General features: G+C 45.6%; 2 protein-coding genes across 2 annotated transcripts; both read left to right on the top strand.

Moving 5' to 3' along the window:
- The first annotated feature begins 12,857 nt into the window (after positions 1-12,857).
- Positions 12,858-26,231, top strand: LOC136636241 (pantetheinase-like). Its single transcript, XM_066611205.1, has 7 exons — positions 12,858-13,067; positions 13,151-13,281; positions 16,561-16,753; positions 21,011-21,305; positions 23,073-23,446; positions 24,633-24,803; positions 26,112-26,231. The coding sequence occupies exons 1-7, from the start codon at positions 12,858-12,860 to the stop codon at positions 26,229-26,231; spliced, it is 1,494 nt and encodes a 497-aa protein (XP_066467302.1).
- A 9,183-nt stretch (positions 26,232-35,414) lies between these two features.
- LOC136636240 (pantetheinase-like) lies at positions 35,415-51,151 on the top strand. Its single transcript, XM_066611204.1, has 7 exons — positions 35,415-35,569; positions 36,118-36,248; positions 44,247-44,439; positions 45,300-45,591; positions 48,199-48,569; positions 48,982-49,152; positions 50,298-51,151. The coding sequence occupies exons 1-7, from the start codon at positions 35,516-35,518 to the stop codon at positions 50,481-50,483; spliced, it is 1,398 nt and encodes a 465-aa protein (XP_066467301.1). The 5' UTR covers positions 35,415-35,515; the 3' UTR covers positions 50,484-51,151.
- Positions 51,152-51,484: the final 333 nt, after the last annotated feature.

The raw sequence follows: 51,484 nt of genomic DNA, 5'->3' as shown, positions 1-51,484 counted from the left end.
GTGAGAGTGTAAAGAGCATCTCCCTATCCACTCTGTCCATCCCCTGCATAATTTTGTATGTCTCAATCATGTCCCCCTTCAGGCGTCTCTTTTCTAGGCTGAAGAGGCCCAAACGCCGTAGCCTTTCCTCATTAGGAAGGTGCCCCAGCCCCATAATCATCTTAGTCGCTCTCTTTTGCACCTTTTCCATTTCCACTATGTCTTTTTTGAGATGCGGCAACCAGAACTGGACACAATACTCCAGGTGTGCCTTACCATCGATTTGTACAACGGCATTATAATACTAACCGTTTTGTTCTCAATACCCTTCCTAATGATCCCAAGCATAGAATTGGCCTTCTTCACTGCCGCCGCACATTGGGTCGACACTTTCATCGACCTGTCCACCACCACCCCCAGATCTCTCTCCTGATCTGTTACAGACAGCTCAGAACCCATCAGCCTATATCTAAAGTTTTGATTTTTTGCCCCAATGTGCATGACTTTACACTTACTGACATTGAAGCGCATCTGCCATTTTGCTGCCCATTCTGCCAGTCTGGAGAGATCCTTCTGGAGCTCCTCACAATCACTTCTGGTCTTCACCACTCGGAAAAGTTTGGTGTCGTCTGCAAACTTTGCAACCTCACTGCTCACCCGTCTCCAGGTCATTTATGAAGAGGTTGAAAAGCACCGGTCCCAGGACAGATCCTTGGGGCACACCGCTTTTCACCTCTCTCCATTGTGAAAATTGCCCATTGACACCCACTCTCTGCTTCCTGGCCTCCAACCAGTTCTCAATCCATGAGAGGACCTGAGCCGCAAGCCGCATCCCCGCCGCGGACACACCCGCTGCGCCACCGCCCCCCGAAGCCGGGCCCCCTTAGCTCAGCTGTGGCGTCATGGGGTTCTCCCGGTGGAGGCAACCCCCGCACAGCCCGTGACATCACTGTTGCAGTGCTCCACCTCCGCCAGGTGAGCTACGTGCGCTGCACCTGTCCAGGCTCTTCGCAGCGCCCCCTGCAGGTGGGCTGCGCTTGTGGGGGCAGAGAGGTCAGTAGGGGCGGAGAGGTGCCCCACCTAGCTTTGGTCCAGCCCCTCATCGCATGCAGACAGGAGGAGGAGAGGCTCCTGTGCCTACAACACCTCTAGGGTGCTGCTGCTGCTGCGTCCCCACCTAGACCCCTTTCCCCTTCCTGTCCCTCTCCAGCCAACTCTTCTCCTGGGAGAGGAACCGCCTGGAGAGAGGAAGCGAAGAGGGAGCTCCACCCCCAAGCAATACTGCTCTGACCTGTGCCTGCTGGGGCAAGTGGACAGCAGCCCCCAGGGAGGCACCCCTGCCTGCAACGGTCCAGCAGGGCACGCAGGCTCTGCACTCTTCTCCCCTTCACAGCTTGTTGGGCGCTTCCAGTCCCGAAATGATGGCACCTGGGCCACACCTCTAAGCACCTCTAAGCACACAGGGAGACCCAGGCGGGGTGCTTCACCGCTGCAGAGAGCTGGCCTCAAGAAGTGCTCTGAAAAGTGGTTCTTGCACAGCGTCTAGTGTGGCTGAATAGGCCAGTTCGGGAGTGACAATCCCTTCCACACTGGGAGCAAGTGCAGTCTGTCCCTGGTCTGTCTCCCTGGCTGTGGGCCCTCCTTCTTTGCCTCTTTACCTCAGTCTGTTGGGCAAGTGTCTCTTTAAACTGGGAGAGGCCATGCTGCACAGTCTGCCTCCAAGCAGGACGCTCAGAGGCCAAGGTTTCCCATCTGTTGAGGTCCATTCCTAAGGCCTTCAGCTCCCTCTTGCAATTACATGATGGCATTATTCCTAATAGTGATTTTAGTAATTTTGGTCACTAGTGGTGTCACGTCTTACTAACACTTTATTGGTTCCATGCTGTGTCATAATAACATCTCATTGGCTCTTAGAACAATCAGTCCCATTGGTCTGTTTTGAATTAAGGAAATGTACTTTTTTGTTACATAAGACACTTGCATTTTTGTTTTCTGGTTTTTTGACCATAACTTTTGATAGAATTGAGATATTTCACTCCAGCATTTTTCATTGCATTCAGCTGTAAATTACACATTGAATGGCATTATTCTTAATAACCGTGATTTTAGCAATTTTGGTCACTGGTGCTTGTCACACACACCCCGTGCACATCACCCGGTGCAGCTCGCAGCCCCCAGTGACACCACTGGATTGAACCAAGGAGTTTCTGCATTCAGAACAATGCTCCACCCCTCCAAGTTAAGGTGCATAAGTAGGCTGAATCCATAGATAGGAATGTCATCAGGTCTTACTAGACCCAGGGAGTGCCCAGTGGGCACAGGACAGGGTCCTGGAAAGGCATGGTGGGACAGGGCACAAGCTATCAGCCCATTGAGCAGACTGCACCTGCATATGTTGGAGCAGCAGAGGAGCAGCAAGGCATGACAAATGCCTGCAGGAGCCTTTCCGTCTTCCAGAAGGGGGGCTTAGGATTCAGAAGGGAACCAGGCTGGGTGGGTAGAACCAGGAAAGAGGAGGGACCAACCAAGGCCAGGGGATTATAAAGAGAGGGTCAGGACTAAGAAAGGGTTGGAGACCAACTAGATAGGAAATGCCAGAGCCCTGTAAGGCTGGAGAAGGAATTTTACCAGGGGGCATGAAGTTTCTTTTGGGCCCATTTGCAAATGGAGAGGGGTGAAAAGGGCAGGCGAGGGTGGTGATGGGCGAGCAAAATAGCGGCAGGGAGGGGCAAAACAGGGTGGGGGAGGGTGGAGACAGCTGGAAAAGTCTTTGGAGCCCAGGTGTACCCACCCATCTGGCATCACATTCCTAAGCTATGCACTCCTAAGTCTCACCAAACATGGTGAGGAGAGGGATGGAGGGGTGACCGAGTCATGCCAGTGGCTGAAGCGCCTCGCAGCCCAAGCCGGAGCTGCGCGTGGTGCCTGCTTTGCTGGGAGACGCGAGGGGGAACTTCTCCTGCGGGGAGGGGGGGCTGAGCTGCCGGGGACCAGGTGCTGCCGGGGACCTGCAGGGGCTGCCCCTTCTCCCTCTGCGGGCCGCCAGCGCCAGCCCCGGGACTGGGGGACACAGGGGAGCAAAAGGGGCAGCGCGGGCGCCTCGGGGCCCCGGAGCTCGGCGGCCCTTGCCCGGGAGACCGCTGGGCGTGCCCGCAGCCTCCCCGGGCGGCGCCGGCCGCAAGCCGCGCTCGCCCCGCGCTCTTGCCTGGCCTGCGCCCGGGAGCGCCCGCGCGCTCCGTCTGGGCGCCCACCAGGCGGCACCGGCTCCCCTGCAGAGCCACGGTCCGCATCCCTGCCGCGGACACACCTGCTGCGCCAACGCGCCGCCCCCGAAGACGGGCTGCTCCGGCCGCCTCTTCACTCTGTGGCCGCGTCACCGGGTTCTGTGCTCCAGCCCCGCCCTCCGCCAGGTGCGCCACCTGCCCGGGCTCTTCAGGTGGGCTGCGCCGGTGACGCCAGCGGGGGGTGCCTCGCCTCCCCCCTCATCGCAGGCAGGAGGGGAGGGGGAGGCGCTCCTTTGCCCCCCACCTCCAGGGTGCTGCTGCTGCGTCCCCACCTAGACCCATTTTCCCTTTCTGACCCCACCTCTGGCTGGCTGGCTGGCTGACTCTTCTTCTCCTAGGAGCCTCCTGGAGAGAGGGAGCCAAGAGGTCCCCCCAAGCAGGACTGGTCTGACCTGTGCCTGCTGGTGGAAGTGAACAGCAGTTCCCAAGGAGGTGTCCCTGCCTGCAGCAGTCCAGCAGGGCACGTGGGGCTCTGCACTCTTCACCCCTTTGCAGCCTGTCCGGTGCCTCCAGTTCCCAAAATGGTGGCACCTGGGCTGGGCTCCAGGGAGTCTCTTGTTAAAGACGCCTTTAAAAGGGGGTTGGACGAGTTTCTTGAGGAAAAATCCATTATAGGGTACAAGCCATGATGTGTATGCGCAACCTCCTGATTTTAGAAATGGGTTAAGTCAGAATGCCAGATGTAGGAGAGGGCACCAGGGGAGGGCACTTGTTATCTGGTGTACTCCCTGGGGCATTTGGTGGGCCGCTGTGAGATACAGGAAGCTGGACTAGATGGGCCTATGGCCTGATCCAGTGGGGCTGTTCTTATGTTCTTATGAGACCCAGATGGGGTGCTTCACAGCTCCAGGGAGCTGGCCACAAGAAGGCCCACTTGCCCACAGGGAGAGAGTCTGCCAGTCAGCTAGCCAGCCCCTGTGTCCAGCACCTCTGTCTTTGAAAGACATCTGGGCCATCAGGTGCCATCCCCACCACCTCCTGTAGCAAGGAGTTCTACAGACCAATCAGAGGCAGGCAACCACTGTCCAGACTCCCCTTTCTGTCCAACCCACTTTGAAAGGCATGGAGTCTGCTGGATTAAACCCAGGAGCTTTTGCATTCAGAACAGATGAACTACACTAAGTCTCCCCACCCCTCCAAGTTAAGGTGCATAAGTAGGGTGAATCCATAGACAGGAATGTCATCAGGTCTTACTAGACCCAGGGAGTGGCCTGCCCAGTGGACACAGGACTGGGTCCTGAAAAAGTATTGGTGGGACAGGGCGCAAGCTGTCAGCCTGTGCAGCAGTGGGTGCATGCATATCTGTTGGAGCAGTAAAGGAGCAGCAAGGCAAAGGCAATTGTTTGCAGGAGCCTTCTGATCTCCCAGAAGTGGGGCTTAGGACTCAGAAGGTGGCATAGGGCAGGGCCTCTGAGAGAAATTTGACCAGGGGGTATGAAGTTTCTTTTGGGCCCCTTTGCAAAAGGGGAGGGGTGAAACAGGGGGAAGGTGGTGATGGGTGCGCAAAATGGGGGCAGGGAGGGGCAAAACAGGGTGGGGGGGGTGGAGACAGCTGGAAAAGTCTTTGGAGCCCAGGTCTACCCACCCATGTGGCTTCAGCCGCTAGATACAGTAATATGGAAAACGAAACACACTCCTAAGTGTCCCTAAAAATCTTTCAAATATAGAAAATCATGCAGAAAATTAGCATCATTATATTTATGCTTACACTAGAATGGAAAGTGTGTATCAAAACTTGCTTCTGCAGCAGCTGTAGTCTTGCAGCTGTGTCCCTGAGCTCCCATACATTCCTTCATGGTAAGCAGATCCACAAGCAAAGAGCTACTGAAGCAGTCCAGTTTCCTCCCAGCTTTGACAATCTGGAGTGTCATGTGTCTTCAGCCCAGCATATATGACTTTCCAGTAGCTCCAGCTACACACTCATGATGGTATCCTCAACATCGTATGCAGGCAACAAGTCTGAGTAAATAGGAAAATGTCAGATCTCAGGAAATTTCTGGGCCCTCTCCTTTGGCTCCTGGGCCCCCTTTTTGACCCTGGGCCCGGGTACAAATTACCTCCTTTACCCCCCTCTTCTAGGCAAGGTTTATTCCAGAAGGTTTATTCTGGAAGCTTATTGCTATACCCAAATTTATACTGCTCTGTCTCACAGTGTTTCCATTAAATGTGCTTAGGCTTTCTATATCCACTTCCAGGCCCAGTCTGAAAAGGTGGTGACTTGGGTTCAGGGTACCTTCTGGGCTTCCTTCTACCTCCCTGTTTGAGGATCATCTTTGGGGCTCTGCTCTGTATTTTCCTGCTAGTGGAGAGGAGAGGGGGTGATGCATGACAGTTCATCCTCCACAAGGTCTGCTTGGCCCCCATGTTACAATGTGTTTAGCAGGTAAAGACCTTGCTGTTTCACTAAGCATTTTGGCCTGATGGTGATCTTATTCCTGTTTGCTATAGGTTGGTTTTGTGGGTGTTTTTTTAAAAAAATGCCATTGCTGTTTTGTTGCTATGCATCTTTGTTGAGGTTTTATGTTTCATTGTTTTTAGTGTATGACTCCTCTTTTTTGTAAGCTGATTGAATGGCCCATTGTGAGTAGAAAAGTGGCACAGAAATGTCAATAATAAATGAACATCTTGCACTGAATGGCTACAATTCTGTACAGAAGTAGGCCATTTAAATGTGGCTGAAGGTGGTTGGATTTCAGCAGCTTGTGTGCAAGATTGCAACCGATGGTTTTGTAGCAGATAATTAAGACATAGAGGGGCCTGCTTTTTTTCCATTTTTTCCAAATTCTGCTTTATTCAATTGTAGTGCAACTTCTAAGTTTTATAGTTAAAATGTTGGCATGAAGGAGAGAGATTATGAATAACCACAGGACTGTCAAGGTGCAGAAAAGATGGTATTTGTAGACTTTGATGTCAGCTGATTCTTCAGAGACTGCAAGGCAGGGTAAAAATCTTCAGAATAAAGAGACCAGGGGTCATCTAGACTGATGCTCTAGGCTTGGAACAGGATGTTCTATACCACAAACATTCCTTTGTGACTTGAACAGGACCAGTTGAGAATAGAAATATTTTGTGTAATCAACTAAAACCCTAAGGAGAGGGTGGAAAAACCTAAATATGAAAATTGTTTAAATGCTGATGGTGGTGTTAAAGAGTATTTAGTTCTTATTTAGCTGCATTAAATATTTATAACTTAGAATTGACTATGCAAATAACTAATAACCTATTTAAATGAAATATAAATATAAATTTATATTTATATAAATATATAGCATTTTAAGCAAGCTTTCTTGATGCAGAAGTAGTGCATATGTTTGAGTACACTAAAGCTACTTGGAGTCGTTTATCAGCTATTCCAAAGCTTGCAAAATAGAATTTCATAGCAGTCATCATATGAGTACAGATAATGATCTTGTTTGTCTAACTGTGTTTCATGTGTAGGCAGCTGATGAATGTTCCAGGCAGTCTGGACTTCCTTACAAATGAGAGGAAATGGAAGTACCAGATAATAGTCTGTGACAGATGACAGTTGCATCCAAAATGATTTGGATCAACCCCAGTGCAAGCATAGTGTACAGTGTGTAACACTGAAGTGGTGCTTCAGACAGTTCGCAGGAAAGTGTGCCTCCTATAGTTCAGTCCAGGTTTGGGCCTGTGGGAATGCCTCAGGCCCCAAGCCACATGCAGTGAGTGCAGAGTCTCCCAATAGTTCCAGGGATGCGGTCTCAGTTCCTGAGGCCTTGCCCCTGGGTCTCCCCTGTGGATTATAGTGGACACAGAGCCCAATCCTATCCAATTTTCCAGTGCTGCTGCAGCCATGCCAATGGGGCGTGTTCTACATCTTGTGGTGGGGCAGCAGTCACAGAGGCTCCTTAAGATATGGGAACATTTGTTCCCTTATCTTGAGGCTGCATTGCGGCTGCACCAGTGTTTGAAAATTGGATATGATTGGGCCCTTAATGAGAAGCTCTCTGTCTCCCCAAGTGGCTCCATCTCTGCCTTTCTCTGACAAGATGATTAGGTTTGGCAACTCTTTCTTTCCTTCCTTCCCTGGTTACCTGCCCAGCTCTTTCCTCTGATTTTTCTTCCTTTTCTGCTCGCTGCCCCTCCCCTCCAAGGGCAGTGATATGAGGTGGGGTCTCATGCTGTGCCATGGAGCTTGGTGACTTGGAAGATGATGTCACCACCAAACTTCCAGGTCACAAATGTCTGCATTTGTTTAACTGTTAACAAGCAGGCATGAAGAGGAAGGCTCTTGGCACCTGCTTGTTAGTGTGCTGTTGAGACATGCCATGAGTAGAATGAGATGACAGAAGACTTGTAATGCTGGTTGATGACTGACATGTGATTCACGGGTCACTGCTGATCAAAGATTTTATCTCTGCACGTGTGTGGGGGATAAATGCAGGCAGAGGTGGGTCTATATGAAGGCCTAAACAATTGTTGAGGAAGTCTGGTGCTCCAAACAGCATCAACTGTTACTGGATCAGCACACCAGGATACCACTTAGTTCTTCTACAAGACTACATGGCTGCTTGCAGTTCTATCCCACTGCAGCCTTGGAGAGCAGAAACAAACTCAAAGTTGTCTCAAGTTCCCCTAAGGCTGTTGACTTCTCAGCCCTAGAAGCACAGCATGGAAGAGTGAAAAGTTTATGAACTCATAAATGGCACTTGTGGTGTTGTAAAAATGCAGGTCATTATTTTTTTTAAGCATTCATCACTAGATCTGTCCTTCCATTTTAAATTTAAAAGGAAATAGAATTGTACATGCTTATTCTTCTTTAGATAAACGTGGGGAGTATTAAGTTGTAGGTCTTCAAAGTATAATATCACAGGTAGTTCTTAAAAGCCTGATATTCCTTTTTTTGCCCTGTTTTGAGTTCTCATGGACAAACTTGGTGGCATTGGGAAGCTTTTTTTCAACTGCTTGCTCTTCACCCCTGCTTGTTGGCGCTTTGCTTCAAACTTTGGCGGGAACACCAGGGGGGAGCTCTTCAGATAGGTTTGGGGAGCTAACAGTCACAAACTTAAATCTGGTGTCTGTCTTCTCCTGTTGTTTTTAGGTCTGTTGTGGGTGGATTCCTAAATGGCAAGCTTGGTTTTGAACAAGGTGAAGGGGTATCAGGAAGTACATATAAACCAATATTTATAGGCCCAATCCTACTTAGCGCGCGCTGACTCACTGCTGGCGCGCACTGTCACAAACATGCTGTAAGGCACGTTTGCAGGCCCTAGCGCCGGTGCTAGCCCAGTGCTGGGCTAGCACTGGTGGAGCACTGGAGCTCTGCTGCTTGGTGGTTGCACGGGCCACCAAGCAGTGGAGAAGTAGGTGGGGGTGTGGGGACAGGTGGGGAGGAGGCCTTCCAGGGTGGAGGGAGTCAGGGAAGGCGTGGGGAGGAGGCGTGCTGGGGGACAGGGAGCGGGGCAGGAGTGAGGTGGGACTGGTGGAGCTTTGCTCCACTGGATCCAGAGCCTTTGTGTTGGGCCGGCCACCTGACACAGAGGCTCTTCATTCTACGCTGACATTCAGGTCATTGTAGAATCAAGTAGCCCCATTGCAGGGCTACTCGGTTCACCTGGGGGAAGGAAACAAAAGTCCCCTTCTCTCAAGGAGGAGGCGGCAGCTGCTTGGAGCACACTGGATGCAGCAGTAGCCATTTTTGGCACCGCTGCAGCTCCACGTGTCAGGCAGCTCAGGACTGGACTGTAAGTGTCTATATAGAAGAAAAACGTTGCACCATGAAATATATTCTGAAAACTTCTAGTTCTGTGGTTTTATTTTCTTGCATTTGTATCCTGTCCTTCCTACAATGAGCTTGCCTGCTGGTCCAGTTTCATTAGAAGAACTTTTATTGTTAATACATTTAAAAGGATACTATGCTGAACTGATGCCCTAAATGTATGTTTGCCTGCCAATGTGAAGAATAAAACTGTATACTGAAAGCACTTTTTTTCCTCTGCTCCTTCTCTGAATTCTTACTGAGATAGCATTGATTTTTTAATAGTGATACTTGTACTGTACGTAATGTACCAGCTGTGTGTTGCACACATGTGTTGAGTAAGTTCCAGTGCAGAGATGCAGAGATGCAGTGATTTCCAGGTCAGGGGAGCCAACACACACTCACCCCTTAAGCTCAGTCTCAGAAACACACTCTCTCTTCCCCAGTATACACTCTCCTTCATGCCCCCACACCAATAATTTTTTTAAAACACCTCTCCTTCCCCCCACTCGGAGCTGGAGATAGCTCAACACAGGGCTTCTGAAACAACTTGAAAATGTTCCTGGTGCTTTTAGACTAGAGTTGGACCATTGTGCAGGCTCCTTACTTTTCATCATGATTTTGTTTTGTTTTTTTAACAGAAGAGGAGCAACTGTTCCTGCTGCCTTCCCAGAGCTTAATGATGCAGGCATCCTGCTGTTTTTTGATTGGCTAGCCAGCCACCCTTTTTTTCCTCTTGAAGGTAGCTATGAATATAGCTTATCCTGCTAGAGGCAAATTTTCCTAATGCTTCCCCAGAGACTGAGGACACAAGCACTGTCTTTTTTATTATTTGGCAAATGAAAGCAGCTCTTCTTGGTACCCTTCCTCTCCAGTTTTTGTGCATAGGAGTTCTACCTATTTTGTCCCTTGCAAGCCATCATAGCAACTGCAAGGACTAGCAGCTCTCCTTATTCCCTCTGTGTCTGTGGGCGCAATCCTAACCCCCTATGTCAGTGCTTTCCAGCACTGACATAAGGGCAATGCAGCTCCGAGATAAGGGAACAAACATTCCCTTACTTTGAGGAGGCCTCTGTGAGTGACACCCAACTGCAGGATGAAGCACATGCCCCACTGGCACCACTATGCCAGTGCTGGAAAGCACTGACATTAGGGATTAGGATTGCGCCCTGTGTGTGTGTGTATGTTGGTTTAAATGAACTGAGCTGAGCAGAGAGGAGCAGCTTCAGAAAGGGAAAATGTATGTTTTTTAAATTTGTTGAGATCCTTTATTTTTCTGGCTGGGTTAGGCGAGGCTCTGTCTCCCTGGCTTACCTGACTGCATGTCACTGTTCCAGTGTGCACATATAGTTCCTGTGTATGTGGGTTCTTTACCTTCCTTTCTTTAGAAGGGACTTTTGAAAATGTAGAGCAGCTCCCTTCACTGAAGAGCATGGCCTTCTTGTGAACTGGTTCCTTCATTAAAATGAATGGGGTAAACACTCAAGGGTAGTAGAGCTTCAAGATATGGCTAAATCAAGACAATGGGTTTGTTTTTTTAAAATCTATCCCCTATCCTTCTTGCAAGATTCAGGGAGGATTATAATGATAAAAACTAAAAAAACCCCAACCAACTAGAAACAGAAGCAAGGGAGAAATTAAATCCCAGTATGATGAGCTTTGTTACAGTTCAGCACAAATAGACAGGGCTCAATCGGTACTAGAATACCAGCACAGAAGTTGCCCACTGCATCTCACAGGGCAGGAAATGGGGGCTACAACGGAGACCACCCACTAAGCAGTCACTGCCAACCAAATGCCAGAAGACAGCAGAAGCCAGAAAAGGGGTTTCCCTGAAGGATCTGGCAGGATGGGCAAACTCGCCAGGGGTGGGAAGTCCTTGAGATACTTACTCCGTCTAGTAAACTATTGGAAGAAAAGGCTTTTCTAAAGCTGTGCAAAACAATTTTTAGCAGTTGCCATGATCCATCATTGAAGAGAACTGCTGGTTTGAAAGATGTGTGGTCCCGTCCGTCCCCCCCAGTGAGCAGGACTCAAATTCTGGAACCATGTAAGTAATAAGGATAGGGAAAGTACTTAGCTACATCATGGTTTTGTTTTATTTTTCAACTTGTCTCTTTTAGGGCGCAATCCTAACCAATATTCTAGCACTGACCTAGCCACAATTCAGGCCCAAGATAAGGTAACAAACAAGCCCTTACTTTGAGGAGTGCCCCCTTGACTGCCTCTCACTGCAGGATGCAGCGCATGCCACATTGGCACAGCTATGTCAGTGCTGGAAAGTTGGTTAGGATTGAGACCTTAATCTCCTTGCCAACACCCCCTCTTTGTTCCTCCTTTTGGCAAAAGATCTGTGCTTTGTTTTCATCCCCTTGCCTACCTGTCCATTGTTTTGATTTCTCCACCTTTGAATAAACTTCTTGTTTTACCTTCTTGGTATAAGTTCCCTCAGGAAGGATTGGGTTTGCCATGTCTCTGACTGCAGCATTTCTCTGCTGTTTGTTTCCTAGACTGGGGAGCCCCTTCTGGATTTGGAGCCTCTTAACTTGTGAGGAGGGCTTCTTCAGAGCAAGCTCTTTCTGTGTGAGCTTCTTAGACTTGGGTGGTGGCAGCAAAACCTACTGAAAACCTACTAAAATCAGTAAGAAGAAAGAAACAGAGAGCATGACAGAAGGGTACTGTTGATAACTACTAGCTGCTGTGCCCATTTTGTCCTCTGTCACTTTTCCTCCACATCTGAAAAGCGAATTGTGGCTATGCTGATTAGTGTTTTGAGGGACAGTGATAATATAATCAATGATCTTGCATTGTAGTTGCATTGAAGAGGCCAGGTCAGGTCACCCACTGCTGGGAAAAAGTGAGTAGATTTTGCCTTTACTGAACTATTATGGCAACTATTCACTCATATATTGGCAACCTTCAGTCTCGAAAGACTATGGTATCGCGCTCTGAAAGGTGGTTCTGGCACAGCGTCTAGTGTGGCTGAAAAGGCCAATCCGGGAGTGACAATCCCTTCCACACCGGGAGCAAGTGCAGTCTGTCCCTGGTCTGTCTCCCTGGCTATGGGCCTTCCTTCTTTGCCTCTTAGCCTCAGACTGTTGGCAAAGTGTCTCTTCAAACTGGGAAAGGCCATGCTGCACAGCCTGCCTCCAAGCAGGCCGCTCAGAGGCCAGGGTTTCCCACTTGTTGAGGTCCACTCCTAAGGCCTTCAGATCCCTCTTGCAGATGTCCTTGTATCGCATATTCACTCATATGAGACAAAGAAAGGGTATCAATGGGGGTTCATTTGTAAGGTGGGCTAAACTTTCCATGTGCTCCTGATGTGCTCCATGTGCCCATCCATCTGGATGAGAAGGCAGGCTTTGCCCTTCACTTTGAAGCCATTTGCTTAGTTTCATCTTTTTTCTAGTAAAAATCTGCAATTCTGCAGATGAAAAAAGTGATTTCTGAAGTATTCTTTATTTTTCCAGAATGACTTTCCAAACCATGAATTTATTTCAACGTATAAGGAATCCTTGTGTATACCTGGTCAAACAGCCTCTTGGTTTTAACACCAGGGTCTGAACTATATCAGCTCCTTGAAATGCACCGTCTTGTGGTCTTCCAAAGAACTCTCTCTGTTTTTACCTTGGCAGAAAATGCTGAGTGTACATTAGCATGCTTGCTGTGGCACAGGTTATCTGTGCTCTTGTAGAACATGCATTTTGACTGTTATGCAAACTTTTATTTACATAGCTTGCCAAGATTGCAGCAACAGTTCACATTTCACAATACTGACCTCTGATGGAAAGCAGGACTTTCCGTCAGTTACTTCTACTCACCTTAATATCACAGGCAAGTACCTGCTCTCCAAGCAACAACCAGAGTCGGCAGGCATGGTTGACTTCCAGCTTCCCACTTTTGCTGTATTTCTGATTGTGGCTGTCAAGGCCTCTGCCTTGGAAAAGTACACTGCTGCAGTCTATGAGCATTCGGTTATACTGACGGGAGACACTCCAAAAAATGTCACACCAGAAGATGCCTTGAAACTGATGAACAAAAATCTGGATATTTTAGAAGGAGCCATCAAAGAAGCTGCTGAGCAGGTACAGAACTGTTGATTTAAGTAAGTTTTAAACAATAGTGTGCTGTCCTCAGCCTAATGTGTTTGAATGGATGTCCTTTTTAGGGAGCCCGCATAATAGTGACCCCAGAGTTTGGCATTTTTGGCTGGGTCTTCACAAGGCAAACTCTTTATCCTTATCTTGAGGATATACCAGATCCTCAAGTAAACTGGATCCCCTGCATGGAGCCTGAAAGGTATTTTGTTGCTTCTTTGATATTTAGTGTGAGAAAATGTGATATTCCTTGTGGTGTTTATTTAAAAGCCTGTAACCTTGCATTCTTTAATTTTTTATTGGAAAGTAATTGGATAGTTAAATGAGAAGGGCAGCATAGAGATGCCTTAAATCAGATTGTGAACTCGCTAATTATAGGGTACTCTTAATGTTGAAGTGGGAGGATAAAAAAGGTGTCTGTATTCAAATTTTACTTGTAAGCAACACTAAACTTGTTTGTCTCAATTTATTCCAATAGGAGGCAGTATAAAGGGAACATAAAGCACTTTCCACACATTGTGTGATGATATGCCTGGTTTATTGTACTTTGTGCTTCCTGGAGTTCTATACAAGTTGTGCTCAGCTGTTGCATAGTCCAGTGAAATTAAACACCTTATAAAAGCTGTCAAATGGCAAGCATTGAGTCAGTATAGTATAGCATAAAGGGTCTGATGTTGACCAATTCAAATTTGCCAGAAGCATTTTTACAAGTTAACTTGGATGAAGTTAATTGGTTGGTTGAAACAGGCTTCATTTTAAACCACTGAAGTAATCTTTGAATACAAATGCAGGTCAACAAAACCATTTGTAAAAATGTTACCAAAATTTGCAGATAAGGGCTGCAGTTTTGCATCGTTAGGCCACTAAATGCAGATGAAGTCAGCTGAATTTCAGTAGCTTGTTGGCAGACATTGCAGTCAGTATTTTGGTAACTGATATGAATTAAGATATGGAGGTGCCTGTCAATTCAGCAAGTTCTGCTTTTCCCACTGCAGTGCAACTTCTCTAGTTAGAATAATGGCTTGAAGGAGATAATTTGTGAATACCATAATTGTAAGGCTGTCAAGGAGAGATGGAGAAAACCACCGTGGATAATCTGAATTTGCCTCCCTGGGTTTGGAAGAGTATATTCTCCACTGAAAACAAATCCTTTGTGACTTGAGAAACCAGTCCTAGAATATTCATGTAACCTGACCAAATCATAAAGATACAGCAGAAAATTAAAAATGATTTCTAAAAATCAAATGCAAATGATATATATATATAGGAGTATAGTATTTATTTCTCACTTAGCTGCTTTGGATGCAAATGCCTTAGGGCCCAATCCTATCCAACTTTCCAGCTCCAGTGTAGCCACAATGCAGCCCTATGATAAGGGAACACATGTTCCCATTCCTTGAGGGGGCCCCAGTGACTGCCTCTCTACCACAGGATGCAGCACACACCCCACTGGCACAATTGCACCAGCACTGGAAAATTGGATAGGATTGGGCCCTCAGTTGCCTGACTTGGCAGCATAATACAGTATATGAGACAGATATTGGAGTTACAGTGGATCACCAGACAAACATGAATCAGCAGTGTGATGCAGCTGCAAAGAAGGCTAACACAATTTTAGCCTGGGTTAGTAGAACCAGAGCCTCCAAGGCAGGAGAAGTAGTGATTCCACTTTGCTTCGCATTGATCAAACCTCCCCTGGAGTACTGTGTCCAATTCTGGGCACCACACTTGAGGAAAGATGCAGCCAAACTGGAGTGGGTTCAGAGAAGAATGATGAGGATGATCAGAGACCTGGAGAACAAGTCCTAGCAAGAAAGGTTGAGGGAACTTAGTATGTATAGCCTGGAGTGATATGATGGCACTCTTCAAATACCTGAGTGGCTGTCATATAGAAGAAGGAACAAATTTGTTCTCAGCTGCTTCAGAGAGTAGAATGAGATCCAATGGGTACGAACTGCGAAGGAGGAGATTCCAGTTGGACATCAGGAAGAAATTCTTGATGGTATGGATGGTTCGTCAGTGGAACAGATTGCCAAGGGAGGTAGCGGATTCTCCCTCACTGGAAATTTTCAAGTAGAGACTTGAGAGGTATCTGCAGAAGATGCTCTAGGTTTAGGAGGACTTCCTGCTACAACCAGGGGGTTCAACTGGATGACCTTGTGGGTGCCTTCCACCTCTATGATTCTATGACAGCATTTCTCAACCAATGGTAAGGGTACTACCAGTAGTACCTGAAGTGGTTTCTGGTGGTACTTGTGGGATCCCCAGATATCTGCAACTCGGCAGTGAGATCAGAGATGTGACATGGCAAACATCGGTAGAAGGCTTGGCTCAGTGGGCAGAACTCCAAAGCATGCTTTTCTGTGCTCTAAAAAACCTTCCTATTCACCCTGAGCCTCTTACTGGTGCTTGTCACATTGCAGCTGGCCTCTCAACCCAGAAGTAACTGGCGATGATGTCATCACCAGTTACTTCTGGAGATACTTCCTATAGGTGGACTGTGCTAAGTGGTACAGCGGAGAACAAACGTAGAGAAACACTGTTCTATGAAATAGATCGGCTTAATTGATTCAGCAGTGGTGCAATTATTCAAAGTACGCAAATAACCCCTGCTAATTGGGTAATAACCCCTGCTAATTGGGTAAGAGGCACTTTTTCAAGCGGGTGCTCCTTTTTTTAGCAGGGGGAGAGTAATTGGCCCACCTCACCCCAGCACTGTCTGTTCTAGTGGCTGTCTGCTGGTATTCATTTGCATCTTTTTAGATTGTGAGCCCTTTTGGGACAGGGAGCCATTTAGTTATTTGATTTTTCTCTGTAAACCGCTTTGTGAACTTATAGTTGAAAAGCGGTATATAAATACTGTTAATAATACGCAGACATCTTCATCAGAATAAAGGCTGTCAAAATGTAGTGGGTGCTGGCAGATCATAATTGCTGTGAATGTCTGCTCGTGTGCATCAATTCACACAAAGCATGTAAGTGTAATGGAAGGGGGGGATGCATGAACCTGCACAATGTCAACTAACCTAGAGATCATTATGACTATTAGCATTTGTATAGTGTTTTTGAGCATGCAAAGTGATTCACACGTGTTTTTGAAACTATGTGGTGGTACCTTTTTGATCTTGCTGCCTAGACTGAACTGCAATCTGGCGCCACTTTGTTTGCGCTAGTAGAGTGTCCTTGACATTCTTTTTGGAACTCTTGTGGAATCTTTTTTCATTCACAGATCTTCACCTCTAGAAAAAAAAACCTCTCTAAGTCCATGAATGCTTCTGTATCAACCCATGTTCTCCAACTTATCTGTATTATATTTCTTCTCTTTTATGGCCAGCCAGGCAAAAATGAGACATGTAATGGTGTATTTGCCTTTAGTCCATGGCATGCTCAGTTCAACTTCAAGAAAAATTACAGTTCCATTCTTTTCTCCCCTTTTGATGGAAATGTGTGTTGGTTATTAAATTCTTCCTCTCGACATTAGGTTTGGATCAACCTCAGTGCAGGTGAGGCTCAGCTGCATGGCGAAGAAGTACTCCATCTATGTGGTGGCCAACATGGGGGATAAGAAACCCTGCAACTCCAGTGATCCAAAGTGCCCCAGTGACGGTCACTATCAGTACAATACAGATGTTGTCTATGATGTGGAAGGAAAATTTGTGGCCCGTTACCACAAGGTAAAGATTAATCTCTGTATGTTGTAGTAATTAATTCCTTTATACAGGTATGAAAAGTTTTGTAAATTCATGCAACTCTGTTTAGACTAAAACAAAAATGTTTTTTCTCTTCTTCCTTCCCCCATTGAATTTAAGAGCCAAGTGTCCAGTGGGCACAGAGAAGGACTTGGATTCAGGGCTGGCCTGCTTGTGAGGCTGGTGAAGCTATTGTCCCGGCAGTGATGGGGGGGGGCTGTTCCCCTCTTGCCTGACCACAGATTCTCCTAGCACTTCTCCAAATCCCATCAGCTGAAAGAAACTGAGAGAACATGTAGCAGATGCCTTCTGGTTTGGGCTTTTGTGCTCTCTGTTTTGCATGGGCTTGGCTCAGTGAGGCAGAGAAGGGCAATCTAGTGGTAGTCACCACTTCTGCCTCCTCCAGGCTGTGCTGGTAGCAGGCAAGCAGAGGACAAACAAGCAGGCCTGCCCAGCAGCTGTCTCTGTTGCAACCTCTGAACAGCTAAAGTGCATGAAGCAAAGTCCATAGACTCCCTCCCCCCTTGCTTGCTTCCACAAATTGGGAAGTGAGCTCTAGTGATCCATGGGACAGCTTGCAGTCCTCCAAGTGATGTTGCAGGGAAGAAGCAACGTGTACTGCCCATGAACCTGATTATCCCAAGCACCTTTGGATACCTTTTAAAAACACAAAACATGGCAGGATGTCTGGTCTAGAGAGTAGAGCTGCCGTTATGCCCAAAGATATAATCTGAAGGTCTGAATGTTGCCTGTTCAAGACCACTGGAAGCCCCAGGAATGGCAAGACAAGCTGAGCAGAGCTCTTTTGGGTGAGAGCCAAAAGAAGCCAGCTCTGAAGCTCTCTGTGGGAGGAGATAGCAGCCAGAATATGACCAGATTGTGAGAAGATCCACCTGGAATGTAGTCAGTTCTTAAAAGATATAGCTTCATTGTAAAAACTCCTTCAGGGGTTTAGAGAAAGCCTACCCATGTAAACAGCCTTGAATAAGGCCAAAGGAGCAATCCAATGGCCAGAAAGTGGTATATAAATACTTGTTTATTGTTGTTGTTATTAAATTAAAATATAATAATATAATAACAATATAATAATAATAGTAATTGCTGCAAGCAGAAAGAATATATATATATATATATATATATATATATATATATATATATATATATATATATATATATATATATATATATATATATATTGGGCAGGAGGTCTGGTCTAGAGGGTAGAGCCTCCATTTGCCTGAAGATAACATCTACAGGTCGCCTGTTCGAGGCAACCGGCACCGTGCGACCTTGAAGCAGCTGACAAGCTGAGCCGAGTTATTCCATCTGCTCTGAGCGTGGGAGGATGGAGGCCAGAATGTGAAACCAAATCAGAAAGAAACATCTGGAATGTTGTGGTTCTTGAAAGATAGAACCTTCTTTCAATTGCAAAAATCCCTACCTATGTAAACCGCCTTGAATAAAGTCTGAGGAGAAATCTGACGACCAAGAAAGGCAGTATATAAATACCTGTATTATTATTATTATTATTATTATTATTATTATATAAGAACATAAGAACAGCTCCACTGGATCAGGCCATAGGCCCATCTAGTCCAGCTTCCTGTATCTCACAGCGGCCCACCAAATGCCCCAGGGAGCACACCAGATAAGAAGAGACCTCATTCTGGTGCCCTCCCTTGTGTCTGGCATTCTGACATAGCCCATTTCTAAAATCAGGAGGTTGCACATACACATCATGGCTTGTAACCCGTAATGGATTTTTCCTCCAGAAATTTGTCCAATCCCCTTTTAAAGGCATCCAGGCCAGATGCCATCACCATATCCTGTGGCAAGGAGTTCCACAGACCAACCATATGCTGAGTAAAGAAATATTTTCTTTTGTCTGTCCTAACTCTCCCAACACTCAATTTTAGTGGATGTCCCCTGGTTCTGGTGTTATGTGAGAGTGTAAAGAGCATCTCTCTATCCTTCCCATGCATAATTTTGTATGTCTCAATCATGTCCCCCCTCAGGCACCTCTTTTCTAGGCTGAAGAGGCCCAAATGCCATAGCCTTTCCTCATAAGGAAGGGTCCCCAGCCCAGTAATCATCTTAGTCGCTCTCTTTTGCACCTTTTCCATTTCCACTATGTCCTTTTTAAAACCAGGGTGTCCTTTCTCAGCACACCTCTCATCTGGAAAAGCCTCAAAGACTGGAGTTTCTTTGGGAGCAGAGAAACCAGTGACTAATCTGGGAAGCCAACTTCCCAGAGCAGAAGAGTTCCAATTCCTTAACTCCCATACTTGCCCTGGGTAGCACTAGCCCTGAATGACTGCTGAGGGTGATCTTTGCCCTGACAGAAACACGCAAGTCTTTGAAAAATAAACTCTAGTTATTAAGAGGCAAAAATAAAAAGGGCAAGGGAAGAAAAGACAAATGCAAGCACATGCAATTAGATAAAACAGATCTTGGAGTTAGAGACAAACGGAAAACTGTAAGTACCTAATGCTGCTAACTATACATAGTGCTAAACAGTAGTCACTTGCATGCAATTCCTCCATTCACCGCCAGGAGCCAGTAGTGGTCAGCTTTTTACAGGTAATGTTTGTCACAGCTGCAATAGCCAACACCCACAGATTCAAACTGGTAGCCAGTTCTTTGTATGGACCTCTCCTGGCTCCAGATTATACTACTTTGAAGGCCAGTCCCTTGAAACTCCCCTTGTCTGTGTTAAGGTACAGGCTCTTGACCAACAGCCAGACAGGTACCAAACTCAGCAGGGTGCTGACTGTTTCCTGCTTTGCCTTTTGTTTTACCTGGTCAGGACCAGACTGTCTGGCATTCCTAGTACTCATCCTAGCTAAGCTGCAAACAGGTGGATTACAGGTGTCAGAACAGAGATGCTACCCCATCTCTAGGTTTGCCAGCATCATGTTATATGCAAACATGGGATTTTCTCATAAGGTGAAGGGTCCCCATTCACCACATGAGTGTGGACTGTGGTGGTGACAGGGGAAGATGAAGAAAGAAAGAGGGGTGTGTGGGTTGTTCATGTGTGTGCTTATAAAAAGGGGCGCAGCAGAGGGATCATGCTGCTTCAAGAATGGTGGGGGCTTGGACTGGGGCTGCCTTCATGAGTGGGTCTTTAGCTAAGATTTGGCACCATGGGCCCACTGCTTTGTGCATACAACTGCTTAAATAACAGCTAAAGCAGGCCTTACTGGCAGAAGTGCTCTGTGCATGTGTGTGTGTGTGAAAACGAGTCTTTCTCCTGATAAGGGCAATCACATATGTGTTACAGGCATTGTGTGGACTCTGGCATTCTACAGAATGCCTGGTCAAGTATGAAAGAAACTTATTTCATTCTGACCTTACATACAGTACTTTACCTAGCAACTGTATAGAATGCCTAGGTATTCTATAGAATATTATCCTTTTTTGATAAAGTATGAAAGAAGCTTATTTTGTTCTGACCTTGCATACTTGTATACAATGCCTACTCTTTTGGGAGGGGGGCAAAGTATGCAATAAGCATCACTTGGGTCAGCTGCAACATAACAGTCCACAGGAACTGGGCAAGGATTTAAGTGCGAGTGTCAAAGTGTCAAACTAAAAAATGTTGTGTTAAGAAATATGTTCTGTGCAATTTAAAATGTCATTTAAGTTCAGACTGCTGCAATACATAGAAGACTAAAATGATGCAATGTTCATCAGAATATTTTTATTTATTTTACCGTTAAGTTTCAGATACTAGATCAATAATACCAGTTCATTAGTAAAATTTTAGGCTTCAATTCAGTAATCAAATGTCCATCCCCTGCCCCCCCCCACCATTGTCTACTATACATTGCCAAAAAGAAAAGGGATAGGCATTCTATAGAACACGTAGGCATTCTGTACAATCCCAAGGTAAAGTATTCAGGGTCGGAATGAGATAAGCATCTATCATATTTTGCCAGGCATTCTATAGAATGCCTGAGTTTCACACAATGCCTATAACATATGCATTGGATCGCTCCCAGGAACTAATTGAACAGGTGTTTAGGAATTTGTTAATTAAAGGAGAAATCATGTTGTCTGAGATCTTTCTTTTGCTAAATTTGTAAATTATTGCCTTCACAACTTTGTAAAGTCAGGAAATAGGAAAGTTCTTTTAAAAACAAAATAGGTAATGGCATCAACATGGTTTCTCCACCCCACCCCCCATTGGCATCAAGTAATTTTCACCCAATAATGTGTGTATTGTCTTTCTATATACAGTATAATCTGTTTGCAACTGAAACCTACTATGACTACCCCAAGGAGCCAGAGTTTGTAACCTTCAACACTTCTTTTGGGACATTTGGTGTTATGACCTGCGCTGATGTACTGAATTTTCGTGAGCCTGCCATATCGCTGGTGGAAAAGTTCAAGGTGGATACTATCCTCTTCCCAACTGCGTGGACTAATACTCTGCCACTTTTGGATGCCATTCAGTTCCATTCAGCCTGGGCTATGGGAATGCGTGTCAACTTTCTTTCAGCGAATATACACAACCCCGCCATTGACATTACCGGTAATTGGCAACTTTGAATTCCTTGGCTAAGGGCAAGAGTTGAAGGGGGGGGAACAGAACGGGGGGAAGCGCTTCCATCTAACGGCAGGTGACAATGCTGAATTTGTAGTGTTGGGTATGTTCCAAGACCAGACTTGTAAAAGAAGGTCTAGTGTTTAAGTTGCAATTGTGTGCATGTCACAAAGCCCCCCACAGCAGGGCTTTCTGGTGCTGCCTACCACAGCAACTCTGGGAGAGATGAACAGGGTGACCCTGTATGTTGGATTGTGGACATGCTTGGCTGATATTGACTTGGTTGGCAAATTACACTGAGAGGTGAAGAACCCCCTTCGCTTTTGTGTGGCCTGCCGTGTCTTATTCAGTGGACTGAAGTCCAAGGAGAAGAAAGGTGGACCAATACCTGGGAGCCTGAAGAGGCTCCTGCCAAAAGATTCAACTAGGAGGAGGAGGAGATGAGTGGTGGCAAACCCCCTCCCTTCTGCATCGAAAATCTGGGGAGCATTACAGTACACCCTTAAATTCAGGCAACAGACATGAGAAAACTTTGCAAGCACAATTTTAATTGTTTGTCTTAATGAGCAGAAAGAAGTAAACTCTTCATATTGTCATCTGGGTGAAAAGACTCTGGAGGGCTTGATTTTACACATGATGATCTAAAGTAGGGATGGGCAAGTCCAGCGCGGCTTGCCTCAAGTCGAGTCATGAGTCTTCGCTCCCTGTGACTCGACTCAAAAACGAGTCCTAATGGGCAGACCTTCTGAGTCATCCAGAGCATTTTTGTGACTCAAAAAGACTTGAGTCATGAGTCGTTCCCTTTGAAAAGTCAGCCACGGGAAAAAATGGAGCTGCTGCCAGGGTGTGTGTGCATGTGTGTCAGAGTTCTCTTTAACCACTCCCCTTATGTCCCCATCCCATCTGTAAACAAGGTGGGAGGGGGTGGGACAGACTGTGAGAGAGCAGGGACAGAAGCAGCAAAAGGGAGGAGGGTCACACGCAGCAGCTACAAGGCTTACCAGGATTACCCAATCCTTGGCAGGTCGACTCAGAAGTAGTTCCGTAGCAGTTGGTCATTCAATGAGGCTTCCTCCTCCCAAATATCCTCCTTGCCAAGAAACCCTGGTTAATGTTTCAGTCTCTGTCACAGAATTCAGCATCCTTGTCAAACTGCATTTCCCCAAAATGCTTTGAAGGAAGCTGGGGTAATTAAATTGCTATAAGTTTGCATAGAAGATACATGCCAAATAAACAATAGGGGAAAGGACTGCAACAGTGACAATTGTCATTCAGGATGTTTTGTCACAGGCTTTAACTTCTATTAATCCAACTAAAGATATAGATTTTGTTCCAATTCATCTAAATGCTCAGGTTTATTTTTTTAATGAAATTTCTGACAATCTAATACTTGCTATCTATGCTACAGACAGGAAGAGCAAGTGTGAGTGAGGGTAGTTTAACCCATGGGGTAGGGGTGTGGGAAAAGTAGTAAAAAGTAGAAAAGTGGGTTTGTACCATAGATGAGAATGGATTTGAACCTTGGATTTCTCATATGTGAAACCCACATTAGCCATTGCACCACGCCATCCTCAAACAGGATTTGGGTCTTTTCAGAGTCTCTGCAAATTTTATACACTCCAACAAGTAGCATCAGATCAATGAGGAGAGATTCTGGGAAGCTTCCTTGTACAAGTGCCATGATGTGCAATATGATTTGGTAGTCAAAGAATAGTAACATAGACCTCATTCTAATCTCTTATTTGTCACTGATAGGCAGTGGTATCTTTGTACCTGATGGCCCCCCGGTGTACTATTATGATATGAAAACTGAGAATGGCAAACTTCTACTTGCGGAAATCGATGTACACCCCCATCTTTCCCCTACGTATCCTCCCCCTGTCAACTGGAGCTTATATGCGTCAAGTCTCAAGAATGTCTCACCAGAGATACAAGTGTTTACTGGGGCTGTTTACTATGATATCTTCACCTTTGCTGAACTTTCTAAACAAGCAGGAAATTATACTGTTTGCCAGAAAGATGTTTGTTGTCATTTGAGCTACAAGATGGCAGAAAAGCGACAGGATGAAGCTTATGCATTGGGTGCTTTCGACGGGCTTCATGTGATTGAAGGAGAATATTATTTGCAGGTAAGGGATCCAGTACAATATGAAGGGTGGATGGGAATAGTGCTGTGTGGAAGAACTTTGGCAAAGGTAAAGCTTTGCCTGCTATCTCTGAGATACATGCACATCATATTTTTTGAGTATTTTCATCAAAGCTTTCTAAGAACATGCAATTCCTGGGTTGTCACCCAACCATCCATTACAGGGATTGTTCCTTGAAGAGAACTATATGATATTTTAAATAGGACACCTGTCCACACTAAGTGCTTCCAACATACCACAGAACGTTTGAAAAGAACATGCAAATTTTAGAGAAGATATTTGGCTTGATCCAGAAAAGACATAGTGTTCATTCAGAAATAATCTCTATTAAGCCTGACTCCCAACCCTGAGCTCCCATGACGCGCGGCTGTGGTGGCACCGAAAACTGCTATCGCCGCACCTTGCACACCAATGGCAGCTGCAGGCAGCACCTCAGGAGAAGGGGACTTTTGTCCCCTTCTCCCGGGTAAGGGAAGTACCCCACAATGGGACTACTTGATTGAAGTAAGAGTTTTCATGTCGGGCACTGAGCCCCACACAAACACATAGGAGTCCCTCCCATCCTGCCTCCCTCCCTCCCTGCTCCCTTCCTTAGCACACCTCCCACCCAACCTCTCCCCACCTCCTGCCTCCCTGTCACGCCTCCTTCCCACCCTCCGCCCGCCTCCCCCCTCCCCGAAACGCCTCCTCCCTGCCTCCCCCCCTTCCCCGCTTTCCTCTCCACTGCTTGGCAGTCTGTGAGACCACTGAGCGGTGGAGGCCGGGCGCCTGCCCAGCACCAACCAGTGCTGGGCTAGCATGGCTGCTGGCCCAGCATTAGGCCTTACAAATGTGCCTCATGGCACATTTGGCACAGTGCATGCCGGTGGTAAGCCAGTGTGTCGAGCCCAGAATTAGGCTCTGAGGCAGCAAAGACCCCTCAAATCTTGGGAAAGAATAGTCTGCCATTTCCTTAAGCATTCCAGTTGCCTGAAGATACTGGTGTCTATTAGGTTTTAGTACAAATTATGTAGTTTTAGTGAAGAATTGTGTACTACTCCAAAATTCAGTGGTATCCCTGCATACACTACTTAAAGGAGCAAGTATTTTCCTGATACTTTGTCATGAATGCTGTTTGTTCTTAAGGGTGACTTGGTTTTCTAAAGATCCCCCCTCTCTCTTTCCATAGATATGTACGCTCCTGAAATGTAAAAGTACAGACTTGAAAACATGTGGGCAGCCAGTGGACACTGCTAAGACAAGATTTGACTCTTTTTCCCTCAGTGGCACATTTAACACCAGCTATGTGTTTCCAGAAGTCTTGCTTACTGGGACTCAGCTGGCCCCTGGAGAATTTCAGGTAAGGAAAAGTTAAAGATTCATGCAAATGTTACAAAAACAACAATGTTATCGTTGCCTTTGTTTTTACCTAAGTGTCTTGCTTCAGAGGATGGGACTGGGCATATGCCCCAATCCTATCCCCTGCAGCACTGCCATGGAGATGCACGCTGCATCCAGTGGTGGTGGTGGTGGTGGTGATCAGGGGACTTCCTTGAGGTAAGATGGTCCAGGGGTCTTTGCCACCTATAGAGCTGGAATAGGCCACCTATAGAGCTGGAATAGGAATAAGGAGGTGAGCTGCAATGAGGGGGATAGGATCTGCCATGCACGTTTGCAGCCAAGATCTACCGACTGTGGCCTGCTCCCCGCCTCCTGCTCTCCCGACCCACAGAATGCCCCATGCACCAACTTGAACGCCACAGAACGCCCCATGCACCAGTCTGGTCTGGCGATCCAATGCTACTGCTGCTTTGCAGTGGAGGCTCCGACTGGGCCAATAGCAGCATGCTCCACATGCCGTTGCTGGACCAGTGGGGTGCTGTGCCACTGTTATAAAATGTGGGATAATATTGGGCTGTTAGTTTCTATAAAACCAGAAACAATCTAATTAATTAAATAAACCCAAGTATTTGAGCCCAAATGCTTTTTTAAGAAGCCATGTTTGGTTGTGCACTAGAAAGCCAACAATGAAACTGACATGTGGAATGCCCTCCTGGAGACATTTACAACTCGGACATTCCATTTGTGAAAGGCCCATCTCAAATTGCCATCCACCATACCTTGAATGGAGGGGCCATTATCAGCAGGGCCTCTGTTGTTGAACTAACTGCCCAAGCTGGCTTGTATGTGAAGAGGTAGGACTAGGGACATACCCTGGTTCGAGACTAAGAGTCCTGAAAAGTTCAAACCAGCACCTTGAATTGGGCCCAGAAGTAAATTGGTAACCAGTGTAGTTGGTCTATTACTACATGTTTTCAGAATGCAGCAACCAGATCATCTGTTGAGAGAGGAGTTCAACTTTTGTTCATACAGCTACAGTGCTATTCCATTTACACTGATTCCCAATTTGCTTTCAGAGCCAATTCAAAAGGACTCTCTGCACAGCATGGGAGGGGCAGTTGTGTATCTCTTTTTTTCTGGGTTTGGAGAAGTGGGATGTGTGGCTAGCCTGCATATCAGATGTGTAGTCTGGCTCCATAGAAGAGAATGAGAAGAAAGTGGTGATGTACTGGGAGTGATTAATGAGCATTGTCTTTAATCTCATTCAGATGTTCCTTCATGGTGAAACATGTCTGAATAATTTTTGCCTCCCCCTTCTGTTCTGCAGGTATTGACTGATGGACGTCTAATAAGCAAGAACAGCATCTCAAAACCAGTCTTATCTGTGTCTCTTTTTGGAAGGTGGTATGGAAAGGACTCTCCACATCCACAATTTACTTCCCCTTGAGATTGTTCCTTCCTTGCACTAGATGCTCTTCATATTATCCAGAATCGTCTGTAACACTCATCCAATAATTGCTACGTCTGATGTACTGAATGCAGACTGTATACCAAAAGACTTATCAGCTATGAGCGTGATTAATGGTTTATGCCTATGTGAGTACTTCCCACATTCCTAGTTCACTGCTGTTGGACATGCAATAAAGATGGACTTTGCCTTCACCTTTGTGAATGTTTTTGTTCTTTTCTATCTACCTGACTGTAACGATTTTCAAATTTAATTTCTAGTTTATGACAGAGTGAAAAAAATCTTTATACCAATTGTCGTCAATCTGAACTATAACTTCATTAGACAACTAATTTGTCTTCCTCTCTTTATTAGGGGGAAACCAGCATTTCCTTGTTTGCTGCTACCAGAGACTTCCCCTTCCCAATATGGGGCCAATACTTGATAAAAGTTAACCGAGTTTCCTCTTGCTAAATAGGCACTCTAAAAATGCCTATTGTCGTTGGGGTGGAGATGGGATGGGATTGTGGCCAGGCCAGACATGCCTCATGACATGACACCAAGGTCCTTTTATTTCTTTACCCAAATGAGTAAATTGGTAGTTCTACCCCAGCCATGTAATTAATTCTACCAGCTAAAAATTGGAACCTAGTTTTGTTCGTGATAACATGCATAAGAGCAGTTATTTACATGGCTCTGTTCCAGTTTCTAGATTCTTGTTTTTTGCTGCCCTTTGCAGTATTTTGGAGCCATGTTTGGTTTCCAACTCTGCTGCTCAGAGATTTGATGTATAAACATGGTTTCTTGAACCCTGGAAACGGATACAGTATTTGCACACTGTTCTTCAGGAATGAGTTGATGGCATAGTTATGCAATTTACTTGTGCATGTCCTGAATACTAAATAGGTATGTTTAAAGAGACTCTCAAATACTTAAGATATTGTATTTGTCCAGAGATGTGTTATGAATTTTTCCTGCAAAATAAATATAACACTTAGGGTGCAATCCTGCCCTTCACTTAGGCCTGCACAAGTCTCTTGTGCTGGACCAGGAGGGTTGCAAACGTGCCATAAGGTTATCTCTATTCTATCAAAAGTAGATAGGCTTATCTCTATTCAATCAAAAGTTATAGCCAAATAACTAGAAAATCACAACTGCATTATGTAACAAAAACTGGATTTTCGTAACTCTTCCGGTTTTGCAGAAGGGCAGCATGATCGCTCCACTTTCACTTTTGCAGCTTCGGGGAGCCCTGTGGACAGCCACCCAGGGCTCCCCGCACCCCCAGGAGGCTGCAGGAGGCTCCGGTAAGTGCACCCAAGCCTCTGCAGCCCCTCTGAGCAGCGCGATACTGGAGATCGTGCTGCTGCCTCCTCCCTGCCTCCTGGCTGCCCCCAACCCTTATGGGGAAACAGGCCAGGGCCCACAGGCTGGGGCGTCATGACACCCCAGTCTGAAAAGCCCTGGACTAAGGCACGTTTGCCTACTCGCGAGTAAACGCGCTATATGGCTCAGTTTCACTTTCCATAGGGCTCCATGCATTTTTGTTTTTGTTTTTTGGCCATAACTTTTGAAAGAAAGGAGATATTTCACTCTGGGTTTTTTCCCCACTGCATCCTGCTGTAAATTCCACATCAAATTGTATATGACCTGATGGTATTATTCCTAAATACTGTGATTTTAGCAATTTTGGTCACTTGTGAAGTAACTCCTCCAAGGCTGGTACCTAGGGTGGCCCACACCACCCGTGCCTCGCTAGCTACACCGCTGCATTAGTTGTCTGTGGCAAGTCCACAAGCAGGAGAGAAAGATATACCTCTCTCCTGCAACTGGTATCCAGAAGCATGGCTTTCCAAGATAGTTCAGAAACATCAACAGGTAGAAAATATTCCTACAGAAGTTCTGACTGATGCTCGGTTTTGTCCCTGTTCACCCCAGTGTTGCCTTGTGTTTTAGTGGCTGTTTGATAGTATTGTCTTGTATGTTTGGAATGTCAGCCTCTTTTGCTGTCCTTTTTATTGCTGTGAAAACTTATGCTTTGATTTTTTTTGTTGAGAAGTGATACTGTACATAAATATTCTTTATGATATTATTGCTTTGAAAGCATATTACTCCCTTACTTTATCAGCTCCACTGGCTATCTATTCTATTTTTAGGTGCTATTCAAGGTGCAGGACTTCTTTTTGTTGTTTACAGATGTGGTTGTATCTTAAAGTCTTCTTCCATGAGTAGAAGAAGCCCTGTTGCTGCAAGGGTGGGAGGGAATTGGTCACTCTCACCAATCTCCCTCTCTTTCTGCAGCTTCTTTGTGCCTCCCCCCTGATATCTGCTTCTGAGGGTCCTGGAACCCTCAAGAACAAACCTTCAGGACCTCTGGGGGAAGGACTCCCTGCCACCCACCCACCCGGGTTTTGCCTAGGGCAGAGGTTCTCAAACTGGTGGGTCGCGACCCACCAGTTCGTGTAACGCTTCCCCCACCCCTTTAAGGGTTGGGGGAAGGGGAGGGAGGCAGGGATACAATCCCCAGCATTGCGTCACTAAGGGGGGCGAGGGGTGTGTGCTTTGCACTCACGTTATGTAGGCAAGGCTGCAGGAGGTGCAGGGAGCCCTGCGCATCTCTGCACACACTTGCCGAAGCTTGGAACATTTGCTAACAGTGGGTGCAAAGCACCTCCTGCAAAACAGAAGTGCTTTGCGCCTGCTTTTAGCGAACGTTCCAAGCCTTGGGAAGTGTTGTGCAGGGCTCCCCGCACCTCCTGCAGCCTGCTGCAGCCTTGCCTTCTTGAAGTAAGTGTAAAGCACCCCCCTTCGCCCCCCTTAGTGATGCGATCCTGGGGATCATGTCGCTGCCCTACCCCCTCCCCTGCAAGAACTTACTGAAGGAATAATGTCTCTCAAAGTCTGAGAAATGCTGGCCTAGGGTGTTCAGGAACAAGCATCAATGCCCAATGGACTCCTGGAGATTTTAACAGGTCTGCCCTGGTTTAATGACATCGAGGGTTATCACATCATGCCAGAAAGTCAAGAACTTCTGTTAGAACTGACAACCATACTTGTGCAAATGGGGCTTTATACCCATCAGTGGCATCACTAGGATTCATGCCATGTAGTGGGTGGGGCAATGCCCCAGGTGGGCGTGGTGATGTACCATTGCCCTGCCCCCACTGTTTTTTTGGCTGTACCTTTTGTTAGAACACAGATATTTCAATGTGGTTTGTTTCATTGCATTCTGCATGAAAGTATGCATTGATTGATATATAACATGATGGTCTTATTCCTCCAAATTCTGATTTTAGTGATTTTGAAAACTTGTAGAGTCACTCACACACACTGTTAACTTACTAACACCTTATTGCAGCAGTTCTCAAACTTTTAGCACTGGAACCCACTTTTTAGAATCTGTCCAGGACCCATTGGAAATGATGTCATGGCCAGAAGTGACATCATCAAGCAAATTAAAATAAATAATTATAAATAATTAAAATAAAATAATTAAATAAGGGAGAGCTAGTCCTGTTCCACCAAGTGAATCTACTCTGAAGTAAGTCCTATTGTGGTCAATGGGGCTTATTCTTAGGAAAGTGTGGGTAGGATTGCAGCCTGTGAGCCCAAGCCTATGCATGTCTACTCTGAAGTAAGTCCCATAGTGGTCAATGGGGCTTACTCTGTAGCCTGCCTGCAATAACAACCCCCCCCCCCCAAAAAAAAAAAAAGAATCAGTGAGCTCTTCAGCCCTCCCAGTGCCCAGTTTAAAGTTCTTCTATTTCAGGCACATCAGAATAAAGACCCACCTGGCTTTGCAAGTGCAAAATTGAAAACTTTCCCCTTACCAGCTCAAGCTTCTTTTTAGGGGGGAGAGGCTGCCTTCTGGAGCAGCTCCATCTGATCAGGATCCTTCTGGTGTCCTCACATTCCCCTTTGCCTGGCCTGACCACCAGCCAAGGCACGTCTGCCTACTCGCGAGTAAACGTGGCTGTGAGGCTCCTTTGCTTTCCATAGGACTCCATAGACTGGGAGGGAGGCAGCTGGAGGGAGGAACCTCCTTCTCAGGTGTTTTTGGGGGCTGCACCCAATGGATGAGGACCATTCTGGCGTCCTTGGAGCCTCTCAGCCTGCCTCAACTAAGGCAAGCCCGCCTACTCACGAGTAAATGCGGCCAAGTGGCTTCCTTTGGGGCTCACGCCTATTTTTAAAAAGGGAAAGAGGGGGGACCCGGGAAACTATAGGCCGGTCAGCCTAACATCCATACCGGGTAAGATGGTGGAATGCCTCATCAAAGATAGGATCTCAAAACACATAGATGAACAGGCCTTGCTGAGGGAGAGTCAGCATGGCTTCTGTAAGGGTAAGTCTTGCCTCACAAACCTTATAGAATTCTTTGAAAAGGTCAACAGGCATGTGGATGCAGGAGAACCCGTGGACATTATATATCTGGACTTTCAGAAGGCGTTTGACACGGTCCCTCGCCAAAGGCTACTGAAAAAACTCCACAGTCAGGGAATTAGAGGACAGGTCCTCTCGTGGATTGAGAACTGGTTGGAGGCCAGGAAGCAGAGAGTGGGTGTCAATGGGCAATTTTCACAATGGAGAGAGGTGAAAAGTGGTGTGCCCCATTGATCTGTCCTGGGACCGGTGCTTTTCAACCTCTTCATAAATGACCTGGAGACAGGGTTGAGCAGTGAAGTGGCTAAGTTTGCAGATGACACCAAACTTTTCCGAGTGGTAAAGACCAGAAGTGATTGTGAGGAGCTCCAGAAGGATCTCTCCAGACTGGCAGAATGGGCAGCAAAATGGCAGATGCGCTTCAATGTCAGTAAGTGTAAAGTCATGCACATTGGGGCAAAAAATCAAAACTTTAGATATAGGCTGATGGGTTCTGAGCTGTCTGTGACAGATCAGGAGAGAGATCTGGGGGTGGTGGTGGACAGGTCGATGAAAGTGTCGACCCAATGTGCGGTGGCAGTGAAGAAGTCCAATTCTATGCTTGGGATCATTAGGAAGGGTATTGAGAACAAAACGGTTAGTATTATAATGCCGTTGTACAAATCGATGGTAAGGCCACACCTGGAGTATTGTGTCCAGTTCTGGTCGCCGCATCTCAAAAAAGACATAGTGGAAATGGAAAAGGTGCAAAAGAGAGCAACTAAGATGATTACGGGGCTGGGGCACCTTCCTTATGAGGAAAGGCTACGGCGTTTGGGCCTCTTCAGCCTAGAAAAGAGACGCTTGAGGGGGGACATGATTGAGACATACAAAATTATGCAGGGGATGGACAGAGTGGATAGGGAGATGCTCTTCACACTCTCACATAATACCAGAACCAGGGGACATCCACTAAAATTGAGTGTTGGGCGGGTTAGGACAGACAAAAGAAAATATTTCTTTACTCAGCGCGTGGTCGGTCTGTGGAACTCCTTGCCACAGGATGTGGTGCTGGCGTCTAGCCTAGATGCCTTTAAAAGGGGATTGGACAAGTTTCTGGAGGAAAAATCCATTATGGGGTACAAGCCATGATGTGTATGCGCAACCTCCTGATTTTAGGAATGGGTTAAGTCAGAATGCCAGATGTAGGGGAGAGCACCAGGATGAGGTCTCTTGTTATCTGGTGTGCTCCCTGGGGCATTTGGTGGGCCGCTGTGAGATACAGGAAGCTGGACTAGATGGGCCTATGGCCTGATCCAGTGGGGCTGTTCTTATGTTCTTATGTTCTTATGTTCTCAGACTTGCAGCTGGGAGGAGGGAGCTTCTCAGGTGTTTTGAGGGGCTGCATTCATTGGATCAGGACCATTTTGGTGTCGTTGGATTCCTCTCAGCCTGCCCTTTCCGACGGACTATGGCAAGTACGCCTACTCATGAGTAAACACTCGATACGGCTCGGTTTCACTTTCCATTGGGCTCCATGCATTTTTTCCTTCCAGTTTTATGGCCATAACTTTTGAAAGAAAGGAGCGATTTCAATTCTGTTTTTTTGCACTGCACTCCGCTGGCCATTCTGCATCCAACGGTGTATGGCACGACGGGGTAGTTCCTAATGCTGCGATGTTAGCGTATCCTCCCCCAGGGCGCATCACCCTCCCCGGCGCGTCACCTGGTGCAGCCCGCACCCCCCTAGCGACGCCAGTGATACCCATTACAGTTGGGCACAAATCCATGCTCTCACACTGTCTTTTAGCAAATGTTCAAGGCACAACCTAAGATAACCTCTAAGGCCCTAGGCAAAAGTGTTGTGGGTGGAGCACAGACATTGATATCAGAAGAGAGAAACTCCTGCTTGGCCCAGTGCAGCTGGCTGAAGTTTGCTTTGTAGTTCTGTTGCAGTTCAAGGTAGTTCTTCAACATGTTGCTCAATTATAAAATACTACTTCCTGAAGAATCATTCAGTTAATGCCAATGTGCGTTTTATGTTTACTAAGTACAGTATAATGTCATGCTTTATGATAAATGGTGGTAGAATAAGAGAAATGTATCAAGAATGATGGGTGGGGAGTGAATAGAGGAGAAGTTTAATATATCTGAAGTAGGCAGCATAGAAAGAAATTAATAGGAAGTAGTTTCAAAATGTGTTTTCCATTTAATGAAAAACAACTGACTTATGAACCCCTGTTTTCATTAGATGTTATGGTGGAGTAAAACAGAGTTTTTCTCCACTTCAGAGTTGGGACATGGCTGGGTTTCAAGCAGGGAAGTCAACCTTGGGTAATTGTCTGATTCTGTCTCATCTTGCCAGGAAGTATTTTTGGTGATTTGTCTGGGGAGGTTCCCCTGAATAAGGGAGTAAAGCAGGGTTGTGTGCTTGCCCCAACCCTGTTTAATTTATATGTTAATGATTTTGCCACCCACTTGCATGAGGTCCATGCTCACTGCCCTAAACTTGGCTCCATAAAAGTCTCTGCTTTTTCTATGCATGTGGCAATTCTTATATCCCTTCTGCCCTGCAAATTTTTAATGCTAAGGTTAAGGCCCAAATTCTATATGGAATACCTATCTGGATGTCTGCATTTGGTGCCAGTGTTGAGAAGATCCAGTCATTGTTTTTATATAAAATATTTGCCCTACCACGCTGCTTTCCATACGCAGTATTATGTTTGGAAGCAGGCCAGCACAAATTAGAAACCATGGCCTGGGTTAGTTTCTGCAAATTCTGGTTAAGGGTTTGCTACGCATCTGAGCAGAATATTCTGCTCAGAGGCTTATTAACTGACCCATCATTCTCCCCAGGCCTGTCATTGTTTCTCAAAAAGGTTCAGGCCATAGGTCTCTCAGCAGATCTGTTAGGAGTCCTCTCTCCAGAGCTGGCATTTAAAACACTGAAAACCCGATTGGGGGATATAGAGCGGCAAGAGCTGTTTGCAGCCACATCCACCACCTGTTCACCCCTCCGGTTTTCGCTTTTTCCAATCTTGGATAAACGGCCCGCTTACTTATACTTCCTATTCAACTCACAGGAACAGAGAGCCTTCTCACTGGCGCGCTGCAATGTTATGCCATCTAATTTTACTTCAGGGAGATACAATGGCCTGAGTGTGCAAGCAAGGGTGTGTAGTTGCAACTCTATGTAGATCTTAACTTGCAAACATTTTGACAATCTGCATTCGCAGTTGCTCAAGCTGCTTTTGTCCTCCATACGTGGGTTGGTGGACCTTGTGTTACATCATCTGCTATTAGGAAAGGATGAGATATGTACATGCCAGGTGGCGAAATTTCTTTATTTAATTTTGAGGAGGCGTGGTATAAGTGAGTAAGGGTGATGTATTGGTTTGATTTATGGGGGCTGTTTTAGGTATGGTTTAAGTGTATTGTTCTATGTTTTATGTTTTATTTTATGCCAATAAAAGGTCCCTGAATCTGAATCAGAGTTGGGACATGGTCATTGATCCCCCTTTTGTCCCTGAATTGGCCTTTTCTGATCAGGCCAAAATTTTATTTGCCCCAGGGAGAGGTGTTGGTACTTGTGATTATGCTGTTCATAAAGGCTGTTGCTGCTACAGGGAATGTGCTCTTCAGTTTACAAGGACTGGAAATTTAGAAGTGAGAGGAATTTACACTGAATTGCACCTGCAACTGATAAACAAGAGGCCATCAGTATTGTTCATAAAGGGAGGGAGGAAAAGGATCAGAGGACCAAAAGGTATGTAACATATTGCTAGAGGTGTTCTTAAATGCTTTTATTTTTTCGCAGGTTTTGTTTTTGCCCAGAAGGAAAAGTGCAGAAAGCAGTATTATGTGTTTTTATTCCAAGGGTACATTTTTATAAATTATAATTATAAATTCTAATCACTTTAAAAGTGTTCTAGTAGGTGATATAGGTGGGATAGTGTCAGCAGATTCTTCCACAGTCATTACCCATGCACCCCCATTAGTTATTTTTTTATTTTTTCCTCAATTTCCCAGTTTATTTATTCTCAGATTCTGAGTATTTGTTGTTTTTTTTACAAAAATAAAAAGTGCAGAAAGTGGTATTATGTGTTTTTATTTCATTATCATTGAAAAATCACACCTCTGCGTATTGCTTTTGTATCAGTTTTTGGCACGTATTTCATGGTTTACTCATTTCTTTCAATTGCACAGCCAGATTTTGAGCTCTAGATTCAGCTTTCCAACACTGAAAGAATCTAAATCTAAACCGATTGCTGCTTCTTTCCATAAGCAATAAATTGCCAATAATATAAATGCCCCATATATAAAACATTCCACACATTTAAAAAGAACTCATCAGCAACTGGGCTTAGCTGAAACTGAGGGGGCGTTTAGCCCAAGGATGTTGTTTAATAAACAGTACATTTGCAAATGGGATTAGCTGAGAAATATTTCAGTAGTAGTTTCAGGAAAGTTAACAGGAAGTCCTGGGAATTCTATAAGTGCAACAAAGCCAGAATGCCTCTCCTCGTGTATATATTTTGGTCAAATGCTTCAGTCTCCTCATTGCAAGTTGAGATTGAACCAGACAGACAGCTTATGTACCTAACAAGATACAACTGGCATTTGTTAGTTGGTTTCCTCTGTGTTTTTGATCTTTTGTTCAGGGTCATTTGACAACATGTGCAGACTTTGTCCTGTATGACTTCATCACTTCCTTTGTCTTCCCATTTTTTTGCTTTCTTTCAGCAGATAGCTCTCTAGCAATGATCTCCCTTCAGTCTTCCCTGTATATTTTTGTTTTCATTCTTGTGTTGGGTCACAGGGCCTTAGCCTTGGAGAAATATACCGCAGCGGTGTATGAGCATTCGGTCATACTGCCAGAAACTGCTGAAAAACCTGTTTCTTCAGAAGAAGCCTTAAATCTAATGAACAAGAATATTGATGTGTTGGAAGCGGCCATCAAAACAGCAGCAAAGCAGGTAAAGATGATGAATTGATAGGGATATAACTGAACATTATCTGGGCACAGCTTGGTTGAATCTGGTGGGCTCATAATGCTACAATAATGCTTGTTTGCAGAAGTATAACTAGAAGCCGCAGTGCCTGGGGCAGTGACATTCCAATGTCACATGTCACTTCCTAGTTCTCCCTGGAAGAGGAAGTACTGGTGGTTTTACACCCCCATTCCTTCTTCTGTGGAGGCTCCCCTTGCACATTGTATCCCCCCCCCCCCGGCATAGTGCCTTGGGCAAGTGCTCCTCAGTCTCCACCCTAATTACACCTCTGCTTGTTTGTCAGTACAGGATAAACATTATACTGCATTAAAATATCAAAAGATCTCCAGCTTGGTTTCTTTTAAAAACAAAACTATTTTCCAAGTCAGGGGGATCACTTGTTGTTTTTGCTGAGCTTGACTGGGGGTTGGGGGTATGTGTTTGTGAGCCCATCACTACTATTTGCTGTTACATGTTTTTCGTATGTATGTTGTCCTGTGGTGGGAGATCTTCATCTCCACTTCTTTTGACAGGGTGCACACATCATTGTGACTCCTGAAGATGGCATATATGGTTTTCACTTCACGAGAGAAACCCTTTATCCTTACCTTGAGGATATTCCAGATCCACTGGTCAACTGGGTTCCATGTACTGATCCAGAAAGGTATTTTTTTTTTAATTATCTAAAAGCCCCCCCAGGCCCTTTTAGATGATCAGCATGTTTCAAGATGGCCATGTACAATTTGGACTACAGGAAGTGCTTTGGGAAAAGGCAGGTTCTTATATCCTAGATAGCCGCCCTGGGTCCCTTTGGGGAGAAGGGCGGGGTATAAATAAAGTTGTTTATTATTATTATTATTATTATTATTATTATTATTATTATTATTATTATTATTATTATTATTATAATATAGGGGTGCCCAAACCCTGGCCCTGGGGCTGCTTGTGGCTCTCGAGGCCTCTCAATGCGGCCCTCAGGGAACCCCCAGTCTCCAATGAGCCTTCCACCCTCCGGACATTTGTTGGAGCCCGCACTGGCCCGACGCAACTGCTCTCAGCGTGAGGGCGACTGTTTGACCTCTCGCGCGAGCTGTGGAATGAGGGGCTCCCTCCACTGCTTGTTGTTTCATGTCTGTGATGCAGTAGCGGCAGCAAAGAAAAGGCCAGTCTTGCTTTGTGCAAGGCCTTGTATAGGCCTTGAGCTATTGCAAGACCTTCATTCATTCATTCATATAAGTTCATCTTTAATATATTCACTTATGTAAACTTATGTAAATTTATTCAAATTTTAAATGTAAATTAATTTTTTTTATCCCTGGCCCCGACATAGTGTCAGAGAGCTGATGTGGCCCTCCTGCCAAAAACTTTGGACACCCCTGTTCTAGATCAATATTTCTCAGCATTTGTCCTCCGCCATATCACTTCGCATGGTCCACTTATTTGAAGTACTACTGGAAGTAACTGATGATGATGTCATCGTCGGTTACTTCTGGGTTGGGAGGCCAGATGCGATGTAACAAACCTCTTTAAGAGGCTCAGGGTGAATGGGAGAGTTTTTTCAAGTATGGAAAAGCATACTTTGGAGGTCTGTAATACTGGGGCGAGGAGCGATGATCTGGTCTGGATGTACTATCGTATGGAAAAGCATACTTTGGAGCGATGTAATACTGATCTGATCTGGACGTACTATCGTCCTCCAGACCAGAAACTGGGAGGGGACCTTGAAATGAGGAAACAGATCAGGGAGGTGACAAGGAGGGACAGGGTTCTAATCATGGGGGACTCCAATTATCCTCACATCGACTGGGTCAATTTGTGTTCTGGTCACGAAAAGGAGACCAGATTTCTTGACATCCTAAATGACTGTACCTTAGAGCAGCTAGTCATGGAGCCCACCAGAGGACAGGTGACTCTGGATTTAATATTGTGCAATACTCAGGACCTGGTTAGAGATGTCTATGTTACTGAGCCATTGTGGAACAGTGATCATGCTGTGATCCATTTCGACATGCATGTTGGGGGAAGAATACCGGGCAAATCTCTCACAAAAAACCCTTGACTTCCGATGGGCGGACTTCCCTCAAATGAGGAGGCTGGTTGGAAGGAGGTTGAAAGGGAGGGTAAAAAGAGTCCAATCTCTCCAGAGTGCATGGAGGCTGCTTAAAACAACAGTAATAGAGGCCCAGCAGAGGTGTATACCGCAAAGAAAGAAGGGTTCCACTAAATCCAGGAGGGTGCCCGCATGGCTAACGAGAGAGGCTCGTTAGAGAGGCTGTAAAGGGCAAGGAAGCTTCCGTTCATAAATGGAAGTCTTGCCCTAATGAGGAGAATAACAAGGAGCATAAACTGTGGCAGAAGAAATGAAAGAAGGTGATATGGGAGGCCAAGAGAGACTATGAGGAGCACATGGCTAGCAACATTAAGGGGAACAGTAAAAGCTGTTATAAGTAAAATATGTTAGAAGCAGGAAACCCGCCAGAGAAGTGGTTGGCCCTCTGGATGGTGAGGGAGGGAAAGGGGAGATAAAAGGAGACTTAGAGATGGCAGAGAAATTAAATGAGTTCTTTGCATCTGTCTTCACGGCAGAAGACCTCGGGCAGATACCGCTGCCTGAACGGCCCCTCCTGACCAAGGAATTAAGTCAGATGGAGGTGAAAAGAGAAGATGTTTCAGACCTCATTGATAAATTAAAGATCAATAAGTCACCGGGCCCTGATGGCATCCACCCAAGAGTTATTAAGGAATTGAAGAATGAAGTTGCAGATCTCTTGACTAAAATATGCAACTTATCCCTCAAAATGGCCACGGTGCCAGAAGATTGGAGGATAGCACATGTCACACCGATTTTTAAAAAGGGAAGGAGGGGGGACTCGGGAAACTATAGGCTGGTCAGCCTAACATCTATATTGGGTAAGATGGTGGAATGCCTCATCAAAGTCAGAATCTCAAAACACATAGACGAACAAGCCTTGCTGAGCGAGAATCAGCATGGCTTCTGTAAGGGTAAGTCTTGCCTCACAAACCTTATAGAATTCTTTGAAAAGGTCAACAGGCATGTGGATGTGGGAAAACCCGTGGACATTATATACCTGGACTTTCTAGAAGGCGTTCGACACAGTCCCTCACCAAAGGCTACTGAAAAAATTCCACAGTCAGGGAATTAGAGGACAGGTCCTCTCATGGATTGAGAACTGGTTGGAGGGCAGGAAGCAGAGAGTGGGTGTCAATGGGCAATTTTCACAATGGAGAGAGGTGAAAAGCGGTGTGCCCCAAGGATCTGTCCTGGGACTGGTGCTTTTCAACCTCTTCATAAATGACCTGGAGACTGGGTTGAGCAGTGAGGTGGCTAAGTTTGCGGATGACACCAAACTTTTCCAAGTGGTGAAGACCAGAAGTGATTGTGAGGAGCTCCAGAAGGATCTGTTCCTCTGAGGGGGAGCATGATTAAGACATACAAAATTATGCATGGGAAGGATAAAGTGGATAGAGAGATGCTCTTTACACTCTTACATAACACCAGAACCAGGGGACATCCACTAAAATTGAGTGTTGGAAGAGTTAGGAAAGACAAAAGAAAATATTTCTTTACTCAGCCTGTGGTTGGTCTGTGGAACTCCTTACGCATGTTGGCATCCTTCAGTCTCGGAAGACCATGGTGTCACGCTCTGAATGGTGGCTCTGGAACAGAGTGTCCTCTCCAGTGCGCGAAGCCTGGGTAAAGTAGGTATGGAGGACAGGTTGTTACCCATGCAGCAAATCCTCCCTCTCCACGTCGCTGAAATGGTCCAATGGAAAAGCAGAAGCCAATACGGTTGGTTCCAGCGGTGTCGCAGGAGTTGCCAGAACGTGACTGTGTTCAGCCATGAACTGCCTCAGGAACTCCGGCTCCGGATTTTGCCTCGAGGTTGACTCCTGAAGCCTTTTCCATAACTGGATGTAGCCACAAGGCAGTGGAGGTTTGGGATCAGAGTTTTCCTTCTCTCAGATGAGCTGCCTTCCCAGGCTGACGAGTCCCATCTACCCGGAACTCCTTACGACAGTGTCATGAATATGTACATGTTAGGCCTAGGTTAGCATGTGGAGCCTGAACCATACTAAGCCAGTAAGGAGAAGTGGCTAGCAGTTCCCAGCTGCAAGAATGTGAGTAAATAAACAAGAATTACAACCCCTTGGAATGTTTAACACCTTAGTAGACGAAGAGGCGCCTGAGCAAGTGGAATGGAATGCAGCTATGGATCTCCAGTTGGGAGGGGTAAGAACTAGGAGGACTAGCAACCAGGCCAACTTTAAGAAGGTTCCACTAAAATTGAGTGTTGGGCGGGTTAGGACAGACAAAAGAAAATATTTCTTTACTCAGCGCGTGGTCGGTCTGTGGAACTCCTTGCCACAGGATGTGGTGCTGGCGTCTAGCCTAGACGCCTTTAAAAGGGGATTGGACAAGTTTCTGGAGGAAAAATCCATTATGGGGTACAAGTCATGATGTGTATGTGCAACCTCCTGATTTTAGAAATGGATTATGTCAGAATGCCAGATGCAAGGGAGGGCACCAGGATGCAGGTCTCTTGTTATCTGGCGTGCTCCCTGGGGCATTTGGTGGGCCACTGTGAGATACAGGAAGCTGGACTAGATGAGCCTATGACCTGATCCAGTGGGGCTGTTCTTATGTTCTTATGTCTGCCTGCCGAGCCAGCCTTCTACCGTTGTTTGTTGTGTCATGCTCCTGGTCTTGCTACCAGGTGGGGGGTCCCACAAGTACCACCAGACACTGGTACCACTGGTTGAGAAACACTGTCCTAGATACTTTATGGAGTGCGCATGGTGGACTGTATTACCTGCACTGGTCCTTCGCTGATTATTATTAGTCATACAAAATAGCATAAGAACATAAGAAAAGCCTTGCTGGACCATGTCAAAGGCCCATCCCTTCTAGTATCCTATTAGCCACTGACCACTAGCTGCCTCTGGGAAGCCCACAAGCAGGAGAGAAAGATGTATTGCTCTCCCACTATTACTCCCTGCAGCTATACAGAGACATACTGTCGCTGAAGCTGGAAGTACCACATAATCATTATGGCTAGTAGCCACTGACAGTCTTTGTCCAACCCCCCTTTAAAGCCATCCAGGCTGATAGCCATCACTGCATCCTGTGGCAATGAAATTCCAACAACTAATAATGTGCTTTGTGAACAAGTATCTCTTTTCAGCTGTCCTAAATTTCCCAGCAGTCAGGTTTATTGGAAGAAGCTTAGTTTTAGTATTGTAACGGGGGGGGGGGGGGGACGGGGACACAACTTTTCTCTCTCCACCCACTACATACCATGAATAATTTTATATGCCTCCCTGTGAGAGGTGGTAGGTGCATAGACTGAGAAAAAGGAATTGACCCAGGGTCACACCTTGCAGCTGAGGAGGGATTTGCAACCAAGTCTTCTCCACCTAACCATACTGGTTTATTTTCTTGTCTGGCTGTGGATTTCTGCTGTTTAAATCTGTTAATTACACTTCCCAGGCTGGTCAAGTAGAGGAAGAAGGGGAAATGTGGGGGAGGGGGGAACTAAGGTCTCAACTTAGGTAGGGCAGAAGGCAGCTGCAACTCTTCTCTCCCTCTGTGGTTCAGGCTACATCTGATCAGTTTTCAGAGTACCCCTGTTTCTGGGCTATGTTTTGATTCCATACACTGAGTGCCTGAACATTCCCCTGCTCAGTCACTGCAGTCTGAAATGGCGCTCTTGGAAAACAGAAGGCAAAGGGTAGGGCAGGTAGTTACAGAAAAGAGTTAACAAAATCAAGTTTGTCATGGACTATTGTCCTCACTGCAATTGTATTGGCAACCTTCAGTCTCGAAAGACTATGGTATCACGCTCTGAAAGGTGGTTCTGGCACAGCGTCTAGTGTGGCTGAAAAGGCCAATCCGGGAGTGACAATCCCTTCCACACCGGGAGCAAGTGCAGTCTGTCCCTGGTCTGTCTCCCTGGCTATGGGCCTTCCTTCTTTGCCTCTTAGCCTCAGACTGTTGGCAAAGTGTCTCTTCAAACTGGGAAAGGCCATGCTGCACAGCCTGCCTCCAAGCGGGCCGCTCAGAGGCCAGGGTTTCCCACTTGTTGAGGTCCATCCCTAAGGCCTTCAGATCCCTCTTGCAGATGTCCTTGTATCGCAGCTGTGGTCTACCTGTAGGGCGCTTTCCTTGCACGAGTTCTCCATAGAGGAGATCCTTTGGGATCCGGCCATCATCCATTCTCACGACATGACCAAGCCAACGCAGGCGTCTCTGTTTCAGCAGTGAATACATGCTAGGGATTCCAGCACGTTCCAGGACTGTGTTGTTTGGAACTTTGTCCTGCCAGGTGATACCGAGGATGCTTCGGAGGCAGCGCATGTGGAAAGCGCTCAGTTTCCTCTCCTGTTGTGAGTGAAGAGTCCATGACTCGCTGCAGTACAGAAGTGTACTCAGGACGCAAGCTCTGTAGACCTGGATCTTGGTATGTTCCGTCAGCTTCTTGCAAACCTCACTTCTTGCAGCCTCACTGCAAACAAGCTGCAAAAGTGTGCTTCTGAAATGAAAACAATATGAATGAGTCCTAATATTAAGGCTTTCTTTTCTTTCACAGTTGTCATTGTTTTCCCTGCTATCCACATTACGATGCAGGTTCCTCTTCCACGTTTTTAGTATCTGCTATACAGATAATCTTGCAACATTTACTTTTTACCATGGAAAACGTACAGCTTTAACCATAAAACAAACAACTGTGATTGCAGCTTCTCTCTCGGGAGCAGAGAGAGAACAAAAGAGAAGGATCCCTGATTTATCTTGTAATGTATATCGTAACCAGTTGAGCAGGAAATGGGTTGGGAATAAACATTTCGTCTGGGCAGGCGTTTACAAAAAGAGACATTCAGTTAAGCAGGAATGTGTGAAGTGGCAGAAAAGAAACATTGCACTTAAAAGTTAAAATGGAAACTGGAAAGTTTCAGTTACTAGACTGGTTCATGTCCTTGCTCTCAGTACAGTTTTGGTTAACAAACTGTTCAGAAGTGTTCATTAGCACAGAATATAAATGAACAACATTTGTCTGTGATGTCACAATGCCAGAGTGTTGACTTCATGGAAAGCGAGATTTTGAGACCATACATGGCTGCTCAGGGTGGCTTTTGTTTTCTCTCTCAAAATTCCCTGCTTGGGCTATATAAATTAATGAGAAACTTGATAAAATGATTTTCATTTCTCTTTCTTCTTGCAAATATGCATTTCAAATCCCACAGGGATGAATTGGTTGGTGGCGGTCACTGCTGGGAGTGGGGAAGGGGTTAAGTGCTCCCACCCCCACTATTGTAACCTAATGTCTACACACCTCCCTGGAGTAGCTTTCCAAGAATAATAATAATACAGGTATTTATATACCGCCTTTCTTGGTTGTCAGATTTCTCCTCAGACTTTAATTCAAGGCAGTTTACATAGGCAGGCTATACTAAATCCCTATAGGGATTTTTACAACTGAAGAAGGTTCTGTCTTTCAAGAACCACAGCATTTCATATGGATCTTTTATGATCTGGTATCACATTCTGGCCTCCATTTTCCTCCCACACAGGCTGACAATCCTTCATATCTCACTTGAAGGGCGGCCAAAGAGCAGGTGGAATAACTTGGCTAGGCTTGTCAGCTGCTTCAAGGTCTCGCCGTTCCCGGTGCCGGTGGCCTCGAACTGGTGACCTTCGAATGTTATCTTCAGGCAAACAGACGCTCTACCCTCTAGACCAGACCTCCTTTCTGGAAGGAGGTAGCAGCCTTTGGACAACAGTGTCACATTGCCAGCTGCATATAGTGTAACCCTTACTTGCTTGAACTATTTAAAAACCAAACTGAATGTCACATGGTGGCAAGTGTATGCCACAAAAAGCTCAATGGGTTTGGCTAGAGAACATAAGGGGATGTTTAACCTTTTCTCCTCTGATCATTTTCTACTCTACTCTAGTAGATCATTCAAATCTACTTTGTGCCCCAAGCACTGTTTTTGCCCACCCATAGAGGGGGAAGTTACCGATCTCTTTCTCCAGTGGGTGGGAAAGCAGTTGGGGAGAGGCAGACAATTTTGAGTGGAATAAATGGCCAGGGAGAAAGAGCTAAGCAGCTCCTTTCTCCTGCTATTACATAAGAAGAATTCATCTAGTTCCGCATCCTGTGTCCCACAGTAGCCAATTAGATCCCTCTGAGAAGTCCACAAATAGAAGATGAAGGAATACTCCTCTCCCTCATTAGTCCTCTTCAGTATTCAGAGGCATACCTGAAGGTAACAAACTGGCCATGCTGCCTAAAAGCTATTGGTAGACTTGTTTTATCTCCTTTTAAAGCCTTCTAAGCTAGTGGCCATCCCCACATCTTGTGGTAGCAAATTCCATAGATTGTGTGATTGACCTCCATGGGAAACCGACCACACCTTCATTTAAACAAATGTGGGATGTGCTTGTCTCCCATGCGAGATCTAAATTGGCCAGTTCTTTACCTCTTCTCTACATTGGCTCCTACAATCTGAGCAAATATGGTCTGACGGTTGTGAATCTTTCCATTCGACAGACATCCCCCAGTTCAGGGGGTTAAACTACTGTATAAGACCTGCAGATCCCTTCTGCTTCCAGTCCTATGTTTTTGCACTTTTTATTATCCAGGTTTGGACATGCTCCAGTGCAAGAAAGACTAAGCTGCCTAGCAAGGCACAACTCTATCTATGTGGTTGCTAATATTGGAGACAAGAAGCCATGTAATCACACTGACCCCAGATGCCCTATGGATGGTCGCTATCAGTACAACACAAACGTGGTCTTTGATTCAGATGGAAAGCTCGTGGCACGCTACCACAAGGCAAGGACCTCTACACCATTCATCTGTGTGTGTGTGTGTGTGTGTGTGTGTGTGTGTGTGTGTGTGTGTGTCTCCACATTTGGAAATTCTTCCCCGGAAAGTGTTGTTACTTTGAACATTTTTGGACTAAAATATACATTTCAGCATATAAAGCATTTAGGGCAATATCCTATCCAACTTTCCAGTGCTGATGCAGCCTCTTCCCTTATCTTCAGGAGGCCTCTGTGACCTGCGCCCCCCCACCTCAGGTTGCAGTGCATACCTTGTTGCCATGGCTGCATCTGCACTAGAATATTGGATAGGATTGAACCCTTAGATTCCAGTATAGTATAGCAAAAAAACAAAAGACTCCAATTCCACTTTAGAGACTAACAGATGCATACTGTAGCCTAAGCTTTCAGGGACAGAGCCAACAACATTAGATGTAGGGTCCTCTAGTTTGGTTAGATAATTTTATTTATTTACTTTGGAATAGGGTGTGTTGCTGGGGGGAGAACTGTGTTGCAGACTGGGTCCCAAAAGACCAAGAAATGCAGGTGGCAGCAGTAGGTATATCATAATTGTTTGGAACTTGCAAATGATATAAGATCCAATTGCAGTGAGCGTGACCCATTGCAGGCGTGAGGCCACTGGTCTTCAATCAGCATTGCCAAAACTGTTGTGTCATAAATGTGTAACCTGGAGCAATTAAAAAACAAAACTAGGTTTTTAAATGTTATAGTTTAAGCTTTCAATATACATGAAAATAACTTACAGACGCCTTTGTACGTCATTACTATGCATGGCAAACATTATAACTTTTTTCCATATTTTTTACCAAGATGCCTAAATTGTTTTCAAAATATATTATCTTCCAACAGTTCAATCTCTTTATGTCAGAACAGCAGTTTGATTCCCCTAAAGAGCCTGAACTTGTGACCTGGAACACTACCTTCGGGAAATTTGGTATTTTCACATGCTTTGATATACTGTTTCATGATCCTGCCGTGGCCCTGGTGAGCAAGCTTGGTGTGGACACCATCCTCTTCCCTACGGCTTGGATGAATGTTCTGCCACATTTAACTGCAGTTGAATTCCACTCAGCATGGGCTATGGGCATGGGTGTTAATCTTCTGTCTGCTAATACCCACCTTCCTGCCATGAACATGACAGGTAATCTACAATTTTAGGTAAGACTATTTATAACCACTTCACTCCATTCACCAGTCGTCCTCCAGTGTCCAGCTGCTTGCAGATTACCATCGCTGAGATCTCTCTTAGTGTGTCCTCAAGCCAAAATTAAGGTGGGAGATCCCTGGAATTGCAAAGGTTCTGAGGTTTGTACAAGTCAGCTTTGCCCATGATCATTATGCACTCAAACGCTATCTGGCTTCCTTTAAAATTACACCAGAAAATTACTACTGGCTGCCAAAAGTAGCCACGCAGATTGAATTGCTGTTGGCAGTTATTGGAATGACTGTTTGTCAATGGCCAGTCAAAAGCATGTGGATTCATTTTTTAATGGGCTTTGTTTAGACCAGGAGTGTCCAAACTTTTTGGCAGGAAGGCCACATCCTCTCTCTGACACTGTGTAGGGGGCCGGGGGGAAAAAAGAATTAATTTACATTGCAAATAAATTTGCATAAATGAATATATTAGAGATGGAACTTATATGAATGAATGATGGTCTTGCAATACCTCAAGGCCTATAAAAGGCCTTGCACCAGCAAGGCTGGCCTTTCCTTCACTGCCACTGCTGCGTCACAGACATGAAATAGCAAGCAGTGAAGGGAGGCCTCATCCCACAGCTCACACGAGAGGTTGAACAGTCACCCTCATGCTGAGAGCAATTGCGTCAGGCCAGCAGGGGCTCCAGCAAGTCTCTGGAGGGCCAGAGGCTCATTGGAGATTAGGGGCTGGATTGGGAGTCCCCAAGTGCTGCAAATGGCCCCCGGGCCAGAGTTTGGGCACCCCTGATTTAGACCAAGAGACCTGCTGTCTCTGAAACCTGGGAAGACCTGCCCCTTTCACAACACTCCTGGTCAGCAAAGAGGTAGATAGTTCACCCGGATGGAAATGGTGGGGGGGAATGATGTGGGCTTCTGTACGCTTGAGTGTATGTGTTGCCCTATTTTCCTGTTGGGTGGGTGTTTGTGCATGCGTACGTGCATTTCCTTGTGACTTTATATGGGTGTGGTGGATGGGGAGGGGTGCCTGCAGCTGCATTGAAAAGATTGGAAAATTATTTAAAGAGGCTGTATTGAAGGACACTGTTTTTGCAATGGATCTAGGATCCTCAGTCCAATCAATTGGGGCTTGTTGTGAATGGCTTGTCTTTGCTAATGATGTAAATGGCATGGGTCTAAGACTGAGGTATTCAATCTGTGCGTCCCGCCTCTCTAGTGAGGCAAGGCTAGCCTCCAGGGGCATCGCCAGGGGAGAGGGCTGGGCTGGGCTGCATGTGCTGCCTGCTGACTTGCTGCTTTTCTGCAGCTGTGAACAAGGTGGGTGGGGCAGCGTGAGGCTGGGAGGGCTGTGAAACATGGTTGGGGGAGGTGGGAGAGAAGGCTGGCTGGGCAGGCAGGCAGAGGTGCCACATCTCATCATGGAGCCCTCTCCACGTGTAACTTTGCCCCAAGGACTACATTTCCCAGTGTGCTCCTCGCCCTGGGCATCCTGGGATTGGTAAAGGCTGGAGGAGAGAAGAGTGCAGAGGTGCTGCATCTCATCAGCACAGGGTGTGCTCCTGGCAGGCTTTAAAGTAAGTACAGGCAGTGCAACAGTTTCCTCTGCTTGGGAAGGAAGGAGCCAGCCTGTTCCTAGTGGGGGGGCGCATCCAAATGCCCCAGCCTGCATCCCTCCATCTTGCCTGGGGGGAGCAGGGGTGGCATCTGCATGTTGGGTGTTTGTGTGTGAGCAGCCCCCATCTACTTTGGGGTGAGTTGTAATCTTGCTCTGTGTGGCTGCAATCCTCTCCACACTTTCCTGGGAGTAAGCCCCATTGACTCAAATGGGGCTTACTTCTGAGTAGACCTACATAGGCTTGGGGTCTGTGTCAGCTTAACCAACGATCCCCACCTTTTTCTTTTTCCTCCCCCTTCAAAAAAGAAAAAAAGCCACTCTTGATGGCTTTGTCTCTAAAAATTGATTAAAAATAAAAATCCCCATTCCTTTTTAGCCATTCCCCTTTTTCCTCCTGCTTCCTTTTTTTTTGGGGGGGGGGGTACTCTTGTAAGACAAAAGGCACAATCCTAGCTAGGTCTACACAGGCCCTATTGTGTTCAGTGGGACTTACTCCCAGGAAAGTGGGGTTAGGATTCCAGCCAAACAGTCTCTAGGTCTCAGTTTGCATCAGTTTGCAATTAGTAGATACACACAAAACAAAGTCTTCCCCTCCTGCAACGTCATCACTTCCCTCCTCCCTTTCCAAAACCCTCCAGGTGTGCTGCTAACAAACTCAGGGCACAATCCTAACCAGGTCTACTCAGAAGTAAGTCCTATTTTGTTCAATGGGGCTTACTCTCAGGTAAGTGTGGTTAGGATTGCAGTCTCAGAGTGCTGGCAGCCTTGTTTCGAGTGTATAATTATAACACCTTCACCCCCATTTTGGGGATAACTGAGGTGAGGTGTTGTAATGGGGAGCCGTGGCCAATGGCCACAAGGATTAGGGGAGGCGTGAGCCGGAAAAGTTTGAGAACCACTGGTCTAAGATAATGGTAGGACAAAATACGAGCAATAAGAAATGACTGCTTCTCTCTTTTTGTTGTGTCTTATTCACAGGCAGTGGCATCTATGCTCCAGATGGATCCCAAGTATATCATTATGATGCAGAATCTAAGAGTGGTCAGCTTCTGGTTGCAGATCTGTATTCTCATCCTTCATTGTCTCCCACCTACCTTCCTGCGGTGAACTGGAGCTTCTTTGCCAAAACCATTGAACCATTTCCTGTGAGCGATACTTTCACAGAGCTCATATTCTTTGATGAATTCACCTTCTCTCCTCTCACCAGGGAAGCTGGGAATCTTACGGTGTGCCAAAAGGATCTCTGCTGTCATTTGAACTACAGAATGATGGAACAACAGGGAGATGAAGTTTACGCGCTAGGTGCATTTGATGGACTTCATGAGATCGAAGGAAAATATTATTTGCAGGTCTCGTTTCTCTCATAGGGTGAAATAGGATCTTTTTCTTTCTTTGCCATGGGGTGGGAGGAAGAGATGAGGAAGGAATTTTAGATATCATAGGGTACAATCCTAACCTTGTGTTAGGCTGGCGCAAGTCCCTTGCGTCAGCCTAGGAGGATCGTAAACATGCCGTAAAGCACACTTGCACCTCCTCGGGAGTAAGCCGTGCCAGTGCACAGAGGTGCACTGGAGCATGTGGCGGCTTGTGGAGCAAGCCTTGTGTTGGCCAAGCTCAGCTGACACAAGGCTCTGGGGTGGGTGGGGAGGAGAGGAGGCATGTGTTCCAGGGTGAGGGGAAGCCAGTCCTGGAGCCGGGCAGGGAACAGGAGGCAAGGCTGGGATCTGGTATGCTTCCAATGCCTTCTTTTCTTCCTTTTAGATATGTACTTTGCTGAAGTGTCTCACTACAGACCAACAAACATGTGGCCAGCCTGTGATCACTGCTCATACATATTTTGATGCCTTTTCTCTTAGTGGTACATTTAGTACTAACTATGTCTTCCCTGAAGTCTTGCTCAGTGGAATTCACCTGGCACCTGGAGAGTTTCAGGTAGGGTGGCATTTCCAGTCAAAGTCTATAAACTCCTCCAGCTGGCATGAAGCAAGCTAAGTTGGTGTGGTCACAAAACAAATAATTTCCATAATATTCAATATAAGTCTATAGGAGGAAAGTTAAGTTAGCTCAGTAGTTTATTCATGACACGGATAGGATTCTGAGAAATCATATAAATCTTATGCCTTATGAACGTACAGGTTGATCTCTGTATTGGTGTGTAGGCCACACACCATTGGATTATTACCTTGATCTACAATAGATGTTGAACTACATGGCCTTTTCTTTACCTCCTACTGTGTGTCCTCAAGGTGGTCTGTTGAAAAGAACTTCTGACTTCAAAATATTGCAGTACTGCATGTTTAATTTGGTTTTTCAGTATGACGTTCTCAAAATACTGAATACTTTTGCTCAGTTTCTGTTTTGCCATGGCTAATTGCATAAAGATTTCAAGCAGCAGAAAAGCTTGCAATGCCATCAGTAAAAACGGTTGTAAAGAATGGGGCTTGCCCTAGGCCAGAACAATTATTCTAATTATGTGTGTTGTGATGCTTTTAAGAGACAACCACCCATAGTGGCTTTCATCTCATCTGATCCACGTCAGTTTCCATTTGTGTGTACCCAAGTGCTCCCTCTATGGAAATTAATGAGAAACCCATATCAGCAAGAGCACCATGTGTACATCATAATGCACATGAATTCTGGATTATTTGTTAATGCAGAATTTCTATCCCACCATAGTTGAGTCTTACAGACTCAAGGCGGTTTACATAGGCAGGCTGACCATAAACCCCATTTTTTTTCAAATGGGGTTTTTAACGTGTTATTCTATGAAAGAAACTCATAGGATCCTCCATTTCTCCAGATGTTTCCCTTCATAGTGCAATTGTCGTCCTGACTGTGCAGCTCTTGCGCTTTCCAAGCTTTCACAGGCATCTGCAAAACACGTTGCAGGCTGGTTCTCAGGACATTCACTATTTTTTTCCAGTCCACTATTTTTTTCCTTCATCTCTAGCCAGTGGCTTTCTGTCTCATTCCATTCTTGCTCTCATATAGTGAAATATCCTAAATTCAATTACTATATAACATGTATGCCTTACACAAATTAGCTCTCTGTTAACTGAGACTTTTTTTTAACCTAGGTTTTGAATGATGGGCAGCTGATTAGTCTGAATAGGACATCAAAACCACTCTTAACAGTGACACTCTTTGGGAGGTGGTATGACAAGGATCCACCACATCCGCAGAAAAATTCTCCAGGATGTTCTGAACTAGACGGTTTATACTTGATGCCAATTGCTCTTTTGTTTTCTCTTGTTTGCTTTTAACATGGATTAACTAGCAGTGTATTGTCTTGGGATCATTTAACATTGGACTCCTCTTTCTATTATTAACTTTGCCACGTGATTTCTAATTACAAGTATAACCTTGGAAAACTTATGTGCTGTTCTGTTAATCAATTACTTCATACCTAATATTTCTGTAAACAGCCATTGTACAATTCATTCTTTATTATTGTAAACCTGTATACCTTGGATATTCAGTACAATTGGTTAATATGTTACTCGCCTGGTTTTATGATTATATAATAGCATGGTCATAGTTTATAACAACTATGGTCATATATTAACTATCATTCTATCAATCATAATTACATTAAATACCAGTGCCCTAGACAGTGGGACAGGATTAGCTATTATAATTAGCTACCAGCCCTTAGAAACCCTTGCTAGAGATTCTGGCTTTTGTTGGATTCACTGTGATAAGAAGGTGGGCACTTGCTTAGAAACAGCTGATTAACCCTTATTGGAGTGTCTGAGGAGTAGCCTATAGCAAAATCAGATGGATAGGAAATCTACAAAGTACGTATAGGAAGAACAGAATACTGCCATGTCTGATGGGCTCAAATGGTGGAGATATGTTGAATATAACATGCAGTTGTATATAGTTTTTTTTTTTATTAAGTGAAAGGTTGTATTTCAGGAAGAATAATAAAGTTGGCATGTATGTATACCCAGAGCTTCAACTGCAATGTCATACAGACCCTTTGTATTGAATCCTAGGGCAAAACATAGATGTAACATAGAGGCTTCATGTTTGTCTTTCTCCCCCAGAACCATTAGTGGAGTGTGTGTTCTGGGTGATTTCATGGCATGGGAGCAGGATGTTTTCTAACCTTTGCCTCCATGCAAGTTCCCTACCTGAAATCCATCCTGAAGCTGCTTTTAGTCATCGAGAGGCACAATCCCTGTTGTAGCTCTAATTCAAATCAGCCCCCCCCCCCAATTAGTTTTTAGGGGAGCAAGCCAGCTTCCGCTTAGCCCAGATT

The sequence above is a fragment of the Tiliqua scincoides genome, chromosome 1, assembly GCF_035046505.1.
Source record: "Tiliqua scincoides isolate rTilSci1 chromosome 1, rTilSci1.hap2, whole genome shotgun sequence".
NCBI classification, from domain to species: Eukaryota; Metazoa; Chordata; class Lepidosauria; order Squamata; family Scincidae; genus Tiliqua; species Tiliqua scincoides.
Note: the sequence above shows the minus strand (reverse complement) of the source record. Positions and strands in the feature narration are given on the sequence as shown.

Bases quoted from the DNA above. Each gene is read 5' to 3' on its own strand.
- LOC136636240 (XM_066611204.1), top strand. From the start codon at position 35,516: ATGAACAAGAATATTGATGTGTTGGAAGCGGCCATCAAAACAGCAGCA. The intron at 36,249-44,246 runs GTATTTTTTTTT...TTTATTATCCAG, and splicing joins CCATGTACTGATCCAGAAAG to GTTTGGACATGCTCCAGTGC. The intron at 45,592-48,198 runs GTAATCTACAAT...TCTTATTCACAG, and splicing joins TCCTGCCATGAACATGACAG to GCAGTGGCATCTATGCTCCA.
- LOC136636241 (XM_066611205.1), top strand. From the start codon at position 12,858: ATGGTTGACTTCCAGCTTCCCACTTTTGCTGTATTTCTGATTGTGGCT. The intron at 13,068-13,150 runs GTACAGAACTGT...TGTCCTTTTTAG, and splicing joins TCAAAGAAGCTGCTGAGCAG to GGAGCCCGCATAATAGTGAC. The intron at 23,447-24,632 runs GTAAGGGATCCA...CTCTTTCCATAG, and splicing joins AAGGAGAATATTATTTGCAG to ATATGTACGCTCCTGAAATG.